The sequence below is a fragment of the Bos mutus genome, chromosome 3 (assembly GCF_027580195.1).
Source record: "Bos mutus isolate GX-2022 chromosome 3, NWIPB_WYAK_1.1, whole genome shotgun sequence".
NCBI lineage: Eukaryota > Metazoa > Chordata > Mammalia > Artiodactyla > Bovidae > Bos > Bos mutus.
In genome coordinates, this window is record NC_091619.1 from 50,362,783 (window position 1) to 50,434,871 (window position 72,089).

At 38.9% G+C, this 72,089-nt stretch overlaps 1 protein-coding gene across 4 annotated transcripts; it reads right to left on the reverse strand.

The window, feature by feature from the left end:
- Positions 1–11,480: 11,480 nt before the first annotated feature.
- On the reverse strand, positions 11,481–37,295 carry CDC7 (cell division cycle 7). Of its 4 annotated transcripts, none has more exons than XM_070367700.1 (13): positions 37,193–37,295; positions 36,731–36,818; positions 36,339–36,533; positions 27,950–28,033; positions 26,070–26,205; positions 22,953–23,046; positions 22,725–22,867; positions 21,597–21,849; positions 20,882–20,977; positions 19,942–20,120; positions 19,052–19,134; positions 14,572–14,721; positions 11,481–13,255 (listed from the first exon to the last, which is right to left on the reverse strand). In XM_070367700.1, the coding sequence occupies exons 3-13, from the start codon at positions 36,451–36,453 to the stop codon at positions 12,858–12,860; spliced, it is 1,731 nt and encodes a 576-aa protein (XP_070223801.1). In that variant the 5' UTR covers positions 36,454–36,533; positions 36,731–36,818; positions 37,193–37,295; the 3' UTR covers positions 11,481–12,857. The 4 variants fall into 4 exon arrangements, with proteins under 4 accessions (XP_070223801.1, XP_070223800.1, XP_070223799.1 ...); XM_070367699.1 differs by having other exon boundaries at positions 36,339–36,516; positions 36,619–36,818; XM_070367698.1 differs by having other exon boundaries at positions 36,619–36,818.
- Between the last annotated feature and the right edge of the window lie 34,794 nt (positions 37,296–72,089).

Here is a 72,089-nt window from a genome sequence, read left to right on the forward strand (position 1 = left end):
CCCTGCCCAAAACACCCCAGGGCCAAATACCAAACAACTGGGAATGATCTCTGTGCCCTAAGCCCTCTGAAATTATTCAAATTTGCCAGTCCCAAACCTGCTCATCCTGTCTTTCCCACTTCTTTCCCCAGAAATCACAATAAAGCCTCTTGCCCATGCTTTCCCTGTTCCCCCTGCTCCCTGACCTGAGTCTCCCCTGAGTGGTCCCTGTGGTATGGCATGCTCCCTTCTCCTGGGACCCAGGAGTATACTTTCAACGACTGCTGCTGCTACTGCTAAGTCGCTTCAGTCGTGTCCAACTCTGTGCGACCCCATAGATGGCAGATCCCTGGCTCCCCCATCCCTGGGATTCTCCAGGCAAGAACACTGGAGTGGGTTGCCATTTCCTTCTCCAATGCATGAAAGTGAAAAGTGAAAGTGAAGTCGCTCAGTCGTGTCCGACTCTTAGCGACCCCATGGGCTGCCGCCCACCAGGCTCCACCGTCCATGGGATTTTCCAGGCAAGAGTACTGGAGTGGGGTGCCGTTGCCTTCTCCGTACTTTCAATGGCAGTCCTTTCCTAATTGGTTGTTCTTGCCAAACCTAAATAATAATAAAATCCATAAAGGAAATTCATGCTCTAGAGTAGCCCTCTCTTTCCCAAATAAGACCTGTTCTCCTGAACCCATGTCTTTGTCTGTGCTATTTTTCATTCTCAAAATGAATTCCCCTTGCCATTCCTGCATCTTAGAATTCTACCTGTCCTTTAATGTACTCTTGTCAGCACTGGCTTGAATCACCGGTGACAAAGACGAGTGTGTGATGTTCTGAGTGGTTCGTGACTGGTACTCTATCACAACTAGGTAGAAGGCAAGGTCAGGCCTCAAAGCTTAGTAGGCTTTCTTTGTGTCCTTTTCAATCATTGTATTGGCTCAGGTCCTTTGAATATGTGCAACAGAAACTGACACTAGCCAACTTGAGCATAAAAAGGATTTCCTGGAAGGATGTGGGGCAGTTCAAGTCACTGGAGGAGCTAAAGGACCAGACCCCAGATGAAGTGGGAACAAAGGCTTGCAGTCCCAGCGAGATGAGCACTTGCATCTTCACTCAAAATCCCAGTCTTTAATAGGACCCAGCTCAAGTCCACTCCGTTAGTTTCAAATAGCTGGAGATAAAAATTTGAGAAACCCTACTTAGTCAGATACAATAAGCCCTAAATCATTTGGCTGTGGCTGGGTGTTTGGGAGGGGACAAGGTGACCAAACACTACTGTGATCATCACTCCTGTATATGAGAGGCTTTTCCCAAAAAAGAGAACTGTTGAGACCTGGGCACATACCCTAACTTGAGTTGCCTACAGCCATCTTTCTAATGTTTTAAATACTATGTTCTCCAAATAAAATTGGATAATGGAAGGGTTGGGTTAAAACAGCTCCAAAGCAAAGCATCTTTAACAGTTCCACAAATAGTCATTGAATGCTTATTCTGTGCAAAGTACTACGCTAGACATGGGGTGGGAAGAGAAATACTGCTGGGACGTGAACAGCAGTGAGACCTGGCTCAAGGTGAAGACAGGCATATAAACCACAGCAAAGCAAGTCAGGATAAAGGAAGCGATGCCCCAAGAGGCACAAAGTGCTGTGAGGTTTCACAATATGGAGAGATTCCATGAAATTCATATATGGTGGAAAACTTAAAAAGCTAAAGTCCATATTTTCCTTCTTACTGCAACTTCATCATATGCTGGAGAGATTATACATGGCTCCATGTGGAATGGAACAGTGTTCTTATTTCCACCTACTACAGCCCAGCTGCCAATTCAAACATCTGTCACCCCTTAAATGTGCACTTAGGGAAGCATCAGGTGCAGGCAAGTGTGCCACTTCCAAGCCCCTGCTTCAGTGGACTGTGTCAACATGGTATCTAGGAAGGAAAAAAGGGAATTGCCAAAGGAGAGTCATGCCTAGACTGTGGTGAGGTGTTCAGATATTCAGGGAGACACTTCTGAAAATGTATGGGCACAGATAAGAAAGTTGCGTGGAATTCTTGCATCTAGGGTTAAGGACAGAGTCCTTTGCCGGTAACATCACCATACAAGGAGTTTCCAAAACTTTTCATAACTCAAGAGCCACAGGCTCAAGACTGGGCTGTTGCAACATAGTTGGATCCATCTCACTTTATGGTACTGAGAATGAGAATTTAAACATGTTGGTCCCATCAGGATTATGCAAGCAGCCTCTTTATTGAGAGTACCAGGTGTACCTCATGACCTCCAGGGGTCAGGAAAGATCAGTCTAGGATCTGATCTGGGGGCTGGGAATGCCAGGGCTTCTTCAATTACTGCCAGCCATTTGGCTTAGAAGGCAGTGGCACCCCACTCCAGTACTCTTGCCTGGAAAATCCCATGGACGGAGGAGCCTGGTAGGCTGCAGTCCATGGGATCGATAAGAGTCGGACATGACTGAGTGGCTTCACTTTCACTTTTCACTTTCATGCATTGGAGAAGGAAATGGCAATCCACTCCAGTGTTCTTGCCTGGAGAATCCCAGGGACAGGGGAACCTGGTGGGCTGCTGTCTCTGGGGTCACACAGAGTTGGACACGACTGAAGCGACTTAGCAGCAGCAGCAGCATTTGGCTTATCTTTAGTCAATGGTTACAGGAGGAGGCAGGGCTCGAGGGAATGCAAAGGAGGGGAAGGCTGAAGAAGCACGAGATCTGGGACATTCAGGAGGGAGAGGTGTTCCCTGGTGGCTCAGCAGTAAAGAATCCCCTGCAGTGCAGGAGACGTGAGTTTGATGCCTGGGTTGGGAAGATCCCCTGGAGAAGGAAATGGCAAACCACTCAGGATTCTTGCCTGGAGAATCCCATGGACAGAGGATTCTGGCTGGCAATAGTCAGTCCATGGGGTCTCAAAGAGTTGGAAAGGACTTATCAACTAAACAACAACAAAAAGAAAGGGTGCATATGCCTGGAAACAGGGCAGGAAGGGAAAGAAAATACAGTAGTCATTAACTTGGTTTTCACTATTGAAGCAGGGGAGACTAAGTAAACAATCATTCTCACCTTTAGCAGGAGACAGCCAGGAGGCCATCTGTTGAGGGAGAAAATGAGTTAGTCAGTTAATATTTCTGTAGGCCCACTTTGTGTCAGGTACCATTGCTTTTTTTTTTTAAACCTGGCAAATTACTTAGAAAGAGAGAATGCCCCTGCATTTGCACCTGAAGACTTACAAACATGTGGCAGACATTTCCTCACCCTTTAATACATACATGGGTTTCATCCCTAGAATGCAGCTCTCTTTTAGCCAGGTGATCAACCTCCAGCCCTGGGTCAGAAAGCTTAGAACGCTTTTGTTTGGAGGTTGAGAGTTCGTGCTCATGCATGGATGAGATGCCTCAATCTTAAGACTCCAGTTGGTATTGAACAGGAGTCAGGGTGGGTAGGGCTGGATTTAATGCACTGCTTATAGTCGTGAGATGAGCAGAGCCTCACATTTAGACTTCTGACATTTATCTCCAGATGAGGTTGTTTTATGGAACTATATGAAATATTTTGTTTTTCAAGAACAACAAAAAAAGGTTGAATATCAACAATTTCAAGAGGCTTAACATATAACATACATTGTAAATTATATATGTGTTAAAGATGTTAATTTGTTAGATGAAATACTTAAAAATTATCATTTTTGTAAACCTACTTTGTCATCTTGTCATTCTCTTAAAAATAACATATGGGGACCTTTAAGGAAAGATTTAGGGCCTTCTTGACTCTGGCTGAGGCTGCTTCTACCTTGAGACCCTCTGGCACACACGGACATGTGCATCATGTGCTGGTCAAGACCCAGAGCACATCTTTAGAAATGCTTCTTGTGCTCAAGTCTGGGCCTTTTTCTGAATGCTACACCTCAGCCTCCTTTCTTTAACTGTCTAAATCTAACCTCCTGTTGCATATTTTTATATCATCATATCTGTTTGGTCACCAAATGACTGCTTAAAGACATCTCTTCTACCTCTTCAAATCTGCAGCCTCCCAAACTCTTGCTTTGTAAACCATGTTCAACTTCCTACAAAGTTTGACATGAATTCTAAATCCACTCAAGAATTCAGACCAACATAAAATCTATCCATTTAGAGCAGCTGCTCTCAAAAGCCCACTTGGCTGATTCAATGTACAGATGTGGCTATAGAGGTGGGAAAAGGCCCAGTTAGAGGCCCCTGCTTCCAATCCTCTTACTCTGCTTCACTGAGTTCTTCAAAATGGAAAACAAAATCATTTGCTTCACTGTGGTCATACTATGTACCTATGTGTATAGTATATAGTTCAGTTCAGTTCAGTTCAGTCGCTCAGTCATGTCTGACTCTTTGCGACCCCATGAATCACAGCACACCAGGCCTCCCTGTCCATCACCAACTCCCGGAGTTCACTCAAACTCACGTCCATCAAGTCAGTGATGCCATCAAGCCATCTCATCTGTTGTCCCCTTCTCCTCCGGCCCCCAATCCCTCCCACCATCAGACTCTTTTCCAATGAGTCAACTCTCCACATGAGGTGGCCAAAGTACTGGAGTTTCAGCTTTAGCATCATTCCTTCCAAAAAACACCCAGGACTGATCTCCTTTGGAATGGACTGGCTGGATCTCCTTGCAGTCTCAGGGACTCTCAAGAGTCTTCTCCAATACCACAGTTCAAAAGCACCAATTCTTCGGCGCTCAGCTTTCTTCACAGTCCAACTCTCACATCCATACATGACCACTGGAAAAACCATAGCCTGGACTAGATGGACCTTTGTTGGCAAAGTAATGTCTCTGCTTTTGAATATGCTATCTAGGTTGGTCATAACTTTCCTTCTAAGGAGTAAGCGTCTTTTAATTTCATGGCTGCAGTCACCATCTGCAGTGATTTTGGAGCCCAAAAAATGTACTCATTTTTCAAAAGATATTTACTGAGACCTGATTGTATGGCAGGCACTGAAGATTCGATGGTGCAGAAGATTGACGTGATTCTTGTCATCAGGAAGTTTACAGTCTAGTAGGTGATATAGGTAAGACTGATGATATAAGCTCTTAAAAGCCACGTACTGGAGGGTACAGCATTCTATGGGAGCACAGTCATTCCTTAGCATAGATGTCTGAGTGTCTACTTGTCCCAAACACTGGATTCTACTTGTCCCCAAATCTAGATTCTAGAGGACAAGATGATAAGTAAATTGGGAGGGCTGTTTGAGGAAGCAACATTTGAGGAGGGTACTGAATGGTGACAGGATCTAGGAAATGGGGAAGGGTACCATGCACTAAATGCAGGATGAAAGACCCAGGAAGCTTTCCTGGAGGTGATGTCTGAACTGAGTCCTGAAGGATGGACAGGAATTATCCACGTGATGGTGGCTGGGGTTTGGTGGAAAAGTGTTCCAGGCAGAGGAAGCAGGATGGGCAAAAGCCCAGGAGAGAAGGGTGGAACATCTGAGAAGTTTGTGGCTGTGAAAGATGAGTGTGTGATAGATGATCATTATGTTTTGACTGTGTAAGGGCCAATAGTTTTGTGTACCTTCTTGCCTGTTTTAGTAGCCTTACTGATCCACCAGTCCAAATTTGTCTAGACAGCTGACAGAACGTGCCAGAGGAAATCCTGCCATCTGGTGGACAGACAGAACATCACCCTACATGTGATGTTACTTCAGGGTCAGGCTCATAGCATCCCAGATTAGGGCAATTTTCCACTCAAAGGTATAGAAGCCCTTATGTGCTTTAAAAACATTAAAAGGTTAAGAAAGAAATACATACAAACATTCTCAGGCCCTACTCCCCTGTATGGGGGAGATGAAGGGAAAATTGGGGTCAAAAAAACAACTGTGTGCTGTGTGATTATACCTAAGGGCTCATGCTCTCACTTATTCCTCCAAACGATAGACAGGCATATCAATCCCATTTTGCAGCTGAGGAAACCAAGACTCACAGTAAAGGCAAAGGACTTGGCTGATTCCTTTACATTATGCTGCCTCTAGTCAGGGTTTGTTTTTGTTAACTTGTTTTTAATTGAAGGATAAGTGCTTTACAATGTTGTGTTGGTTTCTGCCATATATCAGCATGATTGGTTTCTGCCATACATCAGCATGAATCAGCCATAGGTATACACGTGTCCCCTCCCTCTTGAACCTCTCTCCCACCTCCCACCCCATCCCACCCTTTTAGTTTGTCACAGAGCACTGGATTTGAGCTCCCTGCATCATGCAGCAGGTTCCCGTTAGAGAGCTATTTTACACATGGTAATGTATATATGTCGGTGCTACTCTCTCAGTTCATCCCACTCTCTCCTTCCCCCACTGTGTCCTTAAGTCTGATGAACCTGTTTGCAGGGGAGGAATACTCAGACAAAGGGGTTTTCATTTGGCTGTGCCTCACAGCTTGTGGGACCTTAGTGCCCCAACCAGGGATTGAACCCATGCCCTTGGTAGTGACAGCACGAGTCCTAACCATTGGACAGCCAGGGAATTCCCTAGGATTTATTTTTAACTGACAAAGGGTGAGTAAGGGGGCATTCATTCCCCAGTTGTTACATCTATACTTTTAAGTGTGAGGACCTCAATGAAAATACTTAAGGCCCCATTTGGTGCTCAAATGGCCTTAAAAGACTCTGCATTTTACTCAGTAATATATACATCAGCTGGTTCCCAAAGAAGAGAACCTCAAATGCCACATGTTATGAATATAACAGACATATTTTCAAAGCTAAAAAACTAGAATGCATTTCTAACAATTTCACACTACTTCTAGTTAAAAAGACATTCCATACAATTTGGATACAGAAAATGTTGGAATTCTCAGAACACATCAATGAGCACTGACATTTTTGTAAAATAGAAGCTGCCTCAGAAAAATCCAAGATGAATAGGGTTCTGCATGTATGAAGATGAATCGCATTAGCAAAGCATAATGTATATAATGATTTCCCATAGGAATTTACACATGCTTTTAAGTCCTTAAAAAACAAACTGATTTTGCTGTTGCACTTGGCACACAGTAGGTGCTAAAACCATGACTATAATAATTATAAAATTTTTGCTCACTTGCCTCTTATACAGGGATGTTAAGGGTTATTACAAACAGAATGTCCACCAGCTGTTCTCTGTCTCTGAAGTCAGCGCAATGGGAATTGGAGTGGAGAAAAATTAGAACTGATACAGATGGGAAGGGGGTGAGAAGCTGGGAAATTTTAAGACAGATGACCACAGGAACACATTATAATCCTGTAGATTTTTAAGAATATAAGGGCTGAGATTATGTTGTTGGGGTTTGGAAATAACCCCTGGTGTCAGTCAGGTCCTTAGTCAACCCCAGTTTTGACTGAGTACTTAAGTCTCAAGTGTTGATAGAAAATGTATGTGTGGGTTGGGGAGAACATAAAACAGTCTCTACCTTCCTATGATTTGAGTATAGGAAACTGAGAAAATGATCATTTGAAATGGGATGGGATGGGACTACCGAGAGCCTAGTAACAGTGGATATATCTGGCTAAGGGAGGGAAAGGCAACTAGAAGTCCAAAGACCACTTTAGGGCTATTCTGAACCTAAAGCCTGGCATTAAAATCTTGCCTTCATTTAAATTTCATATGCAAGGAGAGATGAGGCATTTATTTTTCTTACAATTTGGTGTCACTCCCTATAAAATAAGTTGTACCAAACAGGAAAATAGGCACCCTTATTAAGAGAGGTTTTGGCTTATATCTTCCTCCCAAAAGTAAATTAATTAAATGTAACTTAAATGTATTCACTCAACAAATAATCATTGAATACTTGCTCAATAAATGCCTCAGTCGTGTCCAACTCTTTGTGACCCTATGGTCAGGGTCAGGTTCCTCTCTCCATGGAATTTTCCAGACAGGAATACTCTGGAGTGTAGCCATTCCCTTCTCCAGGGCATCCTCCTCCTGACCCAGGGGTTGAACCCAGGTATCCTGCGTTGCAGGCAGAATCTTGCATCTGAGCCACCAGGGAAGCCCCTAACACTTAAATGCATTCACTCAACATTCACTGAACACTTGCTGATGCTTCATAATACACAATATAGGGATGTAAAGATGCTGATATTTAACACAGAGTAATTATGAGTTTTTTTTAAGTTTTTTAAGGGGAGTACATATTTAATATGGCCATTTATGGAGTTAAAAAAAAAAAGTTAAAACGACAAAATGGACACTCACAGAACACCAGACATTCATTTCACTAACTGTGGGGAGAAGCGTAAAGGAGCATTGCTAATACTTGTCTAAAGATTACTCATACATGTATACATACAGTGGGGCTGGTTTTTATTTCAGTCAGAACATTAGTGTGTAGGAAGACCAGCAACATGCCAGAAGAAACAGAGAAACTTCTATCGGGTAAAAAAGCAGTAAGATGAGTGTCTAGAGAAATAAGAAGGTGGCTGGATTCCCCAGACCCCTGATCTTTTGCTTAAAGACAGAGTTGAAATAACAATGTGAGGCTACAGAGCCATACATCTGTTTCTGATTTACTGTCTTAGTTTTGTCCTAGTTGGAGTCATTTCTAGATCATATGCTAGTCTTCAGAGAAGTTACAGAAGGAATTTATACTAAGGGTGAATACATAATTAAGCACATATATAAAAAACACATGAATAGAACATAAATAAGAAATATATGCAAAAGTTCTGATCAGGAAGAACTGTCAGATGGCTCTTTCACTTTCTGATGTGTGCCACTCACCCCGGCAGCTGACAGTGTTACTGTTCTGATTTCAGGATGTCAGAAGCCCATCCCTTGATTCATCTTCTTGGTTCCTGCTAGAGAGTGACTTTGGCCTTTTCTAAATCGAGTACTTGGAGAAGGCAATGGCAACCCACTCCAGTACTCTTGCCTGGAGAATCCCATGGACGGAGGAGCCTGGTAGGCTGCAGTCCATGGGGTCGCTAGGAGTTGAACACGACTGATCGACTTCACTTTCACTTTTCACTTTCATGCATTGGAGGAGGAAATGGCAACCCACTCCAGTGTTCTTGCCTGGAGAATCCCAGGGACGGGGGAGCCTGGTGGGCTGCCGTCTCTGGGGTCGCACAGAGTAGGACACGACTGAAGCAACTTAGCAGCAGCAAATCAAGTACTAGAGATGATTCTAGAAGGTATTTTATTCTTGATATCCCTTCATAAGATAGGATTTAATTTTCTAGTGCTAAATCCTTACCTTCCTCAAAGAATTGCTTCAACAGGGTCCAAGATGGAATCTGCCTACGGGATAGGACAGCATCATATGCATTCAATTTAAAAGAGCATTTTGCTCATGGTGCATTGGGATCCTAAGCCATTCACATTTTGGGTATCCCCTGGAGGTCCAGTGGCTAGGACTCGGCACTTCCTTGGTCGGGGGAACTAAGATCCTATAAGCCCCGACATGATGAAAAAAATTTAAAAAATAAACTATTTATGTCTATTTTGTAGTCATCTCTCTTGCCTTATAAAAGTTTTGTACATGCTCTCCAAATAAATTTTTAAGCTCATCTTTTTGAATTCTTTTACATACACTGATAATTTTTTAAAGTAATCAAAACAGAGATCCAGAAAATTCTATTCTTTTAGTTCATTGTCTTCTATTGAGGAAAAAAAATTAGCAGGTCAGATTAAGCACAAACTATTTCGCAGTCACTTTGCTCTGAACTTCACTTTTATAATTTTCTCACCCAACTTGAAACTGCGTTTCAAAAGATCATGGCTTTTCACTTCAGATCTCTAAAATGTCACTATTTACTATATACTTGCCTTAGCACTGACCTTTGTGGTTACTTTGTTGAAACTCTTGCTGTAATTTGACACAGCATTAACTACTTCTGATTACTTATCTAGTACACGGGTGATAATACCCACCTTTCAAGAAAGGAAGATAGTTCAAACACACAATTTGACAAAATTAGGAAATGGCAACACCAGTTCTAAGAATATAGGAAAAAAATCTGAACAGAGAACTGACATTTCTGCCTGGTGTTAGTGTTCTTTAAAGACCACAGACAGCACGCACAGTTGTAGGCGGAAACAATCCATCTGCAGACACTGGCAGACAGCATTACCCGCCAAATTTGGCCACAGTTTCTTAAGATAAATAACTTTTCGGTGACGCGAAGGGCTGAAATTACATAAACAGCAGAAATTACTAAAACCTAAGCCTACGAGTTTTGTGGGTTTCAAGATTTCATGCAATCAATATTCTGACATCTGTAACACCATTTTGTTGCTAAAATGCTGATGCCAGAAACAGATTAATAACATCACTTGATGACTTTTGTTCTGATTTTGAAATAAACTAAGTTTAATTCTTTGGAATAACCATTCTTGAGCCACATTTTCATTTAGGTCATTAAGACAACCATAAGCATCTCCTTATAAGGAAAAGTTTCATTAAAAATGCTGGAGAGCTGCAGCCTGTTTCGAAAACCAATACTTGTGGCCTGTTACATTAATAGTTCTAGATGTCTATGGTTTACTAGATGAGAATACCCATAACAGCTTTATCTCAAGAGTCTGAGCAATAAGAATTTTAAAAAGCTGACAATGAAAAATAGCTGAATATTCTGGGAACTTACAAAATAATAGGAAATGGCATTAACTAGTTATCTTCTCAATCTTTCCCTAGAAATGCTGCTAAGTCACTTCAGTCGTGTCTGACTCTGTGCGACCCCGTAGATGGCAGCCCACCAGGCTCCCCCGTCCCCGGGATTCTCCAGGTAATAACACTGGAGTGGATTGCCATTTCCTTCTCCAATGCATGAAAGTGAAAAGTGAAAGTGAAGTCGCTCAGTTGTGTCCAACCCTCAGCGACCCCATGGACTGCAGCCCACCAAGCTCCTGCGTCCATGGGATTTTCCAGGCAAGAGTACTGGAGTGGGGTGCCACTGCCTTCTCTGTCCTTAGAAATGACTATTGCAATATCTTTTAGGGAGATATCTGAGATTATAAAATAGTCTTCAGAAGGCTTAAAAACCTGAAGAATATGAGAAGCTCTTTGCTAATTTTTATCCACAAAACAGCCAAAATTGAGGCAACATTATCTAGTTGGATTGAAATTCCCTGAGAACTAATTTGTAACACTGCATATCTTTCAGAAGACTAGCTCCCTTTTCCTTCCCTTGCATAACAACCAAATTCTATTCTTAAAGTCGAATGTTTCAACTTTTCTATTCAAAAGACATTAATGGAAAGTTGAAACAATAGCCCTGAATATTAAACTTCCTAGAGAATGTCTCCTTACTTGCATTTTTAGTAAATTTTTCTTCCTGTTAATTTTCTGAGAACATGTTGATTGTGAACCACATTTCTATAAAAGATAATCTATCTTTCATAAATTACTTTTGTCAGGTCTACATCTGCTAATCTATTACCTATTATTTGTTTGAGAGAGAACTCATTAATGCCAGAAGGAAAATGTACCTAGTGGTCAATACTATTTTTTTTTTTAATGTATTTTTCAAATGAGTAGTCTGACACTGACATAAAAAATACGAGGATGACTTTATTAAACATACAAATTCAAGAACATTCTTTTTTTTTAAGAGAAAAAACTACCGCAATAGAAGACAGTAGATCAATGACCATGGTATACAAGTATAATACTTGCCAAATGGAATATGGATTATGCCAAACTAATTCAATGCTCAAAACAACAAAATGAATGTTAAATCCCCCTAAGTTGTATTATACTCTGTGACTACCAAGTGGGAAACTTCTCGGCAGACCTACACCCCTAGACTCAATTCTCTTAGTAAATCTGACATGCTGTCATTGACATATATATATATATGTAATTGACATATATATATATATGTAATTTTGTATGTCATAATACATAAACCTCTATCTTAGTTCCTTTTCTACTCTGCCTACTTCATTAGCACTCTTCCCAATGCACCCAAGACTCTAGGAAGCATCTTTCTCTGACCAGGACCAACTTACTCAAAATAGGATACAGAGATCTGAATGGCTCTAGGCAGAGGAGGAATGTCCAATAACATTGTCAATTCTGTGTTCACTCTCCTTTTAGCAGCTACCTAATTATATCTAAGATAGAATGCAAAAACCATATATATTCAGAGAAAAAGAAAAGCATTTTGAACTATCAATCTTTACCTTGGTGCCACAGCTTCCCTTTATCAACACATTATTTTAACTTCCCAACTATCAACACAGGCGGTATTTAACAAAGTACCCAGAAGCCTTGGAAAGCACCATAAAATTTCCAAGGAGAATGTGTTTTAGATGTGGGTAGAGAAGGCAAAAAATCAAGAGAGAAACCATTAAGAAAAACATGGCAATTCACACAAAAAAAGTATTAAAAAATGAATAAATAAAACTCAATTTTAAGTAATATCCCAATATTTTCTCATTGTTTTAGTGTTTATAAAAGGTATAATACATGCCTCTGAAAAAGGAAATTATCTTCTCTACCTTCAGAATAATTAGAGGACCAGTATCAGGTTGAGTTTTCCAGAAACACATATAGCTCAAAAAATCCAGTAAACTTGAAGTTTTTTGACTCACTGAAGTCTTTAATCCCTGTCACAACCCTCAATATCAAGACTCATACCTTGAAGCCGATGTACCAGGCTAAAACTGCTCCTATTTCCGCAGATGGCAGTGACAAACAATTAGGTAAATGAAAGATCTGATTCTACTTGGGTAGATCTAAGTCAAAGATCATTTTGTCAGTCCAAGAACTATCCTAGGCAACTTAAGTAATCTTAATCTGTATTTTAGAATCTGCTAGGGTTAAATAAATTATTCACCCTGAGCTGGTCTCTAATCAAGAATTTATGGCTATTACAAATAACTCTTTTTCACTTTACCTCACAATACACAATAATAAACATTAAAGAATAATCATAAACTCATATCTTTAAAAAATGGATGCAACAAAGCTTCCTCTGCTGTTATTCTTGAAGCTGGATTCAGATCTAGGAGTTTATCAAGCAGGTCATAAGCTTCATCGGGCACCTCATCCCAGCCTTCTAGATTGGTAGCAGACTCCTCAATATTGCCCCCACAGCCATTACCGTCACCTTTATATGATGGATTCCCTGAGGGCTGCGCTTGAGGTGTCTGTATGAAGTGAACAATTTTATGGTTTTCTGTCTTCTCTGAAAAAGCTGGGTCATGAGAACTGCACTCCTGTATATCACTTATTAATTTAGGAGTGTTAGAATTTATACCTCTAAGCTTCTCACAAAGTTTTCTCAAGTCTTGTGCTGGAACCTCTTTGCTACACAATATTGACTTGCCTAAAAGAGAAAAAATATACATATATTATATTATTTGAATATATCAGAAGTCTCTCCCATGAGAAACATTCAAGTCCAACTGTTTGCTTTGTGCATATATTTACACTGAATGGGAGATAGAACACCATGTGCTATATTTTAGTTGTGTTTTACATCATGTAGTTGAAGGTCAACTCATAAAGTGGGAGACAGTAAGAAGAAAGCAGTGCCTTAATAAGTAACATAAAGGACTCTCTTGACTCTGCCAAAATCTTCAGCTTCATCATATTCTGTAATCTTTAATCAGCTGCAGTCCCCATTCCCTCTTCCCCTTCCAAGCTTCTACATGTTTCTGACCACATGTTTCCTGTCTTTGATGAGGATGCCCTGCACCCCTCAACCCCCATGCCCAGAATACTCCCACTTACATCACCATTCAGTTCAAGCATTATTACCTGTGAGGCCTGACACTCTCAGAGTTCATTCTAAGCCTCTGTTGTATCCTGTGACAACTTCTATTACTTTTGCAGTTCTGTATTGTAACCTGTATTGTAATATCTGCCTGTCTCACCTACTAGACTATGAATTCGTTGAAGATAGAAGCTATCATTTTCTCAACCAACTGAAAAACATACTCATGCAAGAACACAATTGCTGATGTAACAATCTTGCTTTCCTTTATGGTTCCATCTCCCAAGTATGTATGCCATACTTCATCCTATTACCCTCAGGTAAGTTTCTTGTAACACTGGGTTTGTCTAAAGGTTCTTTTGGGTTTTGGGGAAAACTCCGAACAAACTTTTCGGCTAACCCAATATTTTCCAACAAGGTACAAGGTTGTAGCCTGACTCTGCTGCAGGACCACAACTGCCACTGACTTTTCCTGGTAGATTAGACCATGGCACTGGGATGGATAATCATTTTTGCAGTGGTTCTTACTCAGAAATAGCTCTTGGTCAAAATCACTTGTTTTCTCAAACTAACAAATGTCAACCCTTTCTATGCATAACATTTTTCTGAATCATATTTTCCAGGAAAACGTGGGATGAGACCAGTATATGTATTTCCTGAGGCTCCTCTGATAATTTTGATATGCAACTTTGATTAAGGCACACTGATTCTGGGGCTGGGCAAGAGGCAGCCCAGTTACTTTTGAGGTGGGCTGACTTAAATTTTGTCCCAAAGGAACGTCCCATAGTTTGTAGTTACTAACACCAGAGAACTTTACAAACACAGGACATGTTTATTTGTAAAGAGAATTTTGTAATAATTTATTAAGTGATCTGCAGGAGACTAGCAAAGGTATGTGTTTCATTCTATAATATAAAACTGCTTACCAAAAGTTTTAGCAGCCTGGATAGTTTCCCTGGTTCCACGAATTGTCATAATTTGAGCCAAAGCAGTTAAATCATCACTTGCTTTATAAAATGGATATCTTCCACTAAGCAAAGAAAGGAATATGACGCCTGCAGACCACATGTCAATTGCTGTAACAGAAAACACACTTAAAAAAAAAAATCCCAATCTATGATACTTCTACATCAGTAGCTCTCAATCTTTACTGCGCATTCAAACCCTCTTAAGAACCTTAGAAGAATTCGGATGCCCTGCCCCAATCTCCTCAGATGTTCTAATTTAATTGTGCTGGAACAGGGCTTAGGCATCAGTTTTTTAAGTTCTTCAGGTGCTTTTACGTAATTTCAAGGTTGAGAATCCCTGGTCTAACATCCTTAATGCAAAATACAGTATTTCCTTTCTTGAGCAACATGAAAGTTGGTTAAGTTTAAAAGGACATTTCATCACTAAGTGTATGCACATTTTATAACATCAAAATACATCCAAAGTAGCTACACAGGAAAGAAAAATTGAATGTACCCCATGAGTTACACAGCATAGTACTGAGAGTGTTTCACTTTAGTGAGAAGTATTAAACATTAGAAGTTCATCTTCAGCCAGATGCTAACCCTAACTTTTACTGTGGAAACTTTAATCTCCAGAGTTCTTACAGTTATGACTAAGACCAGCTCAGCCTCATGTGAAGTAACTCATTAAAAAATTCATTTTTAGGGATCTCTTTTCTCCTAATGGTTGAACTCCCAGTATCACCAGCCCCTTGACCACTGCATCACCTGACTTTCTTGGTTTCCTCTGTACCTCTGCCTTCTCCTTCAATGTTTTCTTCAAGCCTTAAGGGCTGAGTTTCCCCAGAGTTCCAACTTCTATCCTGTATACTTTCCCTGACTGGCCCTTCATCCACTTCACAGCTTCAACTATTAATACCTTTTACACAGTCCAGACCTCCCTGAACTTCACTTACTTTTTTTTCTGTTGGACATCGCGATGTGGATTTCTACAAACATCTCAAATCAATGATAACCCCAGTCATCTTTATCTTTCCCTGTACACGTTACTTCTTTATTCTCCCCTTGGTTACTGGTACCCATTCAAATCTCCCAAGGTAGAAATCTGATCAACATCCTGGATGCCTTTTCCCCACCAGCTCATACCCAAATCCCACATCCAATTATCCATCAAGCTCGGCCACCTTTCCAATTCTTCACTTTCTGTTCATTCCTATTATTAACACCCTGGTTCAGGTTTTCACCATCTCTTATCTGGACCTGCACACACCTCCTCTCTGCATACCTACCAAAATGACCCATCTAGAATACAATTATTACCATCTTTTTCCCTAGAATAACTTTCCAAAACCTACAGGATATAGTCTAAACCATGTAACAACTGTGATCCAAACTTGTCTACCTCTCTCCAGGTTGGTTTTTCACCACTCCTTGACTTTCACCATACATTCTAGCAACACTAAACTTTTATTGATTCCTGTATGACCATGCAGTTTCTTGAGTTCCTCTGCCCATGAAATCCCCAATTCCAATTCATTCTCTTTTCAGATGTTCTTTCTTCCATGAACTTCCCTCCATAATCCCTTCAGATAAGAAGAGTTAAGTATCCCTAAAATACTCTGTATAAAGTTTTAGAACCATACTTAACAATTACTTTATAATTATCTGCGAGTGTGTCCTGACTAGAGTGGAAGCAGATAGTTTTATTCATTTTTTTAGGTCATTAGCAAGCACAGAATAAACCCACAATCAATGAATACATTTCTGTAAAGTCCATAATATAAGTGAATATAATAGGATTCATCTATTCAAATAAGATGTTTTCTGGGTTCCTGCTCCAGAACAACTCTTTCAGGTTACAGACTTTTTCTTTTTCAACATAGTTTTGGAGGTCCTAGCTACAGCAATCACAGAAGAAAAAGAAATAAAAGGAATCCAGATCAGAAAAGAAGAAGTAATGCTCTCACTGTTTGCAGATGATATGATGCTGTACATAGAAAACCCTAAACATAGTATCAGAAAATTACTGGAGCTAATCAGTGAATTTAGCAAAGCTGCAGGATACAAAATCAATGCACAGAAATCACTTGCATTTCTATATACCAACAATGAAAAATCAGAGAGACAAATTAAGGAATGAATCCCACTCACCTAATCAGTGAATCCCACAACAAAAAGAATTAAATATCTAGGACTAAACTTACCTAAGGAGACAAAAGAACTGTACACAGGAAATTAGAAGACACTAATGAAAGAAAGATGACATAAACAGATGGAGTGATATTACATGATCCTAGGTAAGAAGAATCAATATTGTGAAAATGACTATACCACCAAATGCAATCTACAGATTTAATGTGATCCCTATCAAATTACCAATGGCATTTTTCACAGAACTAGAACAAAAAATTTCACAATTCATATGGAAACATAAAAGATCCTGAATAGCCAAAGCAGTCTTGAGAAAGAATGCAGTTGGAGGAATCAACCTTCCTGCCTTCAGATTATACCACAAAGCGACAGTCATCAAGATAGTATGGTACTGGCACAAAAACAGAAATATAGACCAACGGAACAAGATAGAAAGCCCAGAAATAAACCCATGCACCTATGAGTACCTTATTTTTGACAAAGGAGGCAAGAATATGGGTCAAAGACAGCCTCTTCAATAAATGGTGCTGGGAAAACTGGACAGCTACATGTAAAAGAATGAAATTAGAACACTTCCTAACACCATACACAAAGATAAACTCAATGGATTAAAGACCTAAATGTAAGACCAGAAACTAAAACTCTCAGAGGAAAACATAGGCAGAACACTCAATGACATAAATCAAAGCAAGCTCCTCTATGACCCACCTCCTAGAGTAATGGAAATAAAAACAAAAGTAAACAAGTGGGACCTGATTAAACTTGAAAGCTTTTGCACAGCAAAGGAAACTATAAGCAAGGTGAAAAGACAACCCTTAGAATGGGAAAAAATAATAGCAAATGAAACAAGTGACAAAGGATTAATTTCCAAAATATACAAGCAGCTCATACAATCAATACCAGAAAAACAAACAACCCAATCAAAAACTGGGAAAAAGACCTAAACAGATATTTCTCCAAAGAAGACCTACAGATGGCTAACAAACACATGAAAAGACACTCAAGATCACTCATTATTAGAGAAATGCAAATCAAAACTACAATGAGATATCACTTCACACTGGTCAGAATGGCCATCATCAAAAAGTCTACAAACAATAAATGCTGGAGAGGGTGTGAAGAAAAGGGAATGCTCCTGCACTGTTGGTGAGAATGTAAATTGATACAGCCACTATGGAAGACAGTATGCAGATTCCTTAAAACACTAGGAATAAAACCATCATATGACCCAGCAATCCCAGTCCTAGGCATATACCCTGAGGAAACCAAAATTGAAAAAGATACATGTATCCCATTGTTTAGTGCAGCACTATTTACAATAGCTAGAATGCAGAAGCAACCTAGATGTCCATCGACAGATGAATGGATAAAGCAGTTGTGGTACATATATACAATGGAATTATTACTCAGCCATAGAAAGGTACTCATTTGAGTCAGTTCTAAAGAGGTGAATGAACCTAGAACCTATTATACAGAGTGAAGTAAGTGAGAAAGATAAATATAGTATTCTAATGCATAAATACAGAATCTAGAAAAATGGTACTGAAGAATTTATTTACAGGGCAACAAAGGATAAACAGACAGAAAATAGACTTATGGACATAGGGAGAGGGGAGGAGGGGGTGAGATGAATGCAAAGAGTAACATGGAAACTTACATTACCATATATAAAATAGATAGCCAAGGGGAAGTTGCTGTATGACTCAGGAAACTCAAACAAGGGCTCTGTATCAACCTAGAGGGGTGGGATGGGGAGGGAGATGGGAGGGAGGTTCAAAAGGGAGGGGATATATGTATACCTATGGCTGGTTCATGTTGAGTTTTGACAGAAAACAACAGAATTCTGTAAAGCAATTATTCTTTGATAAAAAATAAATTAAAAAAAAAAAACTCTTTAACACTATTATACTGTTTTCACAATAACAAAAAAAAATTTTAATCAAACACACAATCATGTGTGTCCCAGAAGAATTCTGAGGTATTAGGCAAACATAAAAAGTTACAAGTCTTAAGTTAGCAAAGACTACTAAATACAATTTTTCCCCCCACAAAGGTAATATTAAAATTATTTCAAATCATCTCATAACTAGATAAGCAAAATGCAACCTATTGGGGAAAAAAAAAAGGCAACACTAGATTTCATTAATACTACTATCTCAAAAAGGGAATGTCACACTGCTAGAACCACTTACATAATTTAGTTAAAAGCAAAAGAGCTCAAATTTAGTCACAAGTAGACAAAAACCATACAATGAAATTTATGGCAACCAGTTTAACTGGATTCTGTATTTCTGGTGCAACATACCTGTAGTTTGATTGGGGCACTTCGTCAAGACCTCTGGTGCTCTGAATCCTGGTGTACCTGCCCTGGGTGCAACCTGTTGCCGCCTTATGATGATGAAATCAGTTTAATTATTTAAAGCCAAAAAAATAACACTCATCAGTTTAGTTCACAGTAAATTCTACTTTGACATCTACATAAATAAAAGTTATTACAAAGCAAATGATAACCCAGTGGGATGAAAATCCTGGATTTTGCTTCTATAGGCCTCCCCTCACACACCAGTTCCCAGGCCTTATTTCAGAAGGCTTCACGGTACTTTCACACATTAAAAAGAGGTAGTGTAGGATAAGAGTCATAACGGAAAAATAGACTAAAACAGGAACTCTGGGATATAAAAGTTTATATCTGTTTGGAGTGATTAATTATGGAGATACTTGTTCACTTACACACTTGAGTTAATCAGGAAAGGCTCATGAAAGCTTATGAAAGTCCTGAAGGGAAGAAAGGAATTCATGTGTGGCAAAAGAGTTGGGAGGTGGGAGTGAGAGAAGAGTTCAAGTATTTGGTTCAGGTTACTCTACACAGGCAGGAATAAAGAAAAGAAGATAAGCTTAAATCACCAAGAAAGCATGCAATTTTGAAGTTTCAAAAGAGCTATCCCTACCGCTACAAAACCATTTCATGTAAAAGCAAATGTGCTTCCCAAAGAGCACGTGTATGTAAAGGGACAAGCATGATAACAGCTGTCATCTACTCTTCAAGGTACTTATCTGTATCAGTGCCTGTGCCGTTCATAGGACCGCCTTTTTTCTTTTCACTCACTTATATCAATTGTCCACCAAAATCAATGTAATTTCTCATCTTGTCTGGCACCATACTGGTGGTTTTACAGCACCATCAAAACACATTACCTTGAAAGGCAAATACTGCAAACTTTATCTGTTGCGTAACAGTCACAGGTCAGAGTAGCTGGGCAAGAACTGGCAGTTTTCCTCATCACACCACTATTCATAACTTTGGTAGAAATGGTCTTCTTTTTTGTTCCTAATTTTCTAGACAGTAAATCCACAGTCTTTGACTGCTTCATAAGCTGTAAAAGAAAAGTCATAGCCTCTATTTTCATGACATTTAACATGATGCTAGTATATGCTAATAACAGTAAAAGCAATAGGGGAAGTATAACTTTCAAAACTGCTGAACAGGCTGTTGGAATGTAAACAAACACTTGCCTATCAAAACATTTAAGCTCTTTTTAGGTTTCTGTGTTGGGTAAACATAAAAATTTACTAACCAGTCCTAGTTTGGTGAATATCTGAATTGCACTTCATTAGAACTTTCCCTGAAATGTTACAAAAGTATATAAAAGTTATGTTCTAGTGTCTAACTCCATTTCAGAACTTAAACTGCACAATTACATCAGCCAAAATCAGTTTTAATTTGTTGCTCATGCTATCTAGCTGCTATAGGATATCATAAGTCCATTTAAAACCATTTAACATTGATGACAGTTTTTTGAACTTTACAAACATCTTTATGCCATCAACTGTGCATCAGAAATGTGTTAGTTGTTGGGAGCTCACAACTCCAACCATTCAGACAAGGTCTAAATGTTCCCTTAGAGAAAGAGCAACAATAGGCAGCTAATCAAAAATGACGAAATATTCCACTAGAAAAGTTCATACCTGGAGAAAATCAAAGCACTGACTAGATAGATGCTCAAAGCAGTAACACCTTCTGCTAAAGAAAAAAACCTTAATAACTTACTGATAATAAAACCTAATCTAGCCATTCCCTAAATTCTCTCCAGTGTGACACTGACTGATGATTGAACTATTAAGCTACATTACTTACTTTCACTGCAGGGCTCTCATGTGAAATGGAGCTGTGTATATTGAAATTTCTTTCTCCAAAAACAGAGCGCTGGACAGAAAGGCCTACAGATCCCTCCTACAATACCAACAAAAACAAGGAAAAGAAGGATTATATCTGTAACACTTTCTGCCAGCTGTACTCTGCCATAGTTTTGAGAGAGTTAAGTGACATAAAACAAAAGCAGCTGCATCCAAGTCATCCTCAGGCACCAGAACACTTCTGTGAAAGGAGAAAATAGTCTAGACAGAGTTCTTAGCCACCATACAGTGTTATCACAGTCCACAAATATACATAACTGAAAAATTATAAAACCACCTGCATGGATGTTACATGTTGCTGTGCAGCTAAAATGGAGATAGACACTTCGGAATTTTTTCCCTCTACAATGTTTTTCTTTTAAAAAGGATAATATAAACTTTACACATGCAGGGGTAAATTTATTATTTTCCATTTTTGTTATATAATACAATTGTAGTGACAAAGACATTATAAACCTACGAAGCAAAATTTTCAGTTTCAAATCATAAAACAATCCATTATAAATCTCAGTGAAATCTAACAAACTGAATCTATAACATATATATATATATGTATTTTTTAGTTGCAAGTATCCTCCTAGAATTAGAACTCCCTCTGTTGGACAGAGTACATTTCTAAAACTGTACTGGTACTTAAGAAATCAAAGAGGTAGAACCTTTCCATCTTTTCCGTGTTTAGTCTGAGTTTGTGTGTTTGTGTAGGGCCTTTTAACAGAAGTTTTTGGGGTAGATTGCTGATCCAGCTCTTTAGGTGCTGCTGGGCCACTCAATGAAATCTTGTTGCCGGTGATTACATAGGATTTATTTTGTGAACAGCTTTCCTGGTGAGCTTCAGACTGGACAAATTTGAGCAGCTCTATTTTAGTATCATGGGTTCCTTGGGCCAAACCAAAGTCTACCAAGGCATACCTATGAAACAAAAATAAGCATTTTTATTTCTCCGTAACACTGAAAGCTTAGTAACATCCACATTCACACAGAAACTGTAAATCTTTTGGTGATAAATTAAGGATTTAAAATATTCTTGAAGAAAGAAAAGTTAAGTTTTACAGACAAGGTAAAACTTGTCTTAAGACAATTAAATAGCTAACTACTGAATTAAGGAAAGATGTCTCCCCCACACAGAAAACATCTTTTCTCCCCTTCTTCCAATGGCTTGTGCAGACAAGGAAAGCAGATATAAACACGACCCTTTGTTCTCTGATGGTGGCAGAGATGGCATCATAGCAGATAATCTTTAATTAAACAAGTTTAAAATAAAAATAAATTAAAAATCATGGTTTAAATTTACAAGTCAGGAGTACAGAAGCCCAAGAAAAGAGGTTATGGTTCTATTTTCCTTACTATACTCAATATGATCCACTGTATAAACAGCAGTTTTTAAGTTGTCAGCTTACAATGCCTCTATGTATATCATCACCAGAAAAAAATAAAAAATGCAAAACTTTTAGTGTTGAAATAGGAAATTGGCTATCACGTGGTCCAATCCCCTCATTCACTAAAATGAAGCCCAGAGAAATGTATAAGGTTTAAAAAAAAAACTAGAACCTCTCTAAGTCTCTTAGCTATTTCCACTGAGCCATGACACATCTAATGACGTATACTGTCTTACTAATACAATTTTATCTTCTCCTTGAGGGTATTTTCCTTCCCGAACCACAATGAAAATCTAAAACAGAAAAATCTGGGCATGGTTGTTGTGGTATGTTTTAAGTCAAAGAGATGGACCCCACAGCACAAATTCATTCAAGTATAAATATTTTCTGGTAACTTTTCATACTTACTTTTTCAAGCGCCTATTATATAAAAAATTGCTGGGCTTAACATCACGGTGAACAATACCAAACTGATGAATGCGTTTCAAAGCTTTGAACAGATTAAACATATATTCCCGTACTTCTTGAAAAGAAAGAGAATTCAAAATGTCCTAAAATAAAGTTATGAATAAGGTTATAAGATTGCTTTCAATGAAATATTTAGCCGATAAAAATTCAAGAAATATTAAAACCTACCAAAAAGGACTCATGCTCCAGATATGGCATAGCAATAACCACATGATCATTTTTCCTAAAGCAGTATTTAACTCCCATGACATTGTCTTGCCCCCTAGTGGAAAAATGAACAATGAACTTTGGAGGAAAGGTCAAATGAACTGAAACTTTATGAAGTTTTTTAAAGAAATGCAAGTTTAGCAATACATAAATAACACCAGGAAACTAACTTAAAGCCATCACCATATAGGATAGTCTACTCACTTAACTGAGGTTTTTTTTTTTTTTAAACAAAAACAGCATCAGTTATAAGGTTATAATTCAAAAACAAAGGTAATTATAGCTTTAAATGGGGAAGTGACAGAAGGAGAAGGAAAAGATGACTAATAAAAATGAATTAACAAGACTTAGAGATAGGATGGTAACAGTAATGAATAAATCAATTAAAAATAGCTAATAATTGTTGAACATTCACTACATGCCAAGCTCTGATTTAATCAATCAATCATACTGATCAACAATTCAAATAACCTTCACAACAACCCTATAAGGATGGTACTATTATTCCCCCCTTCCCCCTTTTTTTAACAGATAAGGACACTGAGGACCAGAGAGGCTAAGGAATTTCCCCAAGGTAACTAAACTAGCAGGTCACGAAGCCAGGATTTGAACTCAGGCAGTACGCTCCAGATCTAGACTTAACCACCACACAACTTCATAGAAAAATGAGGAAAACAGGGTAAACCGATTTCCATGGTTTTGAGTCTGAGTAAAACAACATAGATACCAACAAAGCATGTAGAGAAAATAGGGGGAAAAAAGCATTAAAACGAAAACCTCATCAATTTGATAAAGATATTTAGATACAAGACTACATCTTAAGTGAGAAGTCAAGTGTAAGTCAGTGACAGTATTACAGATAAGTGATACCTAAAGTTGTGAAATTATTAAAGAGAAAACTGAGCCTTGGAAAAATCTCAAGTTGGAGGGCAAAATAAGGAAGAAGAGGCAGAAAGCCCAGACAGGAATGTCCACAAGTAAGGAGTTTTGAAGGAAGGGGTGATCAGTAAAGAGGTCAACGAAAATAAGGACTGAGGAAAGGCTTTCATTCTGGCAAAGGGGAATTAACTGCAAAGTAGAATTAACTAATTTTCAGAAAGTAACTTAAATGGAAAAGGCCAACCAGGATTTAAGGAGGAAAAACAGAATACAATGGAATCAGAACATAAAGACAGTTTTTCTGAAGTAACTATCAAATAAAAAAATAAAAACCAGTATGGGAGCTAGAAAGGAAACAAGATCAGGTAGACTTCTTTAGCATGTACATTGCTGAAGAACTAGGAAAGAAAAAGTTGTAGAAGGAGTTGTTTACAGTATAGAAAAAGGAATAATCTTATTCAGGGTACTAGAAGGTAGGTGCCTTACAGTAGCCACTTTATTTTCCTGTCTTCTATAATAAACAGACAGCATGTTCATTCATTCAACAGATACTTAGTGCGCCCTGTTAATCAACAGACACTATGTTAGACATTTAAGGATGTGATGGTGAATTAAAATTAACATGATTTCTGCCCTCATGAACTTTACTATCTAGTGGAAAATATGGATAATAAACATGGTAACAAATAATGACAAAATATAAGGGTTTTAAAAGAGATCAAACGGTGCTATGACAATGAAAAAAAAAGATCTCATTTAAATCAAAGATCGCTTTGAAGTGATACTGTTGTTGCTCAGGGCAGAAAGATAAGGAGTCAGCATGCAAAGACTGGCAGGGGTCTTCCTGGTTAGGGAAGCAGTATGGGGAGTAGCCCTGAAGTGAGAAAGCTCCTGACTCAAATTTGAGGAGCTAGAGAAACTAGGGCACAGTGAAGAAAGTAGAAAGACTGACATGAGATAAAGTTGGATATTTTCCAAAGAACATTGAGAAAACATTGAACAATTAGTGGAACTAACAGTATCCAATCTGAATTACATACATACGTATTTTTATATTTTAAGGATCAGTCTGGCTGTACTTTGACTATGGGTTTAAGAGAGGAAGAGAAGAAGCAGTCTATGTAGTAACAGAGGCTTGGACTAAGACAGCAGTTGAGAAGATAAACAGATATGGATGAGATTTTAGATGTATTTGGGAGGCAAAACTGCCAGGACATGATGATGGATGTGGACTAGGAGAGATATGGAAAAACTGTGTGATGATTTCTGGCTTCGGTATCTAGGTAGACTATGGTGCCATTTGCTGAGATGGATAGATGAAAACAGACTGTGGCAATAGGTAATTCTGGGGGCCAATGAGGGTGGATTAAAATTTACTTTCTGGTGTACTAGGTTTGAGATGTTTATTAGGTACCCAAATGGAAATGTCAAATAGGCAGGTGGATATACATATATATAGATATATAAATCTGAGTTTTATATATATATAAATTTTTATATATAAACACGAGTTTATACATAAATATGAGTTCTGAGGTTATATACACTTGTGGGAATCACTACTATGTATTTAAACCCGTGTGGAATACATGACACCACTTAAGAAAGCCTAGAGAAAGAAAGCCCAGGATCAAGTACGGAAGAACTCCAACATTTAGGGGTCAGGTAGAAGAGGAAGAACTGACAAAGATACCGAAATGAAGGCCAAATAAAGCAGGGAGAAATCAAGGAACAGATAGCAGTAGAGAAGTCTAAAGACAACGGTTCAAATCAATTACGCTAAACACTGCCAGGCGTTCATGTGAACAGAAAAAGGAACTGGCAAAATGAAGTCAGGCAGAGAGAGACCAACATGCTAGTAGATTCTGTTGTTCAAAATAAAGAGATGAAGTTGTTAATATCTAGGGAGATGTGAAATATGAGTTCCCCACATTTTAGACCATGGAAGACAAGGTCTACGATTTGGTAGGAAGATTAGAAGAAGTCGTAAGAGAACAGAAGTCAAGCTGAGCCTCAAGGGAAATCCACCCTAAAAATTAATATAAACTTCACTAGCCATTCCAAGATTAGAGGAAAAGTGCCAGCAAACTGTAAACACCCGAATGAAGAATATGTTTAATTCACAGACAATCTCATTATCCCTATGAGGTATCTATTAATATCTAAAAATCTTAAAAATCATATACAGCAGTTACCTACCCAGCCACAGTTAAGCACTGAAGTTCAGCTGCAATTCTTATGGGGTGACTTGTTGGAATTAAGTGTTTTAGAGCAATTTTCTCTTCAGGTCCAACTTGTAACTGTGCTGTAGCCAAATAAACAGAGCTGAAAGTGCCTGTAAAACAATTTATTAGAATCTTTTAATATTTGGCTTTTAAAAATGTTTATGAGACAAAGCTAAAATAATTCTTAAAAACGGTTTGGAAACTAAAATTATCATAATTTATCATGAATATTCTAATGATACTGAACACAAAAAGCAAATACATTTGTATTAATAAATGGAACTTATTTTCAATTTTTAATACATTCTTAACTGGTGTCACTTTTTTAGGTGGTATATTAGTTCAGTAAAGCTATACAGTAAATCTGTTTGATTGGATCAGCATAAAATATTGGTATTTCCATGGTATGACCCATTCCAGTATCTCTTTCCACAATATTACCATTTGAAATTACTATCTGTAGACTTGGATTCAGGTCTGTTAGAAGCAAATGTTACAATAATCTTAGAGGAAAACCTATAACATTTTTCATTTTAAAAAGTTTTTTTTAAATTTTAAAATTTACCATGACACTGTTAAACAGAAAAAAAATAAAAGATTGGGTGGTCAATTAAATTTGAGAAACACTGAGTTAAAATAAATTGATAGATTTCTCATTACAAAATTTTTTAGACCTTTAATATATTGAAGTACATCATAAATAACCAAAAAGGCACTATACATGCTGTAATTTTCAAACTTATTAGCCTCAGATCACACTCCATCCCTCTGCCTCCCAAGAATAGTTAGCTATTTGTTAGGAGGACACCAGAAGGGCTTCCCTGGTGGCTCAGTGGTAAAGAACCCTGCCAATGCAGGAGACATGGGTTCAGTCTGCGGGTTGGGAAGATTCCCCTGGAGAAGGAAATGACAATCCACTCCAGTACTCCTGCCTGGGAAATCCCACAGACAGAGAAGCCTGGCGGGCTACAGTCTATGAGGTCCCAAAGAGTCGGACATGAATTAGCAACTAAACTGTAACAACAAAGAGGACAGCAGAGTTTTTCAGAACAAAGATTTTGAATACTAAGTCAGTGCTGGAAAAAAGGTAAGAAAATTGACTTAAGTGTCAAAAACAGGTAAGAAAAAAGATGTAAAGATTTGATTCTTATATCCCAAATCATCTCATCTTCTAATTTTTCTGCACTCACTGATTCAGCCTTTTCTCAACTGACACTTAACTGTAAAAACAAACAATGAAAAAATAGTTTTGTTTTTTTTTAGTAAGTTTTTATTTTCTATCTCTCAATATAGTCACCAAAAAGTTCTGTTATCTTTTATCTTCTCATTCCCTTCACATTTGTCTGCTAAATTTGCCATTCATTCAGTCAATATGATTGTGTCTCTGAATGGTATTTATGTATAACACTGACCATCCTATAAATATTCTACCAGTTTATTTTCATCAATTTGCCATCTTAGGTTTCATATATGTTTAATTCTACCTAACTGCAATGGAAAAAGAGAAAAAAAGATTTGGCTTTCCCTGATCAAATCCCCCCACTTAAATATTAAACTTTTTATTTTTTATAGATAATTATCATTAGTAGTTATTTATACATTGATATCAATACTTTCAATAGTATAAAATTATAAAGTTTCAAATAGGACTGTTCATTTTATTGTAAGTATTTATTCTTCCTTTATTTCCAAGGAAAAGAGAAAAGTTTTGCCAATTAGTAATATAACCATGGTCCTTGTATTTTAAAAGGGATATTTTTCCAATAAGAAATAATAATGAAAACCAAGATCATACAAAGGAAAACAGGAGGGGAAAAGAGCTTATAAAGATAATGAAGTATATACCCAAATTACCTTCTCCAATTTTGTCCTTAATCTTAAACAGATTACCAAGCTGTGGTACAGCTTCATAAAGCTTTTCAATATCTTTTTTAACACCTGTCAAGGCAAAAAAGAATTCAGTTACAATTAATGAGTATATTTTATATTTTCTTAGGTTAAAATGTCTCAAAATAATTTCTAAAACATAAGTAATATGTTACATTACATTAATTACAAACAAAAATAACTACAATAAACCTTAAAATTATAAGACTAAAACCCCATCAAATTGCTAACTCACATACCTCTTGAAGGAACAGACAAAACTGAAAAGTAACACTCACACCCAATTGCTGCTACTCTAAAATTACACTCCGACAGACACACTGTCACTGCATAGAGTACAACACAACAAAGAAGCTAAGTTTAAAAAATAACTAAACAATCTGAGCTGCGATCACTAGATGGCATGACAACGACACAACGCAATTTTCTTGAAAACTATATTTCCTTCTTCCAAAGATGCAAAATCTTACAGGTTTGGAAAAGTTTTATATATTGAATAATCACAGTATACCCTAGAAAGAAGCTCTACTTAAAAAGTATCAGAATGTTAAGAAAATATTCTTTAAAAATTGTCCCAATTACCAGTAGTATCCTATATCCTGAAAGCAGATAAATCATTACTTTTAAATAAATATAAGGTCTTTGCAAAAGCCTGCATGGTTAAAATACAGAAAGGAAATAATTCAAAATGTGATAAACTACTGGATACAAAGGAGATTTACATACTTAAGAGTCCACAGATTTTATTACAGTATCTAGGCCAAGCATTAGCCACTTTTAAAGTTATTAACAACACTCTGCATCTGCAACAGTTTAAGATATTTTCAAAGTACATACACATGTATTATCTTTTCAGATACAGCATTTTTTCAGATCTACATAACAGCACTGTGATATTGGGAGAACAGACATAATGATCCTGGTCTTTCAGGTAAGGAAACCATATTCAGGGAAGTTAAGTCACTTGCCCAATTTCACAGAGGTATTGCTGACAAGTCTATCGACGCACTCATTTAACACTGTGTTTTAAAAAATACCCAGCAATTGGTGTATTAAAAAACAAATGAACAAAGTTTGTGAAGCTCCTGTTTTCTAGGAGCTTAGTCTAGTGGAAAAGAAAGAGGTTAAAAGCTCATTTTTAATACAAGATTTTACTTGTAATATTAGAAGAGTTGCAGAGTCTGACACGACTGAGCCATTAAGCACACACATACTCATATATATTACTAGGTAGAAGGGGAGGGGAATGAACATCTCTGAAGGTGCCTGGAAGCTTCAAGTGACAGTTAACCTGTGTTTTGAAGCATTTACCAAGTAGAGAACTGTACAAGAAGGCATTTTAGGAAGGAACTACTATGCATGCAAAGACAAGCAAAGGGAAAAAGGCAAGGATTACTATGGAGGGAGGGGAGAGTAGGAGAGAAGATAAAAATTGAGTGTGGTCGAAAAAATTCAAAAGGAAAGGCAGGATGCAAATAAAAGCCATGTAAAGTTATTAAGCAGGAAGATGACAAGTGGAAGATAAATTTGAGGGGAAGAATACTAAGAGGTGAAAATTATATAAGAGGCCAAGAAGACCTAATCCAGAAGTCTTTCTACTCTATCATTCCATCTAAGTAACATAAAGAACTTACTTAAATTATTTAAATTACCCACACAAAGAGTCAGACACAACTTGGCGACTAGACAACTAAAACACCTTCCCACCTACTGTGCAGGTGAACTGGAACAGCTTCATGGATTTCAATACTACAAGAGGCAATATAACAGTAATTATGTGAACCAGTTTTAGAGATGAGAGGTCTAAATCAAAATTCTGGCTCCAGCTGGTATGACCTTTCTAAAGCACACAGCTTATATCTGTAAGCCTTAGTTTCTCCATCTGTAGAATATGGGGTAATAATAGTACCCATGCTGCTAAAATACTATGAGGATTAAAAAACAATATACAAAACACAAGCGCAGCTTTTAACACAATATCTGACACATGGTAAATATTAAATAAATTATACTGGTGATTCTTATTGTTGCGGTTATGATTACTAACATTTCTTTAGGGCTTTTGCTCTTCCTGTTCCCCTTGCTTGAAATCCTCTTCCCTTATAACTTTACATTGGCTAGATCAATCCTCAGTTTCCTCTGACATCCTACTTAAATTAGCACTCCTCCCATTATCCACTTTACCCTGTTAATTGTCTTTTGGAGTTCTTATCTGCTACAGAATTACGCTGTTTATTTAATTGTTTGTTGTCTGCCTCCTCCCACTAGAATATAAGCTCCATCAGTACAGGCTCCCTGTCTGTATAATTCACAAAGCACTCAGCTCTTAGAACACTGTCTGGCACATTCGTTGAATGAATGAATTTTTACTATCATTATGGTCACTCAGACAGCTGCAGAAAAAAAAAAAAAAAGCAAAAGTTTATAAGTCACAACAGAGTGAAGCCAAAGACAACAGAAATCCCTTCACTATTAGCTACCACACTCCTTCACTCTGGAAACCAAAACCAAGGCCTGTGGGGAAGGCTGGCTTTCTAGCAGTCATTGTTGCCACAGTCAATTATAATCATGTCTAATGAGTGTCAAGTCCAACCAACTTCAAGTTCCAGTGTCACAGAAAAGGCATCACGAAAGGGCACTAAAATATGTTCAATTTGCTATAACATTTCTTTGATTCTAAGACATGATTTTAACAACTCTCAAATTGGGATGCAACTTACAACTGTGGTTGGTCAGCATCAAAACTTACAGAACAGGTGTCAATAACCTGGAGAAAATGTTAAAAATCAGAGGAACATTCACATTTAACTCTTAAGACCCAAATGACTGTAGGGAGGAATTGTAGAGGTTATGAAGAACAAATCAAACATAGGCCAGCTCCACATAACTGAGCTCTTAAGAACCCATTAACAATGGCTTTTTTTTTTTTAACGAATTCTTCAAAGAAATTCTGCATCGCTACTATATGAGAACAATACTAGGATGGAAAAAATAGGGTATCAATGACTCTGAATACAAAAGTTATTCAGAAGAGATAGATCCAGAATGTTTATTTTCCTTTTCATGTATGTACTGGAGATATATAATTATTTGTCTAGTTAGAGCTAAAAGAACTCTTCCAGTAGGTATATTAAAAAAATTCTAATGATAAGGAAAAGCCTTGTGTCACAGTATAACTGGCAGCATTTCTGAGCAGTACATAAAATAATGGTATATCTTAACAATCAACAGTGTTTAGGTATGATGAAATATTTTAACAACCTTTTGTGGTCTTTTTATTACTAAATGTATTAAAGTGTTTGTGTGTATGCTTTGCTATATGTACATGATTAATAACATAAATAGCTTTGTAGTAGGATGATACAGTTTCATATGGCTATTTAACTAATCAAAATTAAATAAATTTAAATTAAAAATTAACTTCCTCAGTCACACTAGCCACATACGACAACATACAAACATCTCTGTTATTGCAGAAAGTTCTACTGGACAGTGCTGATATAGATACTCTGAAATCTAAAAAGTCTAGAGTCATCTCCTATCATTAAACCACATTAGTGCTCAGGTTTTTAACCTGTAAAACAACGGAGTTGAATTAGATGAATTTCACCTTCCAATTATAACATTCTATGGCTTTCCTATGAGTTCCATGTTCAGAATCTCCCTTTGCATAAACATGAGCTGGCAGTTAGTAGTAGAGACGCTGGTTAGCTGTTAGAAATAACTAGAAAGAAAATATAAGTAGTAAGAAAATACTGTAATGCACAAGCCATGTGAATGACTATGCAAGCTCAATGTGCTTCCATACCACCAGCACTTACTATGCAGTTACCCATCTGTACAAAATTCAAATTATGATTATATGAAGGTTTCCTGCTTGCAGAACAACTTTGATGTTTCTGAATGGAAAAACTTCCTGACAATCAAAGTGAATGAAAAATCCCCAGTGTGGAAAAACCCTCAGATTCTGAAGTGGAAGATGAGAGTTGATCTTGGAAGACAGTTTTCATGTCAAAAGCTAGAAACTACTACTAAAGGCAGAGACCAATGAATATCAGAAACCAATGAAAATACACTTTGAGGATTGGGGAAAGACCCTGAAAAGTCCACAAACTAAAATATTATTTAAATTATTAAATATTATTTAAATGAAGATCTAGGCTTCTGCTTTGAAATTTTAAGTGAATTTTTTCCTGTTTTGTAATATATCTAAATTGTTCATAGCAACAACCTCCTTAACTATACTCCCTGCTTTCATCCTCAAGGACCTATAATCTATTTGTAACATAGTAGCCAGAGTTACCATAAGTCACCATATCACTATTTTGCCCAAACCCACTAATAGTTTCACATCTTGTTTCACATAAAAGCCAAAGAACTACCTCCTTTCCCTCCTCTCTTTGACTTCACTCTCATCACTCATCTCCTTGCAGTCACGTGACCTCCTAGCTATTTCTAAATGCGAGCACACTCCCAGCTGAGGGCCTTCACACTTGCTGATTGCTCTGCCTGGAATGCTCCTCCCCAGATATATGCATAGCTCCTTCTTCACTACCTTCAAGTCCTAGTTCAAGTGTTACCATACTAGAGCTTCCCTGGTAGCTCAGTGGTAAAGAATCTGCCTACGAATGCAGAAAACAGGGGTTTAGTCTGGGAAGACCCCACATGCCACGGAGCAACTAAGCCCGTGCGCCATAACTGTGTTCTAGGGCCTGGGAGCAGCAACTACTGAAGCCCAAGCAACCTAGAGCCTGTGCTCTGCAACGAGTGAAGCCATTGCAGTGGGAAGCTGGCACACTGCAGTGAAGGGTAGCCCTGGCTCACTGCAACTAGAGAGAAGCCTGCGCAGCAACAAAGACCCAGCACAGCCAAAAACAAATACACATTAGTTTTTTAAAAATGTTACCACACTGAAGCCTTCTCTGACCAGTTACTAAAATCATAATCTCCTCCCCAATACCTATCTCCCCTACCCCGCTACATTTTTTTTCACTGCACTAATCACTTTTGAATATAGTATTTATCTATTTTCTGTCTCTATCCACTAGATTGAGGGCACTGATTTTTTTTTTTTGTCTGTTTTATGAACTGATTTATTACTAGCACCTAGCAAGGTGTTATGTTAAATGTAACAGAGGTTTAAGAAATATATATCATATAAATGAAATGCTTTCAATTACTTACTATGGAGTAACACTGATACTCTAGGAGTATAAGTCTTGCTTATTCTGGGGTTTCATGTACTGCCTAATATTATGCTTCCTGTAACTTGTTTTATACATAATTAAATGGCACCCCACTCCAATACTCTTGCCTGGAAAATCCCATGGATGGAGGAGCCTGGTAGGCTGCAGTCCATGGGGTCGCTAAGAGTCGGATACGACTGAGCGACTTCCCTTTCACTTTTCACTTCCATGCGTTGGAGAAGGAAATGGCAACCCACTCCAGTGTTCTTGCCTGGAGAATCCCAGGGACGGGGGAGCCTGGTGGGCTGCCATCTATGGGGTCGCACAGAGTCGGACATGACTGAAGTGACTTAGTAGCAGCAGCAAATGTAAATTAAGATTACATAATTTAGGGAGATCACCCAAACTGGACACTCTTGAGAGTGAAAGGGGGCACTAATAATTACACTGTGATAACAGGCATAAACTGAAACTGTTTCAGGCAAACCAGGATGTTACCTATAACCCACTTCAGAAGTGTGGGCTAAGAGCTATTCACATAACACACCAAAAGCAAGCCTTCCAATACAGTTCAACAGTATAGAGGAGACATTAGGAGCACATAGAGTTTCTTCTTTCGCTGAAAAGATCTTCATCACTTACTAAACTTGGCATAAGGTAGACACTCAAAAAAATAAAAATAAAAAGCTTGCTGAAAATATGAAAGAATAAACTTTTGCTAGTTTAAATAATATCTATTGTTTATTGTTATCATTTATAAATATATCTACTGTTTATAGATAATATCTATTATAGAATAAACTCTGCCAGGTACTTCATTCATTGTAGCATTTTTTGTAACAGGAAAAATGGCAAACAATCTAAAGGTTCAGTAAGAAAAGGCAATTGAATAAATTATAGCATACCATGCAATGGAACATTAGGCAGTCTAAGCTACAGAATATTTAATTACACTAAGAAATGTTCAAGATACATATTGCTGCTGCTGCTGCTAAGTCGCTTCAGTTGTGTCCGACTCTGTGTGACCCCAGAGACGGCAGCCCACCAGGCTCCCCCATCCCTGGGATTCTCCAGGCAAGAACACTGGAGTGGGTTGCCATTTCCTTCTCCAATCAATTGCTAAGTTAAAAATGGAGATTAGAAATAAACTGGCTGTGATTCCAATTTTTTTTTTAAATCTATCTCTGTATGCACAGGAAGACTAAAGAAAGGTAACAAAATGTCAACAGTGGCAACATCTGGACAGTGCCATATTCTCTTTCTATATTTTCTTCTCTAAGCATGTACAATAATTAGAAAAGTTACTATATAAAAAGCTGACCAATATCCCAAAACAAAGGGTCATACTATGAACCCATTATACTAAGATTTTTACTTTATATCCTTGCATTAAAACATGCATTCAAATATATTTTCAAGCACCTACTATGTGCTGAACAGAGTAAGGCTCTGGGAATAAAAGATATACAGAAATCCCACCATTCAAAAGTTATTCTATCAAGGCAAATCATACTAGATCATGAAACAGTTATGTGCCTGGACTTCATCAGCTTTATTCCTTATTCAAGTCATGTTTTTGATATAATGTTGGCTTTTTATTAAGGGTCAAATAAAAAATAACCATATGAATACAATTTAGCATGCTTTATAAATTATAAAAAGTACTGTTTATAATGTTCAATGTTCTGTGACATAAAAGCTACAAAACTTTGGAAATCTGGAATAAAATCCACCCCACTCTTTATTTCCTAGCAGATTTTCAGAAGAGTATTAGAATAGCAGCTTTTACCTGAACATTTGCTAGAGCCAAGTCAGATTCATTTATTCATATACTCTGCCTAATGCATAATGTATATCCGGAGCTATACAAGATACTGCCTTCAAGGAGCTTATAGTATTACTGAAGAGGTAAGACACACAGAGTGCTTAATAACACAAGAATAATAATATAATGACTGTTACTGTATGTGTCTGAGGACATAGGGAAAGCTGAACCTCGAAAAACAGGTAATTGCAAAAAAATGGATGGGAAGAGGGAGAGTATCCATGAAACTGGATGAAAATGGCATTTTAAGATTGTTCTAGTGGCAGTGTACAAAATGAACTGGAAGATGAAAAAGGAAGTGAAAGGTGGCAGCTTAAGTAAGAAACTTCACTGTAATTCAGGAGCAAAGTGTAAGGGAATGAAAGTGGGAATGGGAAGATAAAATTGGGGAACTGAATGAGGGCAGCAAATACAAAGCATAAATCAAAAATAACTTTCAAGTGTAAAGTTTTAAGTGTAGAAACTTTAACTGGAATACTAGTGGCTTTCATCAAATAGGGACATCAAAGGGTACTTTCATCAAATAGGGTACTTTAACATCAAAGATGAGTTAAGCTTTAGTGAGAAAGCAAAAACATGGGATGTCATATTTTTCCAGGGTTCAAGTTAAAGTTTGTTTTGTAGTGTTTGTGTGTATATAGGTATATCTCATGAACAAAAAGTCAAAATTAATATTTTTGAAAAAAGCACTAAATATGCTTAAGACAAAGATGGAACAAGAAGATTTAGCTACATTTTAAGGGGGAAAAAACCAACAGTTAATTGGAACTCCTATTTAATCAATATTTATTAAATGTCTACTATGCTGCAGACACAGTGCTACAGCAGGGATAAAGGTGCACATTATAGTGGACAAGATCAGGCACTGTTTGATACTCTTCTCATTTCAAGGTCTGGGTGAGAGTCAAACATTTCCTGATGTACACTGAGATACAATCCTTTAGTACTGCTACAGACACTTCATTTACTTTTGTCAGTGAATTCTACCTTTGAATACCTCAGTCAAAGTCCCTCCAATGTCCATTTCTAAATTCAAGCTTAACGCAATATGGTGAGTAGAAATAAGAACACAGGTCTAGAAGAGAAATTCTAGTTTGGCTATCAACAAACTGTGATCTTAGACAAGCACTAATATTTAGATTTTAGCAGCTTCACCTGTAAAACGACATGGCTGGACTACAATCCTCCTAAAATGCAATCCAATCCTAAATCTTACGTTTTACCGATTCGTAAAGTACTCCTATATAAACATACAACTCACTTTAAGATTCAGTGTTTTGGTTGTTTTTTTAATAATGGAAATTACAGAATTGTTTTCTACATGTCTTTGGAAATAAACACATACCTGGTGGTTTAAAATTCTGCTCTTGTTTTTTTAATGAGCCTTCCGCCTGAAACCGGCCACCAAGGGGAGAAAAAGCCATTGGCTCATCCATCTGAATCCCCAAAGCAGGCTCCATCACAAAGCAAGTGGGGTGCAAAATGCCAGTTACAGAGTCATGTCCACAGGGGAACCAAAGCAGCTGTGAAAATCAGAATACTGGAGAAGATGAGAAGTTTAAATCATTTAGTGAACTAAGCACTAAAAATGCTACTGTCCCCAAAGCAAACACTTAAAAACGCACCTTTGTCCAAATCCCCAAAGGAAGGAAAGCCGTGAACCATTTCTAAAGATTCCATGGGCCTCACTTTCACCTCCCAGACATACCGGCAGGGGCTGAAGGGGAAACTGCCTACCGGGGGAGTCTCCGGTAGCAGACGGCGGTGGGAACTGCAGAGGCAGCGAATCCGGTGGGGGAGGCCTTAGTGTGGAGAACGGTTTGACCTGGAGGAAGAGGGTTGGAGGAGAACTTTTGACTACTGAAAGGGAGAGCCGGGAGGTTTGTCCAAGGCCTCGTGCAACGTGGTGGAGAAATAATAACGTCACGTCTTAGGAGCGCCGGGCGGAAGAGAAGGGGGACATAAATGGGATCGCTCCTGGAGGCCGGCCCGCGAGCTCCGCGGGAAAGACCTAGTCCCTCAGACCCGAGACCGAACTGGATGCTTAGTGCGCAGGCGCAGCACATTCCCGCCGCGGGTCAGTGGGATCCACAAGGGTTTGGGGTGTTAGTGAGCTGCAACGAGAGGGAAATCACAATCTAGAATTCGTTCCTAATCCCTCACAATCCCGCGCCATGGATCAAACCGTCGGAAACTCACGGTTTAAAGGAATACGACTTCTGGGACTTCCCAGATGCTTGGGTCGCCGCCTCCGAGTCGGCCAAACACGCCTGCGCAACACTTCCCGCCTCGCCGCTTCCAGTTGCACATGCGCACTGTAAAGCCGTCGGGGCTGTGGCATCTGCTTCTGGGAGATTGCGCGAGGGAGTTGGGTTTCTTCCCTAAGGCTCTGGCTGTCTGAAAGAACTGTTACAGATGTAAAGTCCGGGAATAATCCCTTAATAAAGAATAGAATGAAACTTAAGGTTAGGGCTTTAATAGATTTTCAGGAAAGGGGATAATTCAAAAGTCTCAGGTACTGTAGTCCTAACAGTACCTGACTACAGAGACGTTGGGCACTCTGGAAAAAAAGACAACTTTCTTGACTCCCAGATTCACTTCTCTTTGTTGAGTGCCTTAGTTATCCGTTAAAATAAACAAAAAAAGGCAACTGCCAATTGTTTAAGGCTGTATTCGAGGAAATGAACCTAGTGACAGTCAATCAGTCAGTATACATTTGAGTCCTTGGCTTTCCTGCCGGTTTCTTTAGGTTGGGCTTGCTGCTGCTGCTGCTGCTAAGTCGCTTCAGTCGTGTCCGACTCTGTGCGACCGCATAGACGGCAGAGGTGAATATATGATGGAAAAAACCTCCATCCCTTAATGAAGTCATATTCCAGTGAGGCAGTGGCAATAAACAAACAAATGCACAACATTATTTTAGATGTTGGCGAGGGCTCCAAAAAAAGGAAAAGTGGAAGGAAGTGATAATCACCAAGAGGGAGGCACCATGATGGGAACCAAATGGGAAAGAGACTACTTGGTAAAGGAGAGAGTAAGTGTTGAGATAGGAATGAGTTTGGTAAGTTAGAAGGGGGGAAATTTCGCAGAACATCAACATCAGACAAGGCCACTCTGACAGTGATGGATCAAGAGCAAGAAAAAGAAAAAGATCACTCTGTAATCATGTCTGAATATAGACTAAATATAGCCATTGTCCAAGCCACAAAAAAGAGCAAACATTTCCTTATCCTTGCTGATATGGGTGACTGCTGCTTCTTTGCTAATTATAATTTTAGCCTCTTACCAGTAGCTGATACTCAGTCACTCTGGATAGTACTAACTGAAATACACAATTATAGAATTACTTCTGCTTTCCTACAGCTTCCAATCCAGAGAAAAGTCCCTGTTCCTTGAGCCCTTCCCTGAATCACAATATTTCAGTTCAGTTCAGTTGCTCAGTCGTGTCCAGCTCCCTGCAACCCCATGGACTGAAGCATATCAGGCTTCCGTGTCCATCACCAACTCTCAGAGCTTTCTCAAACTCATGTCCATCGAGTCGGTGATGCCATGTCATACTCTGTTGTCCTCTTCTCCTCTGGCCTTCAATCTTTCCAGCATCAGGGTCTTTTCTAGTGAGTCAGTTCTTTGCATCGAATGGCCAAAGTATTGGAGTTTCAGCTTCAGCATCAGTCTTTCCAATGAATATTCAGGACTGATATCCTTTAGGATGGACTGGTTGGATCTCCTTGCAGTCCAAGGGACTTTCAAGAGTCTTCTCCAATACCACAGTTCACACAAATCCAAATTTCTAACACCCTGTTACTGAGATGTCATATGATTCTCCATGGTGTACATTCTCATTGAAACAAATAATAAACCTAACTAATTCATTACAGTTGTGTTCCTAGTAATCTTTTGGTGGAGGACATTGATGATAAATCTAAGACACCTGTTAAGGTATCTAAGTGATAATGTCAAGTAAACAAATGAATATATTGATCTGGAATGGAGTCAAGGCTGGAGACATACATATGTCAGTTATGAGTTTATACATTAAACTTCAAATTTTGGGACTAGATGAGGTTATCCAAGCAGCTTATAGATAGAGAACTGGGCTATGGGAATCTCCAACATTTCAAAGTTGTGCAGCAGAGGAAGAAGAACCAGCAAGAGATTGAGAAGGAATAACCTGTGAGGTAAGAAAGTGATGTCATAGTAATCAAGGGGAGAAAGTTTTACAATTGAACAAGAGTGGTTAACTATAGCAAATGCTTCCCAAAAGTTAAGTAGCGAGGACACAGATGACACAGAAGTGACAATGAATTGGCAACATGGCCATCATTAGTTTCTGGCAAGAATAGTTTCAGAGGTATAGTGAGACAGAAAGACTGAAGTGTATGAAGAGCAAAAGATATACAAGCGGACAAGTCTTAAGGTTTTGTTTCTTTGGTTGGTTGGTTGGTTGGTTTTGTTTTTGTTTTTGGAGGGGAAGATGAAAGAAACAGGATGGTGGCTATAGTTGGTCAAATAGAGCAAGGGAAGTTTTTGGTTGTTATATTGGCTGGTAAGTGTTTATATTTTTTGTGGGAATGATGTAGTTTAAAAACATTTGATGTTCAAGGAAAAGAAAATACCTACAGGAATCAACAATCAAGTCTAAGATGACTGTTAACATATCTAAGTGATAATGTCATTATAGAGGAGGATGAAGGAATGGCCCCAAACCATAAGGAGAGGGGATGGACCTTTGAAAAGAACCAAGATTCGCATCCTTTTAATAGGAGGGAAAGATAGAAGATTTAATTCAGAAACAACGGTTTGTGTTTGGGTGGGAGAGTAAGATGGCTCTGACCTGATTACGTCAATTTTCTTAGTATAATGTGAGATGAGGTCTTCATCAAGAAGGGGATATTAGAGGTTAGAAGAGAGAGAAAGTCAGAGGTATCTTCTGAGAGTGAGAAGGTGTACTGTGGAAAGATGATGATACTGCCAGCAGGGTTTTATATTTGTGCAAAAGTTTATTTTATTTTATTTTTATGTTTGTGTCATAAGTTTAAAGTGAGTTCAGACAGCATAGTTCAGTTCAGTTCAGTCACTCAGTCGTGTCCGACTCTTTGTGACCCCATGAACCACAGCACTCCAGGCCTCTCTGTCCATCACCAACTCCCAGAGTCCACCCAAACCCATGTCCATTGAGTCAGTGATGCCATCCAACTATATCATCCTCTGTCTTCCCCTTTTGCTGCCCTCAATCTTTCCCAACATCAGGGTCTTTTCAAATGAATCAGCTCTTCACATCAGGTGGCCAAAGTATTGGAGTTTCAGCTTCAACATCAGTCCTTCCAATGAACACCCAGGACTGATCTTCAGGATGGACTGGTTAGATCTCCTTGCAGTCCAAGGGACTCTCAAGAGTCTTCTCCAACACCACAGTTCAAAAGCATCAGTTCTTCGACAGCATTTCTCATGATGTACTTTGCATATAAGTTAAATAATCAGCCTTGACATACTCCTTTTCCTTTTTGGAACCAGTCTGTTGTTCCATGTCCAGTTCTAACTGTTGCTTCATGATCTGCATTCCAGCTTTCTTTATAGTCCAACTCTCACATCCATACATGACTACTGGAAAAACCATAGCCTTGACTAGATGGACCTTTGCTGACAAAGTAACATCTCTGCTTTTTAATATGCTGTCTAGGTTGGTCATAACTTTTTTCCCAAGGAGTAAGTGTCTTTTAATTTCATGGCTGCAATCACCATTTGAAGTGATTTTGGAGCCCCCAAAAATAAAGTCAGTCACTGTTTTCACTGTTTCCCCATCTATTTGCCATGACGTGATGGGACTGGATGCCATGATCTTAGTTTTCTGAATGTTGAGCGTTAAGTCAACTTTTTCACTCTCCTCTTTCACTTTCATCAAGAGGCTCTTTAGTTCCTCTTCACTTTCTCCCATAAGGGTAGTGTCATCTGCATATCTGAGGTTATTGCTATTTCCTCCAGCAATCTTGATTCCAGCTTGTGCTTCCTCCAGCCAAGCATTTCTCATGATGTACTCTGCATATAAGTTAAGTAAGCAGGGTGACAATATACAGCCTTGACATACTCCTTTTCCTATTTGGAACCAGTCTGTTGTTCCATGTCCATTCTAACTGTTGCTTCCTGACCTGCATACAGGCTTCTCAAGAGGCAGGTCAGGTGGTCTGGTATTCCCATCTTTTTCAGAATTTTCCACAGTTTATTGTGATCCACACAGTCAAAGGCTTTGGCATAGTCAATATAGCAGAAATAGATGTTTTTCTGAAACTCTCTTGCTTTTTTCGACAATCCAGCGGATGTTGGCAATTTGATCTCCGGTTCCTTTGCCTTTTCTAAAAGCAGCTTAAACATCTGGAAGTCCATGGTTCATGTATTGCTGAAGCCTGGCTTGGGGAATTTGGAGCATTACTTTACTACAGCATAGCATTATGTTTATTTTCTCAAGTAAACTTCAGTCAAGAGAATGCAAATGTGGAAAAGTATAGTTGGATTTAAGTAAGGATGAGTATCACACAGAAAGGAGCAAGGTGTTTATGAGGAAATGATTGTAATGCTGCACAACTAAGTCTTTGGGAGGTGAAAGGGAAAGGTTTTAGGAAGATATCAGATTATGATAAATAGATTGATGGGCCAATCAGTCAATAGATAAATGAGAAGTGCTGGCAACAATGAACTGGAACTCTCTGTAGTGTAAGGGTTGGTATAATGGAGGTATAAGGTTGAGTTAGAAAGACAGAGATAGTATGTGGTGTGTGGAATGGTGAAAACTTGGATTTCAGACATAAGAGCATTCCAGAAGGTAATTAAATTTTCTAGAGGAAAAGTTGTGTTTTGGTGTGAAAAGACCAAATTATCCCCATTCCATACCCATGCTCAGGCTCAGTTATTTTCTCTAATCCAATTTCTCCTCCAATTTCATTATCTCCACCATAATTTGGCCCCAGGGAGGGAACACAGCCCCACCCATAAACAGAAAATTGGTTTGAAAGATTTACTGAGCCCTGCCCATCAGAACAAGATCCAGTTTCACCTCAGTCAGTCTCTCCCATTAGAAAGCACCATAAGCCTCTTATCCAAACAGAATGGATCTTTTGTTGGATAAGATCTTTTGGATCTTATCCAAAATGATCTCTGTTCATTTCCAAGGCAAACCATTCAATATCACAGTAATCCCAAGTCTATGCCCTGAGCAGTAATGCTGAAGAAGCTGAAGTTGAATGGTTCTATGAAGATCTATAAGACCTTTTAGAACTAACACGCAAAGTCCTTTTCGTTATAAAAGACTAAGATGTCCTTTTCATTTATAGGGGACTGGAATGCAAAAGTAGGAAGTCAAGAAACACCTGGAGTAACAGGCAAATTTGGCCTTAGAATACAGAATGAAGCAGGGCAAAGACTAAAAGAGTTTTGCCAAGAAAATGCACTGGTCATAGCAAACACCCTCTTCCAACAACACAAGAGAAGACTCTACACATGGACATCACCAGATGGTCAACACCAAAATCAGATTGATTATATTCTTTGCAGCCAAAGATGGAGAAGCTCTATACAGTCAACAAAAACAAGACCAGGAGCTGACTGTGGCTCAGATCATGAACTCCTTATTACCAAATTCAGACTTAAATTGAAGAAGGTAGGGAAAACCTTCTTCTAGACCATTCAGCACATAGGTGCAAGAAAGAAATGCAGAATCTCAGCCCCACCCCATATCTCCTGAATCAGAACCTACAGTGGACTGTAGGGATCCTGGGTGATTTGTGTAATGTTTGAGGCCTCACAATCACGGGTTTATAGCACAGGTTGTCAACCTTAGCTGCACATTAGAATCACCTAAGAAACCGTTAAAAATCTGGAAGCCCAGACCATTTACCTCAGTATTTCTAGGAGTAGGGTCTAAGCATCAGATTCTTTTAAAACTCCCTATTTGATCAGTGTGCAGCAAGGGTGAATAATCTCATTAGTGGGGTTCAAACTTCTTGGACACCAGGCAATCTGTGGTTAAGTTCCAAATGATTAAAGACAACTAGCATGGGGGAAAACCAGGCGCCCACCACTTAGGTAGATATTTAATATGAGTTGAGTAGAGTCTCTCACTCTGGGAAGAATGAAGAGCCCTGCATAGTTGTACAGTTGATGCAGAATAATTTCCCAGCACAACTTTCAAATAATTCTGTTCATCATATCTCTGTATGGAGGTACCTACTAATGGAAAAAAAGAAAAGGAAAAAAGAAAGAAAGAAATGCTTAGTGTATAAAAATGAAAAGTTATGGGAAGTTTTATCCTCTCCCCACTTGTTTTCTTGTGTACACTATTAAGCTGAGAAGTTGAGGCACTCTCCTAGAAACTCCTCAAAGATAAACATTGTAGGATGCTAATAAAACAGTTACAATTAACCTTCTAACAACACAGGTTTGAACTGTGTTGTTCAAATCCTGATATTAGTTAGCTCAGCTGGTAAAGAATCTGCCTGCAATGTGGGAGACCTGGGTTCGATCCCTGTTTGGGAAGATCCCCTGGAGGAAGGCATGGCAACCCACACCAGTATTCTTGCCTGGATAATTCCCATGGATAGAGGAGCCTGGCGGACTACAGTCCAGGGGGTTGAAAAGAGTCAGATAAGACTGAGTGATTATACATGCACAGTACTATAGGATCTGAAGTTGTCTTTTTTTTTTTAATATAAATTTATTTATTTTTTAAATTTTATTTTATTTTTAAACTTTACATAATTGTATTAGTTTTGCCAAATATCAAAATGAATCCGCCACAGGTATACATGTGTTGCCCATCCTGAACCCTCCTCCCTCCTCCCTCCCCTGAAGTTGTCTTAATCCTCAGATGTGCTGTGTGCTGTGCTCAGATGTAGAACCATGATTATGTAGGAACTGTGGGTACAGAGGGCCTGCTGTAAAGAATTTTGGATTGCACAAAGGGTCAGCACCCCTAACCCTGTGTTGTTCAAAGGTCGACTGTATATAGCTTTTGAATATAAATAAAAACTGTCTCAGGGTAGTTGTTATGGACTGAATGTTTATGCCTCTCTCCCCTTCACATGTTGATACTGAAACCTAATCCCTCAAATTGGCGATATTAGGAGATGGGGCCTTTGGAAAGTGATTAGGCGATGAGGACAGAGCATCATGAGTGGGATTAGGGCTCTTACATAGAAAACCTCAGAGAGCTGCCTCACCTCTTTTGCCAGTGGGGCACAGAGCAATGGTCATAGATATAGATACTGTAGTTCTTGTCTGTGAACTAGGAAGCGTGTTCTCGCCAGACATTCCATCTGTCTGAATCTTGATCTTGGACTTTCCAAGCCTCCAGAGCTGTGAGAAATCAATGTTGTTTAAGCCACATAATCTATGATTTTTTTTTTATAGCAGCCTGAGTGGACTAAGAAATAGGTAAATGAAATAAGCCTACATGCTATAAAATAAAATCCTAGATATTCATTGTAAAATACACATAGGACAAAACATTTCGAGTTTCATGGGGAAAAAAATGTTTATTTCAAAAATAAAATTATAGGGAATTCCCTGGCAGTTCAGTGGTTAGAGTTTCATGGGGAAAAAAATGTTTATTTCAAAAATAAAATTATAGGGAATTCCCTGGCAGTTCAGTGGTTAGGATTCCACAATTTCACTGCCAAGAGCTAAGGGTCAGTCCCTGATCAGGGAACTAAGATCCTGCAAGCCGCATGATGCAGCCAAAAATAAATAAATAAAATCATAAATTATTTAAAAGTCAAAGAGCTGTTCATGAGTTGACTCTGAAACTGCCATAGAACAGAAAGGAAATTTTGAAACACACAAAGGTCCATGAATGAGCTGAAGTTAATTAGTAATTTGGGAGAGAAAAATAACTGCCTTGCAAAATCGTTATATACAGATTAAATAGGTTAGCCTCACACACATGCATCCATAGCATCTTGTATTCATTCTTGTATCACACTGTGTTATAATTGCTTGCTAATGTCAGTCTTCCTCATTAGACTTGTCTCTGTTATGATATGGACAAGGGTTGTCTTGAACATGCTCTCTCACACTGGGCTGACAGGGTGAGCATGGGCAAGTTACTTAACTTTTCTGGGATTTAGTTGCTTCATTTACACAATGACAATAGTAAGAGTATCTATTAATACTTCACAGAGTTGTTGCTCAGGTCAATGAACTAATAAATGTATTATATAGAACAGTGCCTGGCATAGTGTGTTAGTATTAGCCAGGATGACGACAATGGTGATGAAATTCCCTAGATAGTACTTGACATGTATTAAGTAGGTCAGTAAATATTTGTCAAAGGTTATTGAATTTGTCAAATAAATGAATGAATAGAATGGAATAAGTGCATAGAGGAAGGAGTTATTAATTCTGAATCAGAAAACTTTTTCCAGGGGGAATTGAAGTCCAAGCTGGGTTTGAAAATTCGATAGAAGTTCCCCAGTGATGGGGGGAAGAAGAGGCATTCTCTTAGACTAAGAGGAGTGTTCAGGAAACTGTAAGTTGTTTGGTATTATTTCAGCACAAATAGAGAAAGATTGGTAGGAGAAAAGCTAAAGAGTAAACAGGAACCTCATCATGAGGTTTCTTGTGTGCTATTCTCAAAATATGGGCAATAGAGAGCTAGTAAAAAAAATGGGCAGGGGTGGGGAGAGAAATAAACGAGTTATATAAGATCACTTAGGAGAGAGTAGAAGATAAACTAAAGGAGGAAAAGGCTATAAGCAATGTGACCTTTTCAGTAAATGTTTAGAGAATGAGTGAGCGAGAGTGAAAACTTGAAATAGGCGATCTAAAATGGTCTTTTTATGGAAAAGTTTCAAAATGAATTTATTCCTACTTGAGGATTTATGCTGCACTCAAGCCCCTTCTATTTTGTTTGTGCTTATTCCTCTTTGAAAGATGTTGAAAGGAGATACACAGCTAGTTTGTTTATAAACTAAAAGTTTACAAGAAAGCAAAAGTAACAGCTCTGCTTTCATCACTGCTGATGTGACCACAAAAATGTTATTTCTAGTGTTGCCAAATGTGGTCTCCTTCACAGGAGAAAAGAGCTGAAGCAGTAATAACTGGGTCAGTGATTTTAGTGTGTGGATATAAGAACAAATTAGCCAGTGAAGAAGGCATCCCTTCTTGTGTAGCCATTTTGGAGGGAAGTGGTTAGTGAGCAGTGGAGCCCTGTAGGGAGAAGGGGTTGGAGAGGGGACAGCCTGAGCCCTGGGCACAGGAGGAAATTCCAAAGTATATTCTTCTTGTCTGGGTGTCCGATTGAAACTTGATCTGTCTTTTTTTTTTTTTTTTTTTGCTTTTTGCTTTTCCCTGAAGATGAGCATTAGTAGCAGTCAAAGTAACAGTCCAGGAAAGGTCACTTACAAGGGACTTGCCTCCAGACACATCTCTCCTGTGAGAAAACACCTAAAACAAGAGAATATGCTGCTCTGGAGTTCGTGGTGGGAGAATATGAACAAGCAGAGCAGATACTCCCTGTATATAGGTGCTAGATCACAAAAAGGCTGACATGTGGTGGCTTTTTTTTTTTTTTGCTTGCTGTGGCTCAAATAAAAATTTGTTTTGAAAAACCTGGTGGATAGTTGAAAGAAAATTGGGATAAATGGTTCCAACACCCCCTCCCCCGACCTGCCGAACTCAGGGTCCAGCTCTAGTTGAGGTAGGTGGATAATGTTTAAGCTTAGTCTTAAACTGGAATGGTGAGAGAGAGAGAGAAGTTGCTCAGTCGTGTCCGACTCTTTGCGACCCCATGGACTGTAGCTGACTAGGCTCCTGCATCCATGGGATTTTCCAGACAAGAATACTGGAGTGGGTTGCCATTTCCTTCTCCAAGGGAGCTTCCTGATCCAGGGATCGAACCCAGGTCTCCCGCACTGCAGGCAGACTCTTTACCATCTGAGCCACCAGGGAAGCCTGAATGTTAAGAGAAATGGGTATTTATAGGTAAAACAACACAGTAGTGGCATCAAGGGATAAATTCTAGCAACTGAACGTGGGGTCTATCCTTTCATCCAGGCATCCTAAATAGAAATTAAGAAAGTTTAATAGCAATTCAATAAGAGAAAACCTCTAAGAATTCCCTTTCAATCTCATTTGATATATGTTTGAATTATTGGTGTAAGAGAAAGGCTATATTGGATAGGGGCTGTCACTAGGCACTCGATCAGGCCCTGTAGTAAGACCTGTATATGTGCTATCTCATTAATTCTTTAACTCCTGAAACTGTTTTTTTGGCCTAGGAAAATGAGCTTTAGAAAAGACTAAGTAAACTGCTGACAACAACCAGTTAGTAAGTAGCAGAGCTGGAATTTAAATCTAGGACTGTTTGATTACAAAGGTCTTGGTTTATGTTAGACCTCAACTATATTTAAAACAAAAAATTTTATTGTGGTAAAATACACATAACCTTAAGCATTTTAACCATTTTTAAGCATGCAATTTTTGCCTGGGAAATCCCATGGACAGACGAGCCTGGAGGGCTATAGCCTGTGGGGTCACAAAAGAGTTTGACACAGCTTAGCAACTAAAACAACAACAACAAACAAATTCAGTGGCATTAAGTCCATATCATTGTGCAGCATCACCACTGTCCATTTTCAGAACTCTTTTTTATCTTGCAAAATGGAAACTCTATAACCACCAAATAGTAACTTCCCATTCCTTGTTTCTCTTAACCCCTGGAAACCATCATTCTACTTTCTGTCTCTATGAATTTGACTACTCTAGGTACCATATGGAAGAGGAATCATACAGCATCAGTCTTTTTGTACCTGATATTTCACTAAGCCTAATATCCTTAATGTTCATCCATGTTGTAGAATACGTCAGAATTTCCTTCCTTTTGTGGATGAATAATATTCCATTGTAGGCATACCTTACATTTTGATTATCTATTAATTGATCAGTGGACACTGAAAATTTCCCCACATTTTAGCTATTGTAAATAATGCTGCTATAAACTTGGGTGTACAAATATGTTTTCAAGAACTTTTCATTTCCTTGGGATATTTACCCAGAAGAGAAATTGCTGGCTTATATGGCAATTCTATTTTTAATTATTTGAGTTTTTCATACAGTTTGCCACAGAAGCTGACTCAGGTTCAATCCCTCGGTCAGGATGATCCCCTGGAGGAGGGCATGGTAGCCCACACCAGTATTCTTGCCTGGAGAATCCCATGGACCAAAGAGCCTGGCAGGCTACAGTCTATAGGGTTGCAAAGAGTCTGGTATGACTGAAGCAACTGAGCATGCACATACCATTTTACAATCCCATCAATAGTGCTTCAGTTCAGTTCAGTTGCTCAGTTATGTCTGACTCTTTGTGACCCATGGACTGCAGCACACCAGGCCTCCCTGTCCATCACCAACTCCTGGAGTTTGCTCAAACTCATGTCCATTGAGTTGGTGATGCCATCCAAACATCTCATCCTCTGTAATCCCCTTCTCCTCCTGCCTTCAATCTTTCCCAGCATCAGGATCTTTTCCAATGAGTAAACTCTTCGCATCAGGTGGCCACAGTATTGGAGTTTCAGCTTCAGCATCAGTCCATCCAATGAATATTCAGGACTGATTTCCTTTAGAATGGACTAGTTGGATCTCCTTGCAGTCCCAGGGACTCTCAAGAGTCTTCTCCAACACCACAGCTCAAAAACATCAATTCTTCAGCACTCAGCTTTCTTTATGGTCCAACTCTCACATCCATACATGACCACTGGAAAAACCATAGCCTTGACTAGATGGACCTTTGTTGGCAAAGTAATGTCTCTGCTTCTTAATATGCTGTCTAGGTTGGTCATAGCTTTTCTTCCAAAGAGCAAGCATCTTTCAATTTCATGGCTGCAGTCACCATCTGCAGTGATTTTAGAGCCCCCCCAAAATAGTCTGTCACTGTTTCCCCATCTATTTGCCATGAAGTGATGGGACCAAATTTCATGATCTTAGTTTTCTGAATGTTGAATTTTAAGCCAACTTTTTCACTCTCCTCTTTCACTTTCATTAAGAGGCTCTTTAGTTCTTCTTTGCTTTCTGCCATAAGGGTGGTGTCATCTGCATATCTGAAGTTATTGATATTTCTCCCAGGAATCTTGATTCCAGCTGGTGCTTCATCCAGCCCAATGTTTCTCATGATGTACTCTGCATAGAAGTTAAATAAGCAGGGTGACAATATACAGTATTGACATTCTCCTTTCCCAATTTGGAACCAGTCTGTTGTTCCATGTCCATTCTAACTGTTGCTTCTTGACCAGCATACAGATTTCTCAGGAGGCAGGTAAGGTGGTCTGGTATTCCCATCTCTTTCAGAATTTTCCACAGTTTGCTGTGATCCACAAGTCAAAGGCTTTGGCATAGTCAATAAAGCAGAAGTAGATGTTTTTCTGGAACTCTCTTGCTTTTTCAATGATCCAGCGGTGTTGGCAATTTGATCTCTGGTTCCTCTGCCTTTTCTAAATCCAGCTTGAACATCTGGAAATTCACAGTTCATGTACTGTTGAAGCCTGGCTTGGAGAATTTTACAGTAAGGTAGTAAATTCCTGCCCCTTCCCCAAAGACTAAAATACAATTTAAATGGAAGCATAGGCACAGTTCACTCTGAAACTTTAAGCACAATGATAAACTCTAACTCTCATAAGTTATATTGGAACATCAATGATCTTGGGCCAAATCTAGCTTGCTGCCTGTTTTTTGTACACATAGCAAGCTAAAATGAATTTCACATTTGAAAATTATTAAAAAAATTTTTTTAAAGAATACTATTTTGTGACATAGGAAAGTTATACAAAAACCAAATTTCAATGCCATAAAGTTCTTTGGGCCATGGCCATGCTCATTTGTTTATGTAATGTCCGTGGCTGTTTTTGCTCTACAATGGCAGGGTTGAATATTTGCCACAAAGATGTGTGGCCCACAAAGTCTAAAATATTTACTATCTGGCTCTTTATGGAAAATGTTTGTCAACTTCTAGAGCATCACAAAAGAAGCTTGCATTTTGGCATGAACTTACAAATTAAACAAATGCCACTAAAGCATGCAGAGGAAATTTTTACCATACAGTAAGTCAACTATTTAATATGGAAAAAGAAAAGACACTCTAGTATTTATTGATTAAAATAGTTAAGAATTGTGATTAGTACTTTCTAATTGTAGTTTCTTTTTGTACTTTCTAATTGTGATTAGTACTTTCTGATTGTAGTTTCTTTTCCTTGATAAGAGTGTCCCTAATCACCCTCTCCATGTTAAAAAAAAAATAGAGAAGGCAGAGTGGAAGAAATATTGCATAAATCCATAGCTGGAAGTCTTTGCTAACAATGTGACTCTGGATGGACAAAAACTTTGGTATTTAATTCTGATATGAGGAGAGAGTAGCTAGCAAATACTCAGCGCCTTTTTGAAGTGAAGGCAAAGATCCACTGAACCTTTCCTTCCTGACTTGTATAGCTAGTGATGGGTTGTGATAAAGCCATAAAATTATTTCAGCGTTCTCAATAGCAATGATTCTAATCTTTCTTAACAGTTTAAGTCACACTTATGCTGTTACTAACGTTCTAATACATTCTTTCTCTCTATCCATGTGAAAAAGAGAGAGTAGCATGTGTCTTAAAATTTGGAGCAAATTACAAGTTATGCTCAGCTTCCCAGGTGGCACTAGTGGTAAAGAACCTGCCTGCCAGTGTAAGAGATAAGGGTTCGAACCCTGGGTTGGGAAGATCCCCTGGGTGAGGGCATGGCAACCCACTCCCGTATTCCTGCCTGGAGAATCCCATGGACAGAGGAGCCTGGTGGGCTACAGTCCATAGGGTTGCAAAGAGTCAGACATGACAAACGATTTAGCAGCAGCAGCGTAAGTTACACCATAAATTTTTTTGGAGAATTTTTATAGCACCTCTTTAGAAACCTGAAACTTTCTCAAAAAAGGGTAACTCTAATCTCAGAATATGTTGGAGGGATCTAAAGAGGATCCCTTACCTAGTTCTTACCTACATCCACTTGGATGGAGTGAGCTATCAACTTTAAGAAGGTATAGCCACCATCTCCTCAAGCCATCAAGTAGCTAAGAAAGTGGCTGAGAGTGGCAACCAAAATATAATGGAGAAAGGAAAAAGAGACCCAGAAATGAAAATGCTCAGTGCCTCCTTTCATGTGACACACACATAAAGCATAATAGCAGTCTTACCAAAAATGATAACATTTTAAAAATTCTGTTTTTAGATTCTATAAGATAGACAATTGATTATATAAACACTCATCATAAGAAATCACATCTCCTTAATCTGTGCTCAGCTCTGGGATCTCAATAATTCTGGTCAGATGAAGCACATCTGGAACTTGTCAAAGCAAGTTAACTTTACAGGATAGTTCCTTGTAGCAAGACCCCTGGCCAATGCATTCTTTCCACCACATTTCCACTGCAGTTTACCCATGGATAGTCATCATGAATATTAAAAATGAAGGATAGGTTCCTGTAACTTTACACTTTGCTTGAACAAAGTGAACACTTTATTATAAAATTGGTTTAACAGCCAGCACCTCAAATTTTCCTGTCTTTTTTCTTATTTTTTTAAGTTAATCTTGAGTAGGCAGTTGTAGAAACTAATGCATTCATGGAATATGCCTACTTCTCTCTTCCATGCTTTTCTGTGGTCATCAGTTTACATTTTCTCTTTTTAAACATTTTCTCTTCCTAAACAATTAGGAAGTCCTATGACAAAATTAAGAAAAGAACTAACCGCTCCTCTTAAGGCACTTGAAAAGCACTGGATTCCGTTAGCACCCAGGATTTTTGCATTAAGCAGCTTAGTCCCAGCACTGATAATAATAACTCTTCAAATACTCCAGACGTTAATTTATGGAAAATAACAATCGCTAAAACCTAGACATATAAGACGGTGTCTTTGTGTGGGTTCCCCTTAAGGCCAGTAACATTTATTAAACTGTGTGATTCCAGGAAACAGGCAGAAAAGATAGGAAGGAGGAGAAGCCAAGACAAGGATGTGTTAAGGGTCTGGCCACCCCTGTGGATGATCTTGCAGAATTCTTTGAGTGGGCTTGTGAAATGTGCTGTGGAAATTTTCACCCAGATTTAAGAGAAGCCACAAGTATTTATCCACTGTTTTCTGTTCCCCACTGTTTTCTGTTCTCCCTCTTCCATTGCAGGTTGCACATGCCAGAGTGGTCACAAGCAATCTGCTCAAACTTTTCTCTGGTGAAAGACATGATCTTTATTTTACTGGTCAACAAATAAATCTGCCCTCTTCTCCAGAGAGAAATACTATTTCAGTCCTCCAAAGCTTTGCTTTGTGAAGTGAAAGTGTTAGTTGCTCAGTCATGTCTGATTCTTGGTGACCTCACGGACTGTAGCCCACCAGGCTCCTCTGTCCATGGGATTCTCCAGGCAAGAATACTGGAGTGGGTAGCCATTCTCTTCTCCAGGGGATCTTCCCTACCCAGGGATCGAACTCGGGTATCCTGCATTGTAGGTGAATTATTGACCATCTGCCACCAGGGATAGATATCCTTAAAAACTCTACAGTTTTAACTATCAGTGATTCTATCAAAGGATGTGCAAAAAAATGAATAGAAATAGAAAATTATCTTCTGACACGTGTGAGAGGTGTTCAATACAAATGCAGTTTAACAGGTTTAAGTAACAGAAATGTTGAGAGTCTTCTGAGACTGGTCACCTAGTGACCAGTGATCTCTTAAATGAGATCATCTCTGATAAACCTCTTGTTCCTGGGTTGGGAAAATTCACATAGTGAGTTGAGCTAAACTATGAAAAAACTTAGAAGTTGTATGGGTCTCCTTTGACCCTTACCCATTCCCACCTGTTATTGTCATGACCAGTAACTACATGTACTCATGTCATATTGACAACTTGTTCCATGCATACTGTATAAAACTGAGCTTATGTAAATTTATCTTTCACATCGAGGTGGCAAATCTTCATTGTTTCAGTTCAGTTCAGTTCAGTCGTGTCCAACTCTATGCGACCCCATGAATCGCAGCACGACAGGCCTCCCTGTCCATCACCAACTCCCAGAGTTCACTCAGACTCACGTCCATTGAGTCAGTGATGCCATCCAGCCATCTCATCCTCTGTTGTCCCCTTCTCCTCCTGCCCCCAATCCCTCCCAGCATCAGAGTCTTCTCCAATGAGTCAACTCTTCGCATTTGGTGGCCAAAGTACTGGAGTTTCAGCTTTAGCATCATTCCTTCCAAAGAAATCCCAGGGCTGATCTCCTTCAGAATGGACTGGTTGGATCTCCTTGCAGTCCAAGGGACTCTCAAAAGTCTTCTCCAACACCACAGTTCAAAGCATCAATTCTTCATTGTTTAAGTAGCAGTAAAGAGCCTAAGGTATGAAAATTTTAGTAGCATTACATTATTGATGGTTAAAGTATTTGAATAATCTATTTTATACAACTTATAAGCTGTAATTTTCCTTTTAGAGTAACTTAGACAGGAATTATATTTATTTTTAAATCACTATCACTTAGCACAATATCTGGCACATATGAATTATTAAATGAATAAATGAAAAACTAAGGTCACCTAAAAGAAAAGATGGAAGATTGGAAAGAAACATAAGAACCAATATTGAAGTACAGCACCGCTTGACATACTTAAGAGAGTATTTCATTTTATCTCTACTTTAACATTTTTGCCTGTTCAATTATCAAGAAGGTGGAAAATATTTATGAACACTTTTATGGTGAGACTACTTCATACGTTTATGGTTTAAAAAAACAAAAAACACCTTTTGTTTTTTTTTTCTTTTTTTTTCAGTGTAACTGTCTCTTTTGATAACCATAATGTATTTGACAGGTAGCATGGGCTTCCCAGGTGGCGCTAGTGGTAAAGACCCCACCTGCCAATGCAGGAGACATAAAGATGTGGGTTCAATCCCTGGGTTAGGAAGGTCCCCTGGAGGAGGGCATGGCAACCTACTCCAGTATTCTTGCCTAGAGAATCCCATGAACAGAGGAGCCTGGCAGGCTACAGTCTGTGGGGTTTCAAAGAGTTGGACATGACTGAAGAGAGTTAGTGTTTAGCATGGTACGATGGATAGTGTATGAGCTTCATGATCAGATGAAGTTAGATTTAATCTCACCTCATTATTCACTCGGAGAAGGCAATGGCACCCCACTCCAGTACTCTTGCCTGGAAAATCCCATGGACGGAGGAGCCTGGTAGGCTGCAGTCCATGGGGTCGCTAAGAGTAAGACACGACTAAGCATTATTCACTAGCTCTGTAACTGTGGATAAGTTACTTCATCTAAAAATAAGCATTGACTGTAATACTACCTGAGTGTGTTCTTCTGAGGACTAAACAGCACAATGTGTTGGAAGCTCCTATAGGAGTGCTAGCATTCAGTAGTTGCTAGTTCTTGTATCAGTTCCTTTGGCTGCTGTAATTAACAGAAATTATTCTCTTGCAGTTTTGGAGGCCAGACATCTGAAATCAAGGTGTCAGCAGAGCTGCCTTCTCTCTGAAGGCTCTAGACAGGGTCTTTCTTGCCTGGTGCAACTTCTGGGGGCTCAGGTATTCCTTGGTTTGTGGCAGCATAATTCCAATCTCTCCAGGCACCTTTACATGGCCTTGTTTTCTCTCCCTGTTTTTCCTTATATGTCTCATATAAAGCCACTTGTAAATGGATTAAAGCCCTACCCAGATTATCCAGAATGATCTCATCTTGAGATCCTTGGCTTAATTACATCTACAAAGACCCTTTTACTCCCCAGTAAGGTCACATTCACAGATGGGAGACATTTGGAGTTGGACAAATCTTTTGGGGGCACTATTCAACCCATTATAGTTACTTTCCCATTTTCCCTTCCTTCCTTAAATGTACACAGCATTTATCATAACTTAAATCAGAGTATGTCAAAAAGGATATTAGCAAATTATACCTGATTGAGTGGGAGCTGAAGTCTCAACAACAGAAAATGAACAAAGCAGTCAAGTAATTAAAAACAACCTATGACTGATGAAAAGAGGTTTTATGTGGATAGTGACATTGAGAGGGGCAGCAGGTAGTATGAAAAAGAAGAAAACTAACCGTGCCTATTTAAAAAAAATTATATATCTCTTTGTCTGTGCCGTGTTTTAGTTATGGCACATGGACTCTCCAACTGTGGAGTCCAGGTTCAGTACTTGCAGTATGAAAATTTAGTCACTTTGCAGCATGTGGGATCCTAGCTCCCAAATCAGAAATGGAAACCAAGTTCCCTGCATTGCAAGACAGACTTGTAATCCATAGATCACTAGGGAAGTCCCCCAACTTTGCTTATTATGAACCAGGCACTGTGCTGTTGGTTTTTTTTTTTTTTTTTTTTTTCACATTAAATTTTTTAGTGCAATATTTCAATAATCCTGTTGGGCAGGTAGTAAACCAGGTTTTTATTTTTTTTTCAAACAGTGTGATGGTTAATCTTATATGTCAACTTGATTGGGCTAAGGGATGACCAGAGAGCTGGTAAAACATTTTTTTGGGGTGGGGTGGTGTGTCTGAGAAGGTGTTTCCAGATTAGCATTTGAGTCAGTAGAGTGAGTAAAGATTACCCTTACCAGTTCTGGAGGGTATGATCCAATCCATTGAACAAAAAGAGAGTAGGACAAGGACTTTCTCTTGTCCTTACACATGGGTTTTCCTAATCTCAGGTTTTCTGACTCAGATCAGGACTTCCACCATCACCCCTCCTCCCCTACCTCCCACCCCCAGATTCTCAAGCCTTCAGACTTGGAATGAATTTCACCACCTGTTTTCCCAGCTTGTAGACGGCAGACTGTGGGACTTTTGGCTTCCATAACTACATGAGCCAATTCCTGTAATAAATCCCCCCTCTCTTTCATTCTTTGTCTCCTATCAGTTCTGTTTCTCTGGAGAACCCTGGCTAAAACACACAAATTTACAAAAGTTCAGTTCAGAGAGGTTATGTGTCTTGCCAAGTTCATATAGCTTTCAAGAACAGTGCCAGAACTAAAAAAAAAAAAAAAAATTGTACTCCATTAGCACAGATTTTAATTAAGTATAATTTTTGGTTTGTGGACATGCTGCTATCACTGGGCCTTGCTCATCTATTATTTATTTATTTATTTTTAATAGTATAATGAATACCTACAAACCTAAGAACTAAAACATTAACAAATTTATATCTGCCTATGTGTTCCCACTCTAGTTCACTCCCCCAAATTCCAAGAGTTTGCTCTTTTCATTACATGATAATATCTGACATATTGAAGGAAGTGCGAAAAGCCTTGGTTTGGAATTAGAAAACCCATGTTCACATCTCAAGTCAACCATGCAGGAGGGGTGGCTACATGTCAACACTTATCTGTGTCTGTTCCTTTCAACCTGCTTCAAGAATTAAAGACAAATTATCTGCAGGCTCAGACTCCTTCCCCATCAGTCAACTGAGAGCCCATCTCGGTAGCATATTTAACAATCACAGCACTGTTTATAATAGCCAGGACATGGAAACAACCTAGATGTCCGTCAGCAGATGAATGGATAAGACAGCTGTGGTACATATACACAATGGAATATTACTTAGCCATTAAAAAGAATACATTTGAATCAGTTCTAATGAGATGGATGAAGCTAGAGCCTATTATACAGAGTGAAGTAAGCCAAAAAGAAAAACACCAATACAGTATGCTCTGCTAAGTCACTTCAGTCGTGTCCGACTCTGTGCGACCCCACAGACGGCAGCCCACCAGGCTCCCCTGTCCCTGGGATTCTCCAGGCAAGAACACTGGAGTGGGTTGCCATTTCCTTCTCCAATGCATGAAAGTGAAAAAGTGAAAGTGAAGTCGCTTAGTTGTGTCCGACTCTTAGTGACCCCACGGACTGCAGCCTACCAGGCTCCTCCATCCATGGGATTTTCCAGGCAAGAGTAGTGGAGTGGGGTGCCATTGCCTTCTCCACCAATACAGTATACTAACGCATATATATGGAATTTAGAAAGATGGTAAGGATAACCCTGTATGCAAGACAGCAAAAGAGACACAGATGTATAGAACAGTCTTTTGGATTCTGTGGGAGAGGGCGAGGGTGGGATGCTTTGGGAAAATGGCATTGAAACATGTATATTATCATATGTGAAATGGATCGCCAGTCCATGTTCTATGCATGATACAGGGTGCTTGGGGCTGGTGCACTGGGATGACCCAGAGGGATGGGATGAGGAGGGAGGTGGGAGGGGGCTTCAGGATGGGGAACACATGTACACCCATGGCAGATTCATGTCAATGTATGGCAAAACCAATACAATATTGTAAAGTAATTAACCTCCAAAAAAAAAAAAAAAATAAATACGTTAAAAAAAAAAGAATTCAGTTCATTGCCAATTAAGCATGTCAGAAAGACATCAACTGTGTGAAACACAGAACTCAAGACTCCTGAAGCAATGCACAGAAAAGTATGCCTAATTCAGAGGTATTATCAAAGTTTCTGAAATAGGATTCCACCAATGTTATGTTCAATCACTAAAGTTTTAGTGAATTTCATTTTCAAGGAATTTAAATAAACATTATGTTGGACATGAAAAAAATAAAAAGAATATCCTACCTGATATCAGACCATTCCAGGTGGGCTGTTGTGATTTAATATAAACTGCTTAAAATATTTTCCTAATTTTGTTTAAAAATAAGTAATTATATAACCCTAGTGGCAGAAAGAATACTTTACATCTATATAGCTTCTTTTTTGAAAACAAACACAAACCCCTTTTGAATGCTAACATATTGGTTAGAGTTCTATGTCAGCCTGTAGAAACAAAATAATTAATCTTAAAGAGTAGGGTATAGAAAATAAAGGAACTCTATGATGCTCATGGATCAATGTTCTAGAATTCATTTTTGTAGTAACATACATCTATTGAATATAGTCTTGGAATGAAGAGTAAAAAAGATAGATGGGCCCTTCATTCTTTCTTTATCCTAAGTATAAGATTTTACATAGGAAAATTCAATATAGGCTTTTGTTTTTCTTGAGAAAGAATATTTAAGCATAAGTTATATATGTGTTAGTAATTTAAATTCAAGCTTCATTAATGCTCAGATTTTTACCACAAAAATGTGGTAATAATTTTACCACAAAAAAGTGGTAACCATATGCCTTAAAGTATATGGTCATTTTGTTACAGCTAAGATGACTATATACTTGATCCAAAACTGTTTGAGCTAGGATAATTTTGAGAGTGAAGAGGGGGAATCATTAATAATTATGATGGGACAACAGACATAAACTGGCATTGTTCCTGGAAAACTGGAACAGATGATCACTCTAGTTATAGCTTGCTTAAACCACTGCTTCCTGGTGGCTTAGACGGTAAAGCGCCTGTCTACAATGCGGGAGACTTGGGTTTGACCCCTGGGTCGGGAAGATCCCCTGGAGAAGGAAATGGCAATCCACTCCGGTACTATTGCCTGGAAAATCCCATGGACAGAGGAGCCTGGTAGGCTACAGTCCATGGGGCTGCAAAGAGTCGGACACGACTGAGCACTTTCACTTTCAGTATTCTCAAAGTACATAATTTTAACATGTTTCACTGGTCCCCCAAAACTCTTTAAAACTATGAATAACTTTGTTTCCATTTTTATAATCTTCAATTAACCTCTAACATATGTATACAGCATCAATACTTGAGAAAAAAATTTGTTCATTCATTAAGTTCCATTAACTAAAGCAGTTAATACATAGCTTTGTGGCTGGTCAACACCAAATCAGATCCTCTACTAAAGTACTTGAAGTGCAGGGAGATTGGAAAAAAAAAAAAAGAAGTGCAGGGAGATTGGTAAATAAATATATTCTCTGGGATGAGTTTTTATGAAATGAATTATCATATTAATTATAATACATTTTAGAATAAATTTTAAGACATAGTAAATAATATTTATGTTTTATTGAAATCAGTCCTATGGACTAAGAATATGTGTGTGAATTGAGAGTTTTAAACTACAAGATGTATGTAGTATACTCTAATCCTATGCTATCCAAAATAGTAGCCACAAATAGCTATTGAGTACTCAAAATGTGGCTCAGCTGGTAAAGAATCCACCCACAATGCAGGAGACCTGGGTTCAGTTCCTGGGTTGGGAAGATCCCCTGGAAAGGGAAAGATTACCCACTCCAGTATTCTGGCCTGGAGAATTCCATGAACTGTATAGGGTCGCAAAGTGTCAGACACAACTGAGAAACTTTCACTCTCTCAAAATATGGCTAGTTTGAACTGAAGGTGTTCCATAAGGATAAACTACATACTTATTTTTAAAACTTGGTATAAAAAATGCAAAAAACCTCATTTTTTATATTGGTACATGTTTAACATTTTTGTATACTTGATTAAAATAGATTATTAAAATAAAATTCACTTATTTACTTTTTAAATGTGGCTGCTAGAACATTTAAAATTGTATGTGTGGCTCATGTTACATCTGCATCAGATTGTTCTGGTCTAATCTGTTTCAAAACATGGAACTGAAGATGGAACATAAAACAATATGGACACAAGTGACCACATAAGACAAATGAACCAGTTCTTAGTGATCTTAACGTACCATGTGTTTGGCTAATTCTTGTTCAGTCTACCTATGTAGGTTCCTAGAGCCTGGGAAATCCCATTCTACGCTATCCTGATATTTCTGGGTGTACTCAGGGATTCTCCTAAGATTCTCTTATGAATCTTAATTTGTAAGAATTATCAATCTTAATTACCATGTGATTCTTTTCCCCCTTCTGCTTCAGCCCCCCTCCCTTTAAGCATCACCGTGCTTGGTACCATGGGGCTATTTCCGTTGATCTTGCCACTCTGTGACTTCAGAGGAACCCTCGAGGTGCCAAAATATCACCTCATCGTAAATTAGGGAGAATACTGCTCTGAGCCTCTTGTGTTTCAGAGAGAAAGCAGAGATGTACTACTTGGGCTCAACTATCTTTTAGAAAGTTTTAAGTGCAACAGCTTGCTTCATTATTAGTTAATGTGCATGTTCCCTGAAACATTGAGGCAAGAGTCCATGGAGGGCTAAACTGAGAGAAAATTCTGAGCAAGTAAACATTAACCCTCTAGTTTATTATTCAGGTTCTGCTACTAGGCCAAGGTTGCCTGACATCCTTTTCCTCTGTGCAGCAGTTGAAAACTGGTAGGGGTGGAATTCAACCACAGTTTTTGTTTTTTTTTTTTTTAGGGAAAGCACAAGGTTGCTGCTTGAATGCTTGAAGGCAAGGCATGCATGCTCTAGTTCACCACAGTTCCCACTAGTTTCCAACATGACAAGTTTTATCCTCCTGCATCACACATCTGCTATCAGGATGGACCCTGAATTTGCACTCTCTTATAGCCTTGCTATTCAATACGTGCTCCAAAGACCAACAGCATCATCTGGGAACTGCTTAGAGAGTCAGGTTCTTGGCATCACCCCAGGTCTACTCAAATAGAATCCGTAGTTTTAAAAGATTTTACGTGATTTCCATGCACACTGAAGTTTGCAAAACCCTGCCTTACAGCATTTGGCTGTCTACCTGAAGCATAGCCCTCATTGGATAGGTTTTGGCCCAAGTGATTTGCCGATCAAGGTGGTCTTCAGAGGGACTCACTGTTTAGACTGTGCCCACTGCTGCTCCAAGAAAACATCATTTTAAAATAGATATCAAACCTTGGAAAGTAAAGGCATGAACCTGTTTTACAGTGGAAAGCAGTTGCTATCTTTCCTCGGTTGCTCTCCTATTTCCTAATATGATTTGTTTTCAGGTGGAATGTCCCATCTTTTTCTTTTAGTGGCACCTACCATGTGTTTACATTTTTTAAAGACAAATAGAGAGGACTGCTGTTTTATATTTGTATCCAGTTAGGAAACAAGAGAATGGGAAAGTCTGGATAGCTCTTCAAGAAAATTAGAGATACCAAGGGAACATTTTATGCATAGATGGGCACAATACAGGACAGAAATGGTATGAATCTAGCAGAAGCAGAAGATATCAAGAAGAAGTGGGAAGAATACACAGAAGAACTATACAAAAATGATCGTCACAACCCAGATAATCACAACGGTATGATCACTCACCTAGAGGCAGACATCCTGGAATGTGAAGTCAAGAGGGCCTTCGGAAGCATCACTACGAACAAAGCTAGTGGAGGTGATGGAATTCCAGTTGAGCTCTTCCAAATCCTAAAAGATGATGCTGTGAAAGTGCTGCACTCAATATGCCAGCAAATTTGGAAAACTCAGCAGTGGCCACAGGACTGGAAAAGGTCAGTTTTCATTCCAATTCCAAAGGCAATGCCAAAGAATGCTCAAACTACTGCTCATTGCACTCATCTCACTTGCTAGCAAAGAAATGCTCAAAATTCTCCAAGCCAGGCTTCAACAGTATGTGAATCGTGAACTTCCAAATGTTCAAGCTGGATTTAGAAAAGGCAGAGGAACCAGAGGTCAAATTGCCAGCATCCGTTGGATCATTGAAAGAGCAAGAGAGTTCCAGAAAAACATCTACTTCTGCTTTACTGACTATGCCAAAGCCTTTGACTATGTGGATCACAACAAACTGGAAAATTCTTCAAGAGATGGGAATGCCAGACCACCTTACCTGCCTCCTGAGAAATCTGTATGCAGGTCAGGAAGCAACAGTTAGAACTCAACATGGAACAACAGACTGGTTCCAAATCTGGTTCCAAATTGGGAAAGGAGTATGTCAAAGCTGTATATTGTCACCCTGCTTATTTAACTGCTATGTAGAGTACATCATGAGAAATGCTGGACCTAATGAAGCACAAGCTGGAATCAAGATTTCCAGGAGAAATATCAACAACCTCAGATATGCAGATGACACCACCCTTATGGCAGAAAGCAAAGAAGAACTAAAGAGCCTCTTTATGAAAGTGAAAGAGGAGAGTGAAAAAGTTGGCTTAAACCTCAACATTCAGAAAACTAAGATCATGGTATCCGGTCCCATCACTTCATGGCAAATAGTTGGGGAAACAATGGAAACAGTGAGAGACTATTTTTCTGGGCTCCAAAATCACTGTAGATGGTGACTGCAGCCGTGAAATTAAAAGATGCTTGCTCCTTGGAAGAAAAGCTATGACCAACCTAGACAGCATATTAAAAAGCAGAGACGTTACTTTGCCAACAATGGTCTGTCTAGTCAAAGCTATGGTTTTTGCAGTAGTCATGTATGGATGTGAGAGCTGGACTATAAAGAAAGCTGAGTGCCGAAGCATTGATGCTTTTGAACTGTGGTTTTGGAGAAGACTCTTGAGAATCCCTTGGACTGCAAGGAGGTCCAACCAGTCCATCCTAAAGGAAATCAGTCTTGAATAGTCATTGGAAGGACTGATGCTGAAGCTGAAACTCCAATACTTCGGCCGCTTGATACGAAGAACTGTCTCATGTGAAAAGACCCTGATGTTGGGAAAGATTGAAGGCAGGAGGAGAGGGGATGACAGAGGATGAGATGGTTGGATGGCATCACCGACTCAATCAATATGAGTTTGAGTAAACTCCTGGAGTTGGTGATGGACAGGGAAGCCTGGCGTGCTGCAATTCATGGGGTCGCAAAGAGTCAGACATGACTGAGCGACTGACCTGAACTGAGAACTATTCTGCTTATGAATTTGGGGAGAGGGTAGAAAACTAGAGAAAGTAATCATCTGAACTTTCTTTTGACTTAAGCCTTTGAAGCTAGCAAGACACTCCTTTAAAAAGCCCTTTCCCATTTGTGACACCAGATGCCTAGCTGCCCTGCCTTTCAGAGAACTTTAGTTTTTCTAAGACAACACCAAACGTGTTTGGCAAATGGTGTGGTGATAGGGATAAGACATAAGGCTGTTTCTTAGCAGGTCACAGAAGTCCCTCAGTAAGCATCTGGCAGCGGTATTTTAAGAAAGGAAAACACAAAATTTTATATTGTATTTTTATTTTTTGACTGCACTGCATACAGGACTTAGTTCCTTGATCAGAGATTGAACCTGTGCCCCACTGCAATGGAAGCATGAAGTCTTAACCATTAAACTTCCAGGGAAGTCCGAGGAAAGAAAAATACAGTTTTCTACGAAAGTATTTCTTTATATTTTCAGAACTGGATTAGAAATTTCAAGCCTCATTCAAAAACTTTTTAAAAAAATCACTAAGGTAATAAACTTTCTAGACTTTTAGCAGTAATACTAGATGCTAAGATACATGGAACTATATCAAAGTTTTGAATGAATATAAATTAGCATTCAAGTGCTAATTAGCATAAATTAGCAATTCAAATAAATTAGCATTCTATTCATATTAAGTCAAACAAGTGGAATCAAAATGTCATAAATTTGGAAAATACAATATTATAAATGGTAGTTCTTTGGAAAGCAATCGAGCAAAAAGTACTGTGTTAGACATTCTCTTTGTTCAATATCCACTTTACTCTGCACCCTGAGAGGCTAATCCCTACTGACTCAACCACATCACCCAGGATCTCTTACCCTCTAGACTCTGGATGAGGTTGGCTAACCACCGGGGAAGGATGAAGAGGAAAGAGAAGTTAGGGTTTTGTTTTCCCAGCTCTTTCCCTGCTGAGTTCCAAATTGACTAACCATGTTCCCTACCTTGGGCCACAGTAACCCATAACTCCTCTCCCTCAGTTTTCACTCTCACCAGGTCCCAAGAACAGCTCCTCCATTCACCTTAGGTCAGGAAAACGGTGCAGGTTCCCTGTCCCATCGCCCCATCCTTCCTGCTGCTGTTGGTCCCCCCAGCAGTTTCATTAGCTCTTTAATTTTCTTCCCATCTTTATAAATAGTCCTTCACTAAACTCCCCTCAATTACCCCTTTACACTGTGCTTTTCTTTTCCTTTCTTTTCCAGGACATTAGCCCTTTAAAACTTTTTTTTTCCCCAAAGTAATTCTCCTTCTAAGATTCTCACAAATATTCAGAGCTGCAAATATACATGACCCCACCTCCAGTGGTGAACCCAGTTCCCCAAGTTTTTTTCCCTGGCTGTAGTTAATGGAGAGTAGCCACATGACCTAAGCATATTCAGTCAGGGTGAATTTCAGGTCTCAGTCAACTAGCTTGGAAATTCCCTGTCAAATGGGGGATGTCTTGCAGAACAGGAGGCACAGTGGGGAAAGGGAAAGAAACTGAATCTGTGATGACAGTCACAGGTTCCTTTAAAGCCCATGCTACCCCTCCCCTCCCACTTTTTAAGATTTTTGTTGATGTGGATCATTTTTAAGGTCTTTATTGGATTTGTTATAGTATTGTTTCTATTTCACATTTTGGTGTTTTGGCCACAAGGCATATGGGATCTTAGCTCCTTGACCAGAAATTGAACTTGCACCCCCTGCGTTAGAAGGTCTTAACCACTGGACCACCAGGAAGTCCCTACCCTCCCCAACTTTAAAAAAGTTTTATTGAGGTATAATGATATAAAATAAGCCGCACCTATTTAAATTGCATAATTTAATGAGTGTATGTGTATCCTGTATAACCATCATTAGAAACAAGACAGTGAACTTCTCCCTTCAGAAGTTTTCTCTTGTGTCTTTGTAATCACTCACTCCCACCTGCCTCATTCCCCAGGCAACATCTGATAAACTTTCTTTCACTATAGACTAGCTGTGTTTTCTGAGTTTTATATAGATAGAATGCACTTTTTATATAAATAAGTGCACTTTTTTTATCTGGCTTCTTTCATTTGGCATAGTTATTTTAAAAATTTGTTCATGTGGTATATATCAAAATTTCATTCCATTTTATTGCTGAGTAGTGTGCTATTGTATGGATATACCACAATTGTTGATCCATGCACCTGTTGATGAACATTTGGGTTGTTTCTAGTTTGGGGCTATGATGAGTAAAATTGCTATGATCACTTCTATGGACATATATTTCCTTTTCTTAAGATAAATACCTAGAAGTAGAAAGGCTTGTATAATGCAGTGAGTATATGTTGAACTTTAAGAAACTGCCAAACCATTTTCCTAAGTGATTGTACCATTTTACATGCCGCCAATAGTTCACAAGAATTCCAGTTCCTCTACATCCTTGCCAGGACTTGGTATGATCAGTCTTTTTCATTTTTGTCATTCTAATCAGTGTATAGTAGTATCTCATTGTCCATTTTCCTGATGACTTATGATGCAGAGCATATTTTCATATGTTTATATTTGTATGCCAAACATATAACTTTTTCGTAATGTATTCAAACCTTTCATTCATTAAAAACAATTAGGTTGTTTTTTTATTGAGTTTTGAGAGTTCGTCATGTATTTTAGACACATAAGGCTTTTATCAGGTATTTGATTTGCAAATATTTTCTCCCAGTCTGTGGCTAGGCTTTTCATTTACTTGATGTATGAGTTATAGGAGCCAATACATCTTCTTTATTATTTAAGGCAGTTTGAGGCCTAAATTTACAAGTTTATTTATAATACTGAAAATCTGGAAACAACCTATATGTTCAACAGAAAGGCATGGTTAAATAAAGAATGAAACATCAAATGGGTGATTGTACAAACAATGTAAAAAATGAGGAAGAAAGAAGCAGCCTCTAACATACAAGAGCTAGCCTTGTACTGTTGGCGAGGCCATTCTGTTCTCCTGTTCAACATAAGCAATTTCACAAAACAGCAACATCTGAAAGGCCAGTCTGTGACCAGGATGCATCAAGACAAACACAAATTCACTCTATTCTTATGTCTGGACAAAACATGAATCTTGTCAATATCACAGAAACATTCCCTGGTCCTGGTTAGACTCGTGAATGACAGCTTGACAGAATGACAGCTTCATTCCTGTCCCTCCCCTGCTCTCCCCTTCATCTCACCTCACTTTACCTCATCTCTGCCTCCACCATCACATTTCCTTCTCTGACTCTGAGTCTTCCGCCTCCCTGTTATAAGGACCCTGTGACGACATTGGATCTACCAGGATCAGTTCAGTTCAGTTCAGTTGCTCAGTCATGTCCGACCCTTTGAGACCCCATGAACCGCAGCATGCCAGGCCTCCCTGTCCATAAGCAACTCCCGGAGCCTACCCAAACCCATGTCCATTGAGTCAGTGATGCCATCCAAACATATCATCCTCTGACATCCCCTTCTTCTCCTGCCCTCAATCTTTCCCAGAATCAGGGTCTCTTCAAATGAGTCAGCTCTTTGCATCAGATGGCCAAAGTATTGGAGTTTCTGCTTCAAGATCAGTCCTTCCAATGAACACCCAGGACTGATCTCCTTTAGGATGGATTGGTTAGATCTCCTTGCAGTCCAAGGGACTCTCAAGAGTCTTCTCCAACACCACAGTTCAAAATTCTTTGGCGCTCAGCTTTCTATATAGTCCAACTCTCACATCCATACATGACTACTGGAAAAACCATAGCCTTGACTAGACGGACCTTTGTTAACAAAGTAATGTCTCTGCTTTTTGCTGTCTAGGTTGGTCATAACTTTCCTTCCAAAGAGTAAGAGTCTTTTAATTTCAAGGCTGCAGTCACCATCTGAAATGATTTTGGAGCCCTGAAAAATAAAGTCAGCCACTGTTTCCCCATCTATTTGCCATGAAGTGATGATAGACCAGATGCCATGATCTTAGTTTTCTGAATGTTGAGCTTTAAGCCAACTTTTTCACTCTCTTCTTTCACTTTCCTCAAGAGGCTCTTTAGTTCTTTACTTTCTCCCATAAGGGTGGTGTCATCTGCATATCTGAGGTTATTGATATTTCTCCTGGCAATCTTGATTCCAGCTTGTGCTTCCTCCAGCCCAGCATTTCTCATGATGTACTCTGCATAGAAGTTAAATAAGCAGGGTGACGATATACAGCCTTTTCCTATTTGGAACCATTCTGTTGTTCCATGTCCAGTTCTGTTTCTTTCTGACTTGCATACAGGTTTCTCAAAAGGCAGGTAAGGTAGTCTGGTATTCCCATCTCTTTCAAAATTTTCCACAGTTTATTGTGACCCACACAGTCAAAGGCTTTGGCATAGTCAATAAAGCAGAAATAGATGTTTTTCTGGAATTCTCTTGCTTTTCGATGATCCAGCAGATGTTGGCAATTTGATCTCTGGTTCCTCTGCCTTTTCTAAAACCAGCTTGAACATCTGCAAGTTCACGGTTCATGTATTGCTGAAGCCTGGCTTGGAGAATTTTGAGCATTACTTTACTAGTGTGTGAGATGAGTGCAATTGTGGGTAGTTTGCATATTCTTTGGCATTGCCTTTCTTTGGGATTGGAATGAAAACTGACCTTTTCCAGTCCTGTGGCCACTGCTGAGTTTCCCAAATTTGCTGGCATATTGAGTACAGCACAGTCGCCCAGCATCATCTTTTAGGATTTGAAATAGCTCAACTGGAATTCCATTACCTCCACTAGCTTTGTTCGTAGTGATGCTTCCTAAGGCCCACCTGACTTCACATTCCAGGATGTCTTGCTCTAGGTGAGTGTGAGTGATCACACCATCGTGATTATCTGGGTTTTGAAGATCTTTTTTGTACAGTTCTTCTGTGTATTCTTGCCACCTCTACTTAGTATCTTCTGCTTCTGTTAGGTCCCTACCATTTCTGTCCTTTATTGAGCCCATCTTTGCATAAAATGTTCCCTTGGTATCTCTAATTTTCTTGAAGAGATCTCTAGTCTTTCCCATTCTTTTGTTTTCCTCTATTCTTTGCATTGATCACTGAGGAAGGCTTTCTTATCTCTCCTTGCTATTCTTTGGAACTCTGCATTCAAATGGGTATATCTTTCCTTTTCTCCTTGCTTTTCACTTCTTTTCACAGCTGTTTGTAAGGCCTCCTCAGACACCATTTTGCTTGTTTTTCATTTCTTTTTCTTGGGGATGGTCTTGATCCCTCTCTCCTGTACAATGTTATGAACATCTGTCCATAATTCATCAGGTACTCTGTCTATCAGATCTAGTCCCTTAAATCTATTTTCACTTCCACTGTATAGTCATAAGGGATTTGACTTAGGTCATATCTGAATGGTCTAGTGGTTTTCCCCACTTTCTTCAATTTAAGTCTGTTTGGCAATAAGGAGTTCATGATTTGAGCCACAGTCAGCTCCTGGTCTTGTTTTTGCTGACTGTATACAGCTTCTCCATCTTTGGCTGCAAAGAATATAATCAATCTGATTTCAGTGTTGACCATCTGGTGATGTCCATGTGTAGAGTCTTCTCTTGTGTTATTGGAAGAGGGTGTGTGCTATGACCTGTGAGTTCTCTTGGCAGAACTCTTATTAGCCTTTGCCCTGTTTCATTCTGTACTCCAAGGCCAAATTTGCCTGATACTCCAAGTATTTCTAGACTTCCTACTTCTGCATTCCAGTCCCCTATAATGAAAAGGACATCTTTTTTGGGTGTTAGTTCTAAAAGGTCTTGTAGATTTTCATAGAACTGTTCAACTTCAGCTTCTTCAGCATTACTGGTCAGGGCATAGACTTGGATTACTGTGATGTTGAATGGTTTGCCTTGGAAACGAACAGAGATCATTCTGTCGTTTTTGAGATTGCATCCAAATACTGCATTTGGGACTCTTTTCTTGACTATGATGGCTACTCCATTTCTTCTAAGGGTTTCTTGCCCACAGTAGTAGATATAATGGTCATCTGAGTTAAATTCACCCATTCCAGTCCATCTTAGTTTGCTGATTCCTAGAATGTCGACGTTCACTCTTGCCATTTCCTGTTTGATCACTTCCAGTTTGCCTTGATTCAGGGACCTAACATTCCAGGTTTTTATGCACTATCTACCAGGATAATCCAGGCTTATTTCCCTATCTCAATATCCTAACATTCCCCGCCCCTCACTGCCCCTGCTGTTTACTAGAATTTTATTTTCTAAAATTTTCTAGACAAAACAGAACAGCAACTTTCAACAAGATGTTCTTTGCTTCTGCAGTTCATTATTTTTTCACATTCAGGAGACTAACTAGTTGAGTGTCATTTCTTTGTGCCAAAGTTTAAGACCTTTAGAGTCAGATGATGAGCTCCTTGAGGGCAGGAACCACATCTTATTTATCGAGATCCTTAACCACATCCACAAAGTTTCACCATTTGAGGCAACATATTCACAGGTTTCTGGGCTTAGGGCGTGGATATCTTTGAGGGAGCCACAGAAGTCTACCACAGCATATACTTATGGAGATTAAAGAAGAGAATATATATAAAATGTTTAGTCTGATAAAATAATATTAAGCTTATGAATTTGAAGTGCATAAAATAAGAATTTTTATCTATGGCTTGCCATCATCTTTTCTTTGACACGCTCCTTGTATTCTATCTGCCACCTATGTAGAGAGAAGGGTTGTGAGGTAGGAGGAAACATGGAGTAAGAAAATGTTGGTAAATTGCTAAGATTCATCTGTGCAACACCTGCAAACAGTTTCACTGTGGCCCAAATACAACTCATCAGTGTAACTTGTCGGCTTCACTGTTCACTTCCACTCTAATAGATCTTCAAATTGAGATCCTATTTTCTGAGTGAGTGTGAGGTCTCATCTGGGACCCCCTTTTGTTTTCTTTGTACTCTTCCTCTCTTCCTTTCTTTTTTCCTTAAAATTACCTGGGAGAAGGCCCAGAAGTGCCAGGAGGGGGAGCATGCCTTCAGGTTAGGAGCATAGTTGGGACTGGCATCCTAAAATTAGAGACTGCTTATTTGGGTTGGGCAGCACCAACCCAATCCCACCCGGCAATGGGAAGCAAATATTTTGTGTTACCCCATGAGCGTTTCCAAGGGCTGGAGAGTGAAACTGAAGGTTGAGGGAGTCTAGCTTGGTTCATCTGAGCAGAGCCAGCTGGTCCCCTCACAGTCCTCCATAGCTGTGCATAGGCAAGGCTGTAACTCATCAACTCTTAAAATGACAAGAAGCGGACAGCGTTCAGTGTCTTAAAGTCAGGAAGGAAATTCTTTTAAAATGCTGGGAAAAATGTAAGAATGTATTCTGCAAAGGAGGATCAGGAGGTCCCCAGAGGAGAGCTGTGTCTCATTTTGTGAAATGATTTCTGGAAGTTAGAAATGTGGACCTTGTGGGAACCAGGGACTAGCATCAAAGGATCAGAATGAGCACTAAAGAAAGGAAGTCACTTTCTTAGAAGAAAAGGGAGCCATTCATTTTAAATTATGAGCAGATGTGGTATATCTGGACCAGTCCTGACATATAGTTGGGAAACGTTAATCAGTCCTGGCACTTACCATGGATCAATAATTGTAAGGATCACCAGTTATTGAGTTACTGCTATGTTTAGTACTTGTACTTATTTAGGTTATCTTTAATTCTCAAAAAATCCTGCAGAATAATACATTTTATTCTTCTTTTGCTTCTATATGCACGTCTCAGTTTCAGTTATCTTTATCTTTAAAACTGAAATGCTAATGGCTGTCTTATAATCTTGCTGGAAGAATTGAATTTAAAAGTATTTCAAAGTCCCTGACATTTATATTTGTAACATTATTGTTGAATTGAGCAGAACGGATGAGGATGTGAAAAATATTTTGATCAGTTGTTTCATTTGGCAATTATATTGAGTGCCTGCCACATTCTGGTCCAATACAAACAGAATTAAATATAGCCTGACTTTAGGATGCTCATGGTAATGAAGGGAATATAGACCAAAAATTCACTAATCAGACAAGAAAGTTATTGATTAGAACTTAACATTATATATATTTAGGTTAAAGTGCTAAACATGTTCTTTGAAAACCAAGAAGCAGAGAAGTGAACCCATAAAAGGAGCAAGCGGAAATTGGGGTGTCTGTGTGTAAGACATCCAGTCTATTCATTTGGGTCAGGGAATAACTGCCAGTACTATATGTTAGAAAAAGTCTATGCTGCCAGGAATGGGACTGGACAGGCAGGAGCTGAGTCATATCAGCTTTCTAAGAAGTTTAAATTTCATGGTAAACGTAATGGGGAGCAATTAAGGGGTTTTATAAAAGATGTACTCACTTTAGATTTATGGTTTAGAAAGATTACATCAGTAATAATGTGGAAGAGGGAAGTACACTATTAGATGCAGGCAGAGTTGGGAAACTAAGAGGAAGAAGGATAGAGCAGTCATTTGAAATAGCTCTGGAGACAAACGCCTAGGTCTGGATTTTCCGACTTTCTCGTTTTCTAGCCGTATGGCCATGGACAATTTACTTAGCCTTTTTGTGCCTCAGTCTTCTCATCTGTGAAATGGGGATAAATCTAGTAACTACCTCATAGGATTGATGTGACAATGAAAAGAGTTAATATAGAGATACTGCAAACAGCACAATGCCTGCCACTTAAGGAGGCCCCAATAAACATTAGCTTGTTTTGCTATTATTTTTATTATTATTAATATACCACATTACTGCAAAAGAGAAACAGTGAGTGCTTGGGCTAAAGCAGTGGTATTGGAGATAGAAAGAAGGGGATTGCATCAAGGAAATAACATTGAAAAGACTTATTAAAAGAGTGGGTGAAAGTGCCTTTAAAAGAATGGAGGGGCAGAGGACCTATCCAAACTCGCTGTGTAAGTAGAGGAAGTCTGTATTCAATGTTGTTCTGGCTATTCTTCCTCCTTCTTCTTTTGGAGTAGGTCACAGTATGGCTCATTGTCTTGCATGTCCTTATCTATATCTACTGGGCTCAAGTTGTCATCCACAAAAACAAATGAACAAGAAATATAACTGTCTTTCTCTTTTTCACTCAACCTAGGTTATGTTTTGAGACTTTCCTTGGATGGCTGAAACATAGCTTCATTTAAATTGGGATTTCTCTTCCCTTTTTCCATGGTGGTACTGATGTTCAGAGAGTACCAGGGTGGGAGTTTGGGGTTGGATATTAGTTCATCTGGCCCAGCTGACATCCTCTGGGGCCACTATAACCTCACTGGGTCCTCAGTCCATGCTCCTTGCAGCCTGTCATTGAGTTGGCTCTCAGACTCATTCCTAAAGACCCTTGGGTTTTGGCCCCTCCTCTTGGGCCACAGCACTCACTCTGCTGCTCGATCAGGTACTCTCATGACGGGCTGGGCAGTGAAGACTCTGTAAGATGTCAGGGCATCACCATCTTGGGCATACAGAAGGCATTCCATGGTTTCTGCACCACCTTGGGAGATGAGTGAGGCTGTCTAAGG

Coding starts and splice junctions, on each gene's coding strand:
- CDC7 (XM_070367700.1), bottom strand. CDS start 36,453: ATGGAGCCTGCTTTGGGGATTCAGATGGATGAGCCAATGGCTTTTTCT. Junction 23,047..26,069: donor CAGTGCTTAACTGTGGCTGG/GTAGGTAACTGC, acceptor TTTTTCCACTAG/GGGGCAAGACAATGTCATGG. Junction 14,722..19,051: donor GTGCCCCAATCAAACTACAG/GTATGTTGCACC, acceptor TTTCTGTTACAG/CAATTGACATGTGGTCTGCA.